Source organism: Urtica dioica, chromosome 7, assembly GCF_054948205.1.
Source record: "Urtica dioica subsp. dioica isolate 48M chromosome 7, U.dioica_male_clone48M_v1_H2, whole genome shotgun sequence".
Taxonomy (NCBI): Eukaryota; Viridiplantae; Streptophyta; class Magnoliopsida; order Rosales; family Urticaceae; genus Urtica; species Urtica dioica.
In genome coordinates this window covers 38,904,574-38,961,934 of record NC_142762.1, presented here as the reverse complement: position 1 = coordinate 38,961,934, position 57,361 = coordinate 38,904,574, and the positions used below count along the sequence as shown (strand labels likewise).

Below are 57,361 nucleotides of genomic sequence, written 5' to 3'. Positions count from 1 at the left end.
TAAGATGCATCCACCCCTCATTCTGTTTAATTATTTATTTTATGATAAAAAAATGTGATCAAATACTGACTAAATATCAATATGTTCAAAACTCCATAAACACTTACCCTATCTAGAATAATAAGTATTTTCCATAGGATTGGGTGTGCATGTGGGGATGTGTTTGTTTGTGTAGATGATAGTATTTTAGTTGGTCCAAAATTCATGACTCATTTAATTGTTAATGTGACTGCTAGAGAATAGCGGTTAGGGTTTTAGGTTAGAGCAAATGCAGTGAGCATAGAAAACTTCGCTTGGTTATCAAAAGATCTACATATTTGTCAAAATTGATGTTTAAGAAAGTACGTATACGACTAAATACATTCCAAGCCAACACAATCCATTTCAAAATAAATGGTCTCTCTCTCTCTCTCTCTCTCTCTCTGCAACGTCGGTAGTTGTGGATTTAATTTGATTTTTTTTTTAAAACAGATTTAATTTGATGTTACAATCAACTATTCTTCTAACAAAAAAAAAAAAGAGAGCAAACTTTTGAGGTCACTCGATAATATACGCTTGGAACTGGACCGTGTTGATAAGAGAAATGGAACTTATACACGGAAGCACGCCAACCTATAAAATGATGCCACGTGTCATTTTAGAATCTTAGTTTTGTACCCTCTATAACTTGCCAATTGGCAAAACCGGTATGAGAGAGAGAGAGAGAGAGAGGCAAAACCGGTATGTGAGAGAGAGAGAGAGATTTTATTCAATTGTTTGTTTTGAGATGGGAACGTGATAGTGACTTTGAGCTCTGTTATTGATCTATAATCGTTCTATTTGGTAAAATCGTTTAAGCCAAGTATAAAAATTCAAACAAGTGATTTGAACACGATATTAAATCTGATAATTTAATCATAATATTCGATTTTTAAGAGAAATAATGAATTAAATTGGTTTACCATCAGGATCAGGATATTGAAGAAAAAAGAAGATAATACATAAATTAATACAAATTCACGGATAGTAATCCAAAATAAACAACAAATGTAAATGTTAGATGATACATACATGTCAATATTTATACGTATGTGGAAAATGATTTTCTTTTATCTTTATAATTGAAAACTATGTATAAGATGAATTGACATATATTGTTGGATATTGTAACTATCTAGTCAAATTAAAATTTAGAATTTACAAACTGACATGTTTATATATTCTTCAATCGAAAAATAAACTCTAGTACTATGATATATTACCTCTATAAATGACCCGAACAACATAGCAACAAAGAAATTCACTTTAATTTTTTGAAAATTCTACAAAATCATATTATAGAGAGACAAACACTGTAACAAATCAAGAAGTTAATTAGTAAAAAAAAAAAATCCAATTTCCAAGTTCATTCATATTTCTCTATTAATTCCTAATACGGAACAAGAATACTTGAAACCATTGAAGAACAGGCTTAAAAAATTAGACAGAAAATTCAAGGTATGCATGTCGTTAATTTGGATTTTGAGTGCCCATAGTTTACTTTTGTTTTGTTTTTTATTCTCAGATTTAGAATTGATTTCGAGTTTTATATGTTTACTTCTCTAATTTTAAGGCCAAATTGGTTAAATTTGTTACATGTAATGTGTTCCACACCAAAATCCTGAATCTTTGTTGTTATTATTTATTAATTCTATTTCGTTTGTGATATTTATATATTGAATATGTTTGTGTAGTTTCATGAACCCTAATTAATGTGTTTATGTATCCGATATCGAGATTTAATCGAATAATTTTTTGCATGTGAACTAGTTTCTTACACAAAAATTTCATCCTTTGCTCTATTAGGTTAATGCAAATATGGGGACTTTTTTTGCGTCGTAGCTATTTAGCCAATCTCAAATTTGATTTTAAGGAACTAACCAACGTTTCATGTATTTTTAATGTATTATAAATTTACTAAAATTTACCAAAATTAATGTATAGAAATGTTAGGGACAATAATGTAAAATGCTATTTGATTAATGATGTCATATCACTAAACTACGCTAGATTTTAAACATGTTTAAAATGTTAGCTAGATTGCAAATCCAACATTTCAAGTGGTCTAGTTCGTGAGATATTTTTTTTTTGTGTCAATGAGAATACTTATGATTGATAAATGCAATGCATATGTAAACCTTTTACAACTACAATATGTATTGTAAGACAAGATCCAGTACAAAAAAAAAATTATTCACACGCCAAGAAACATAATTCCAACATATTATTGACACTGAACATTATGGACGTTTAACTTCTCACTTAAATTGAAGTGATTAATAATTACTTAATCATTAATAAATTTATTTTTTTCAAATTAAAACTTATTTTATGAATATGAAACGTGTGGCAAACTTGTAGTTCAAGAAAGATTGTGATTAATCATATATTATCACAGAGTATCTCGGTCTATCATTATAAAGCGGACTTGAGAGCTATCGACCTAATAATCAAAATCGAGATAAACACGAAATATAGCGAAACCAAGTTCCTATATCTTTCGCTTTATTGAATCTCGTGGTAATTAGAATTACAATTACTTAGTTTTATTGGAGTGTATTGATATAGCTGTCACGGGTCATCGATCCCCAACGTTGCCTATCGTTATATTCTTCGAGTCACTTATGAACTTTGAGTTTCATTGAATGTCTAGCGAAAGATTCTTTATTGTTAGATGTAATAAGTCGGAACACACATTATGATTTTTTTATTGTTAGATGTAAGATAGAAAACAATTATGTGAGGGAGAAATAATTTAAAAATACTTTTAAAAATAATCAATACAAACTTATTTATTTAATATGGATTTGACTAGTAAAACTCTAACATATGCTATATTACTAATTATTTGCATTAGGACTTAATTATTTGCAGTATGACTTAATCAATACAAATGCATTATGACTTAATTAATTGCCTTTGGGTTGTATAACTTTGCAAGTCGCAACTCATATCATAGATATAAAAACCAACTTTAATGTGTGTAAATAGTTTCCTTAAAAAAGATACTACATAAATTAATACAAATTCACGGATAGTAATCCAAAATAAACAAAAAATGTAAATGTTAGATGATACATACATGTCAATATTTATACGTATGTGGAAAATGATTTTCTTTTATCTTTATAATTAAAAACTATGTATAAGATGAATTGACATATATTGTTGGATATTGTAACTATCTAGTCAAATTAAAATTTAGATTTTACAAACTAACTAATGTTTATATACTTTCCTAAATGAGATAGAGAGAGAGAGAGAGAGAGAGAGAGAGAGAGAGAGAGAGAGAGAGAGAGAGAGAGAGAGAGAGAGAGAGAGAGAGAGAGACTAGGACACCAATGAGATGGGAAAGAATGGCATGCGTAGACCTAACCCCCAACCATTTCCCAACCCCATGATATGCATATCTTCACTCAAACCTACAAATGGGGCATATAATTTGACAATATAGGCAAACAACGAGATGTTTTTAGACAAGAATATGAAAAATAAAAATACGTAGACGATCATTTCCCATTTAATATATATATATATATATATACACATATATGTATTCATATCATTAAAAGAAAAAGGGTGTGAACTAATATGTAGACTAATTTTTTTTATTTTTTATTTATTTTAAATGGGCTGGAATTTTAATCCATTTTATTTTGTTCTGCATAGTTGACCATCTCAGATATACTGAGATTCAAGGAGGAATGGTTGTTGGGCAAACACCACCCAACTTTCGGTCAAAAAACAAGTATATATCAAACAAAATTGTTGTCCATGAAGATATCTAATACATAGCCAATCAACATTATACAAATTAAAAATTAGGTTATCCACAAATGGCCATCGTATACACAAATTCATGGTGAACGTGGATATACGTATGTACTTATATACTACTATATATGCATATAAAGTACATACGATTGAGGTGGGGATTGAGATTAATTAATTATCGCTCCCCAAATAATTTCTTAAAATTTAAAAAAAAATATTTATTGTCTACGGACGACGGTAAGTATTAAATTCACGACCTCCACTTTAAAAATTACGTAGAATGGCCAATAGAACAAACTGTATATCACATATTCTCCTAATTTTTGACTGACTGATTGTACTGTAATGATCACTTTTTTTTTTAATTATTGTTAGTAGTGATAATATGGTATAATAATATTTGGTTCTCTTTTTTTTTTTTCTTCTTCTTTATATTGGACAGCAAACAAATAGATTATATATATATATATATATATATATATATATATATATATATATATATTCATTCAATTTCTTAAAAGTTTATGATACACTTTTTTTCATTTTACTTCGATCATCCTTACCAAATAAAGCCTCGATAACAATGTAACAAATACATTTTTTTTAATTAATAGTACAGAATTTAAATATCACTTTGATACAAAACCTCTATTCTCATATTATTTATTCTAAGATTCTTTTTTTTTTATTCACTAATTATCACTCTATAACATTTACCTCTAGGAAGAATATAAAAATAATCATTTTGATTTTTTCTAATGTTCTAAACTTTTACAATTGATTCTTATCTCTAAAAGTAATAATTTATATATTTACCCCCGTAATCTTTTAGATTCAACTAGTGGCTCCTAGCACCGTAATGAATGAGTCACCTTTACTTCTGCCTTTTAAGGTAACGTTTCTGATATATATATATATATATATATATATATATATATATATATATATATATATATATATATACTTTTTGACACATGACGAATAAAATGCAACATTTCGCATTTTCGAATCAAGAATCAAGCGAGAAACAGAGAATGTTGAACACAGAAAGAGTCGTATAGATTCATGAATGAGTAATGTGAATAGTATAGATAAAATGAAATAGTAATAATAAAAAATAAAAATTAAGATTGGGTCCCAGGGAATGGAATTGAGAAAATAGGGAGGGTAGATAGATCATGGGAGCTCCGGAATTGCAATTGCATTTGGGCGGTGAGGACAGGGCAGGTGGTTTCGGCACGTGCCAAGTCCTCAAATCTCATTCTTCATTAAAAGCCGTTAACAAACTCTCTCTCACTCACACACCTAACTCTTCTTCAATTCCTTAAATATATATCACCAATTCTCATTCTCTCTCTCTATATGTACGTCTATTGTATATGTATATCTTGTGTTTTGACTCTCTTCCCCTGCATCACTCACACACACTCTCTCTCTCTCTCGTGATGTCAATTTGATTAATCTGAGTTGAGGAGCTCTGTTTTATCTCTTTCGCTATAACGGGATTTCCGTTTCCCTGCTTGAGCAACGAGGTTTGTTTGTTTGTTTTTTTTTTTTTTTTTTTGTTTACTTGAATTGAATCTCTCTGTGATTCTCTCATTTCGCTATTTTTGGTTTTATCAGCTACTGCTTTGTTGAATCGGACATTGGTTATTCCTTCCGAGTTTACTGTGTTTCACTAGTTCGATTCTCTCTCTCTCTCTCTCTCTCTCTCTGTCTCTGCTATGGCTGCTTCGTGTAAAGTTTAATTTTGTTTTATTTACGGGATTCACTACAAAAACGACGATCATGATGAAAGAATGAAAAATAAAAGTCTTTGTTTTTTGTTTTTTTGTTTTGTTTTTTTAATCTCTCGGGAAATTCGTTACGATACACTATTGAATCTAGAAACTGCGTTACGTTCCTAAACTCAAGGCGATTGGATTAGCGGTTTTCCTGAAAAGTTCAATTACTTCTTATTTTCTGAAATTCATGTTGATCATCACAATTGACCAGTGTATGACCTAAGATACATTTATTAATCCGATAAAGATGTAGCATTTATTAGTCTAGTTTGTTTCTCCCTGACTACGCTCATAATTTTTTAATTGGAGCAAAAAAAAAAAAAAAACAAAAAAAAGCTGCATTGATTGTCCGGTTCCTCATTTGATCGAATAGTTCTGTCGCTGCAGAATGTTAGAAGTACAAAAGAATCCGGCAGTGGCCGGCGTTCTACGTGGAAACGGGCACTTAAATGCGGCTTCGATCAGACACCCCAGCGCCGTACCCGCAATCGTCGATTTTTGCAATTCCCTCGGCGGCAAAAAGCCAATTCACAGCATTTTGATAGCCAACAATGGAATGGCAGCAGTGAAGTTCATGCGAAGCGTTAGGACTTGGGCTTATGAAACGTTCGGCACCGAGAAGGCTATCTTGCTGGTGGCCATGGCCACCCCTGAGGACATGAGAATCAACGCCGAGCATATCAGAATCGCCGATCAGTTTGTTGAAGTTCCGGGCGGAACAAACAATAATAATTATGCCAATGTACAGCTTATTGTAGAGGTGTGTCTTCGCTAAGCTCTGCTCTATTTTTGTGTTTATTGACTAGACCTTGAAATGAAAGATATGTATAATATTCACCGCGATAATGATCGGTCCTTGATATCCAGATGGCAGAGATTACACATGTCGATGCTGTTTGGCCAGGTTGGGGTCACGCATCGGAGAATCCCGAACTTCCAGACGCTCTCAATGCACGAGGAATTGTATTCTTAGGGCCGCCGGCGACCTCTATGGCAGCGTTAGGAGATAAAATTGGTTCATCACTGATTGCTCAGGCAGCAGATGTGCCCACTCTTCCATGGAGCGGTTCTCATGTAAAAAATTATATTCTAGATCAAATCAATATCGATTCGAATTTGAATTTCTGAGTCTTATAGTCTCGAAACATTATATTTCCAGGTGAAAATTCCTGCGGAAAGTTGCTTGGTTACAATCCCGGACGAGACGTACCGCGAGGCATGTGTTTATACGACAGAAGAAGCAATCGCGAGTTGTCAAGTCGTCGGTTACCCTGCAATGATTAAGGCATCATGGGGAGGGGGCGGTAAAGGCATAAGAAAGGTTTGTGTTGTGTTGGTAGTTGAGCTCCTTCGGCATTTGTTTGAGTTTATTGAAGATGATGGAATTCTTGTGAATGTCATAGGTTCATAATGACGATGAAGTCAGAGCATTGTTTAAGCAAGTTCAGGGTGAAGTTCCAGGTTCCCCAATATTTATTATGAAAGTTGCATCTCAGGTTTGTCTCCATCTGCATGTTCTGCATCACCTCCGGGTTTAGTCACATTCATTAACTTGATAGTTATTTAATATTCTTCAACGTTCTGTTCCAGAGTCGACATCTAGAAGTACAGTTGCTGTGTGATCAACATGGAAACGTTGCAGCCTTGCACAGTCGTGATTGTAGTGTTCAAAGGCGACATCAAAAGGTAAATAAGCACTCTACCGTTTCAGGTCCTTTTTTCTTCCCTCCCTTGTCCCCTATTTACTTGTTACTTGTAAGAATATTGTATCATCTACTTGTGACATTCTTCTTAAAATCTGGGTTGTTCTCGTCTATGTTATATAGATCATTGAGGAGGGTCCAATTACTGTAGCTCCTCTAGAGACGGTGAAAAAGTTGGAGCAGGCAGCTCGACGACTAGCTAAAAGCGTTAATTATGTTGGAGCAGCTACGGTTGAGTATCTTTACAGTATGGACACCGGCGAGTACTACTTTTTAGAGCTCAACCCTCGATTACAGGTACGATATATATCCTTATCAGATAATGCCATGAACAGATCGCTTTGGCTATTAGATATTTTTACTGCAATTAAATATTCGAGAACAACATATTATAGGTGGAGCATCCTGTTACCGAGTGGATTGCTGAAATAAACCTTCCGGCAGCCCAAGTTGCAGTTGGAATGGGAATCCCTCTTTGGCAAATTCCTGGTATGTTAGCCTTAAAACAATCAATAAATATCGTGATGATTTATTCCGTCTTCAGTGACTCATGTTATTGCTTATCTTGACGAACCCGAATAGAAATTAGAAGATTCTATGGCAAGGAACATGGTGGGGGATATGATTCTTGGAGAAAGACTTCGGTTGTTGCCACTCCATTTGACTTTGACAAGGCAGAATCTATAAGGCCAAAAGGCCATTGTGTGGCTGTGCGTGTAACTAGTGAAGACCCTGATGATGGGTTCAAACCTACCAGCGGCAAAGTACAGGTGGTTATTTTCTCTGATCTTCCAATGCATACATATAACTTTTAATAAGCATTTTAGTGGAATAATACTGATTTCATCATTGATACCCAGGAGTTGAGCTTTAAAAGCAAGCCAAATGTTTGGGCATACTTCTCTGTTAAGGTAATTCACATTTGTTTGTGGTAGTATGCCTAGAATTAATGTTACTCCCTTTCGAGAAAGATCGGAAGAGACAAATGGATTCTAATCTGCCATATGATTTGCAGTCTGGAGGTGGTATCCACGAGTTCTCAGATTCTCAGTTTGGTAAGTGCAACTACTACTAATGCTTTGAAATCTTGCAGTTTCTGTGTTTGTAAATAGTACTGCTTTATAAGATATCATCATGAAAAACATAGTATGTTTATAAATCTTTTGATCATTCAACAGGACATGTTTTTGCGTTCGGCGAGTCTAGAGCTCTTGCAATTGCGAATATGGTTCTCGGGCTAAAGGAAATTCAAATTCGTGGTGAAATCCGTACAAATGTCGACTACACAATCGACCTGTTACATGTACACTATTCTCACTTGAACAACAAATTCGACGTCTCTATTCAGAAGATAAATATAAAGTAGATTCAAAGATCCCTAATACAAAAGAAAATTTGTTGCAGGCTGCAGATTATAGAGACAATAAAATCCACACTGGGTGGTTGGATAGTAGAATTGCTATGCGAGTGAGAGCAGAGAGGCCTCCTTGGTACCTCTCCGTAGTTGGAGGGGCTTTGTTTGTAAGCACGACAATTTTCCTGGTATTTGGGATTTGAATATATAACATTGCAAAACACATTAACTACGTTGTTATCGTCATCCCAATTTCAGAAAGCATCTGCCAGTAGTGCGGCAATGGTTTCGGATTATGTCGGTTACCTTGAAAAGGGACAAATACCACCAAAGGTAGGATGCTAAAAAGTAATAAATTAAGACATCGTTGTGGTGTTTTGTTATTTATGAACTTTTGCAACAATAATTTCAGCACATATCGTTCGTCCATGCGCAAGTGTCCTTGAACATTGAAGGAAGCAAGTACACGGTGCGTGCTTATACAACAGCCTTATGTTGGAAATCTTTCCATCTTCATTGTCTAGAGCATTCCTATTTAATTAGTATATGGTTCTTTTGAAAAAAAATGTGGAAATTGTTTCTAGATTGACATGGTACGTGGTGGATCGGGAAGCTATGTGTTGAGGATGAACGATTCAGCTATTGAAGCAGAGATACATACATTGCGAGATGGAGGTTTACTGATGCAGGCAAGAATACTCTTCAAGATATTTTCAATGTATCTTTAGCTGATATCATTAGATTATTGATTTTTCACTTATATATGTTACAGCTGGATGGAAACAGTCATGTGATATATGCAGAGGAAGAAGCAGCGGGGACTCGCCTTCTTATTGATGGAAGGACATGCTTGCTTCAGGTGCACCATTTTTTCTTCCTCGATATCTTACTTTTCCTGATTTGCTTAAAATTTATAATTATGATATCACTAATTGAATTTGTATGGTGCCTCAGAATGATCACGATCCCTCAAAGCTGATCGCGGAGACGCCCTGCAAACTGCTTAGATTTTTGGTTCCAGATGGAAGTCACGTTGATGCCGACACGCCATATGCTGAGGTTGAGGTTATGAAGATGTGCATGCCTCTACTTTCACCTGCTTCGGGCATCATTCAGATTAAAATGTCTGAAGGGCAAGCGATGCAGGTAAAACTGGGTTCTTTCTGACCATATTAAGTTTTGATATCCATGTTTTCGACAAAAGTAATTTTTTTTTTTTGGTATGTGGGTAGGCTGGTGAGCTTATTGCGAGGCTGGATTTAGATGATCCTTCAGCTGTACGTAAAGCAGAGCCCTTTACTGGGAGCTTCCCTACGCTGGGACCTCCAACAGCCACTTCTGAGAAAGTTCATCAGAAATGTGCGGCGAGTTTGAATGCTGCCCGGATGATTCTCGCGGGATATGAGCATAATATTGATGAGGTTATTTATTTATTTTTCTTTTCTAGTATAAGCAAGAAAAAGAAACAGAGAACTTCTATTCTGATTGATATGGCATCCTTACTCAGGTAGTACAAAGCTTGCTGAATTGCCTTGATAGTCCTGAACTCCCTCTCCTTCAGTGGCAAGAGTGCCTGTCCGTTCTTGCAACGCGACTTCCCAAAGATCTTAAGAATGAGGTAAGTGAAAATGCATCAGTCTTCCGATCGTTCATACTGTTAGAATATTGACCTGATATCATGTATCCTTTCAGTTGGAATCAAAGTATAAAGAGTTTGAGGCAATTCCTAGCTCTCTGAATGTTGACTTTCCAGCCAAACTATTGCGAGGAATCCTTGAAGTGAGTGCTGTCATTTTCAATTTCTAAGTTTTATGTCCCATTTTTCTCGTCTGTTGCTTTGTTATAAGGGGTGCGCATAATTTTTCGTTCATAGGCCCACCTATCCTCCTGTCCTGAAAACGAAAGAAGTGCCCAAGAAAGGCTTATTGAGCCTTTGCTCAGTCTTGCAAAGTCATACGAAGGTGGAAGAGAAAGTCATGCCCGTGTCATAGTTCAATCTCTTTTTGAAGAGTATTTGTCAGTTGAAGAATTGTTCAGCGATAACATTCAGGTATGTTTATCTTAGATTCAGACTGTTTGCTTTTAGACATATTAGTTTCATGACATCTAGCTCTTTGGCTGCATTTATTACTATCTACAATGCATCATCTCGGATGATTTAGTTTTGTTTAATATTTATTTATTTAATATTTTGCCTATGGACATTTTGTAAAATTACAATGTGTTCGTATATTCATAGCCAAAGAACTCCTGCTCTTATGAGAATTCTGAGAAATATAATCTTGGACAATGTAAATTTTGCTTACAGAGGAGGGATTACAGTTTATGTTTGTTTGAACACTATTTTATCGCAATAGAGTATAGAATTAGGGGTTCTACATCTTTCGAATAAGATTTATTCAGGGTACACTTTTTTTTTACCAGGCTGATGTAATTGAGCGTCTCAGACTTCAATACAAAAAAGATCTGCTGAAGATTGTAGACATTGTTCTTTCCCATCAGGTAGCGATTCCTTCTAAGTTCAGTTGATTAACAGTTTTATAGATTTCATTTATCACTGTAAGTATTGGAGAGAACTAAATTTCTTCATCTTCTGGTTGTAGGGCGTGAAAAGTAAAAATAAGCTGATACTACGGCTCATGGAACAGCTGGTTTATCCTAACCCTGCTGCGTATAGGGATAAACTAATCCGTTTCTCTGTACTTAACCATACAAGTTATTCCCAGGTAAGCTGTAACACCAAATAACTCGAATGAATATGAACAACTCAGTTCTCATATGTTTGTCATCATTGCCATTCCTTTTTCTTTTTCTTTTTTTTATAAATATTAATTTCAAATGCCATGGAGTTTGTTCCTGATTATGGCCAAACTTAGCAGCATGTTAGTCTCACGTTATATTTTATTAAATGTTTATCCTTTCAATTATACCCTATTTTGGGAACGAGGTTCTAATAACAAACATGTGTATGCAGTTGGCACTGAAGGCAAGTCAGCTTCTAGAACAAACAAAATTGAGCGAACTTCGTTCCAATATTGCAAGAAGTCTTTCAGAGTTGGAGATGTTTACTGAGGATGGAGAGACCATGGACACTCCCAAGAGAAAAAGCGCCATTAATGAACGAATGGAAGATCTTGTAAGCGCTCCTCTGGCAGTTGAAGATGCACTTGTGGGTCTATTTGATCACAGTGATCACACCCTTCAGAGGCGGGTTGTGGAGACTTACGTTCGCCGATTATATCAGGTACAAGGATTCAAACTTTTATCTTTCTCAACTAGTCTACAGAAGGTGTTTAAATAGTGGCACTCTAACGTCACGTATTTTCCTCAGCCCTATCTTGTAAAAGGGAGTGTCAGGATGCAATGGCACAGATCTGGTCTCATTGCTTCGTGGGAATTCTTGGAAGAGCATTTTCAGAGAAAAACCGACGCTCAAGAGGAAATCTGCAGCGAGAGAAAGTGGGGAGTCATGATGATAATCAAATCTCTACAATTTTTGCCAACAATAATAACTGCTGCACTAAGGGAGGCAGCTCATAACCACCACGGCACAACCCCAAATGGATCTCTTCAACCAGAGAGCCATGGAAATATGATGCACATTGCATTAGTTGGTATCAACAATCAGATGAGTTCACTTCAGGACAGGTTAGTTGTATGAGATATGTTTTACTCAAATAGAGGTTTGCATAATAGTCTTAGAACCTAAGGGTTGTCTTCGTTGCTCTTCAGTGGTGATGAAGATCAGGCCCAAGAGAGAATCAACAAGTTAGCAAAGATACTGAAGGAGCAAGGAGTAGCGTCGAATCTGAGGAGCGCGGGTGTTGGGGTGATTAGTTGTATCATTCAAAGGGACGAAGGGCGGGCCCCAATGAGACACTCCTTTCACTGGACATCCGAAAAGCTCTATTACGAGGAAGAGCCTCTGCTGCGTCATTTGGAACCTCCTCTTTCCATTTACCTTGAATTGGTTAGTGATATCTATGAAAATGTATCTCTATTCACATGATTTGTCATCTCAAATTTTTTCTTCTTCTTCTTCTTATAGGACAAGCTTAAAGGCTACAGAAACATACGATACACGCCATCCAGGGATCGGCAGTGGCATTTATACACTGCAGCAGATAAGACCCTACCAATCCAGAGAATGTTTCTGAGAACTCTTGTGCGACAGCCCACGGATGAAGGTTTTACAGCTTATCCAGGGATGGACGTGGAAACAACCCGTAGCCAATGGGCTATTATGCCATTCACTTCGAGGGGTATTCTAAGATCCTTAATGAATGCAATGGAGGAGTTGGAACTGAATGCACACAACACTTCTCTCAAATCTGACCATGCTCATATGTACCTCTATCTCTTACGGGAGCAGCAAATAGAGGATCTTGTGCCTTACACCAAGTAAATATGCTATGATTTTGTTTTAACTTATTTTTACTCATACAAGATGGTCAACTATAACTTGTGATATATAATGGCAGGAGAGTTGAAGTAGATGTAAGCGTAGAAGAAAGCGCTGTGGCAGCAATCTTGGAAGAACTTGTGCGTGACATCCATGCCTCTGTTGGTGTAAGAATGCACAGATTGGGTGTTTGTGAGTGGGAAGTGAAGCTTTGGATTACATCGCAAGGACAGGCCAATGGGGCTTGGCGGGCTGTAGTGACAAACGTGACAGGTCACACATGCACTGTACATGTAAGCCCGTGTCCATAATTTTTTTGTTAGTAATTATAAAATAGTCCGTCGAAGAGAGCTTAGTAAAGCATACACTAGCATTTGTTTATGTACCGTCAATTTTGTCTCATACGCTAGATTTGTTGTAAAGTTGAACCAGAGGTATGCTTGTATTTTTTAAATATCAGATACATAGAGAAGCAGAGGAGAGTAGCCAACAGAAAGTGGTGTACAGGGCAGTTTCAACTCAGGGTCCTCTGCATGGTTTACCGGTAAATGAACAGTATCAGCCTCTGGGAGTCCTTGATCGAAAACGTCTGGTGGCTCGGAAAAGCAGCACCACTTACTGCTATGATTTTCCTTTGGTAAGCTAGTATCATTATTATTATTTATTGGTGCAAAGGAAACTAGTATTATCATTTGTTAATATAAAAGGAAAAAAAAATAACAAAACTTAAGCGGAGGGACGTAAGCAACTATGGAAGCCACCCAATTCTTTCCTGGGCAACTAGAACACTTTGCACTCAAAATGCAACCAGAAACTCTCTCTCTCTCTCTCTCTCTCTCTGAAACATCTAAACGTTGTGTTTTTTTTATCATTATTCTTTCCTGTAGGCATTTGAAACAGCCCTGGAACAGTTATGGGCATCGGAGTCTCCTAGCATAAGAAACCACAAGGATAAACCCATAATCAATGTTACGGAGCTCAAATTTTCTGACGAGAAAGGTACATGGGGTACTCCTCTTGTTCCTGCAGAGCGACAGCCTGGCCTCAACGATGTTGGTATGGTGGCCTGGTCAATGGAGATGTCAACTCCAGAGTTCCCCTCTGGAAGGACGATCTTGGTTGTCTCCAATGACGTGACCTTTAAAGCCGGGTCTTTTGGCCCAAGAGAAGATGCGTTCTTCCTTGCTGTAACCGAGCTTGCTTGTGCCAAGAAACTTCCTTTAATCTACCTGGCAGCAAACTCTGGTGCTCGTCTTGGTGTAGCTGAAGAAATCAAATCCTGCTTCAAAGTTGGTTGGTCCGACGAACAAACCCCCGAGCGTGGCTTTCAATACGTGTACCTAACATCGGAGGATTACGCTCTCATCGGATCGTCAGTCATAGCTCACGAGCTGAAGCTACCGAGTGGAGAAACCAGATGGGTTATAGATACAATCATTGGGAAAGAAGATGGATTAGGGGTCGAAAACCTGTCGGGCAGTGGGGCCATAGCCGGCGCATATTCAAGGGCGTATACAGAAACTTTCACATTGACTTATGTGACCGGGAGAACTGTTGGTATAGGCGCTTATCTCTCTCGTCTGGGTATGCGATGCATACAAAGGCTCGACCAACCCATAATCCTCACCGGTTTCTCCGCGTTGAACAAGCTTCTTGGCAGAGAGGTTTACAGCTCCCACATGCAACTCGGTGGGCCTAAGATCATGGCGACGAACGGGGTTGTTCATCTGACAGTCTCTGACGACCTCGAAGGAATATCCGCCATTTTGAAATGGCTGAGCTACGTTCCTCCGTACGTCGGCGGTCCTCTCCCTATTTCCCGTTCCTTGGATCCTCCGACCCGGCCAGTCGAGTACCTCCCCGAAAATTCATGCGACCCACGAGCCGCCATTTCAGGTGCTTTGGACGGTAATGGCAAGTGGATGGGAGGTATTTTCGATAGGAATAGCTTTGTGGAGACCCTTGAAGGCTGGGCAAGGACCGTTGTCACGGGAAGAGCAAAGCTCGGAGGAATCCCTGTGGGAGTGGTCGCCGTAGAGACTCAGACCGTGATGCAAGTCATACCAGCTGATCCGGGGCAGCTCGATTCCGCCGAGAGAGTTCTCCCTCAGGCGGGACAGGTGTGGTTCCCTGATTCGGCGACCAAGACGGCACAGGCGTTGCTGGACTTCAACAGGGAAGAGCTCCCACTCTTCATCCTTGCCAATTGGAGGGGTTTCTCGGGTGGGCAGCGAGACCTCTTTGAAGGGATTCTTCAGGCCGGTTCGACCATTGTGGAGAATCTCCGGACTTACAAGCAGCCCGTTTTCGTGTACATCCCCATGATGGGCGAGCTCAGAGGAGGAGCGTGGGTGGTCGTGGACAGTGGGATCAACTCTGACCATATCGAGATGTACGCCGATCGGACGGCCAAGGGCAACGTTCTCGAGCCGGAAGGTATGATCGAGATCAAGTTCCGTACGAGGGAGCTGCTCGAGTGCATGGGAAGGCTAGACCGACAGCTCATCGATCTGAAAGCGAAGCTTCAGGAAGCCAAGAGCAGCGGAGCACACGGGCCGATCGAAACTCTGCAGCGGCAGATCACAGCACGGGAGAAGCAGCTCTTGCCGGTGTACACTCAAATAGCCACAAAATTCGCGGAACTACACGACACTTCTCTGAGGATGGCCGCAAAAGGAGTGATCAAAGAAGTTCTTGATTGGGCGAACTCGCGATCTTTCTTTCACAAGAGACTCCGGCGAAGAATAGCGGAGGAATCGTTGATCAAGACCGTGAGAGAGGCCGCCGGAGACCAGCTGACCCACAAAGCTGCGAGGGAATTGATCTCGGGCTGGTTTTGTGAAGAAAATGGGTCGGTGGATGATGAAGCCTTCTTCAGATGGAAGGACGATGTGAGCAACTACGAGGATAAGCTCAAGGAGTTGCGGGTTCAGAAAGTGTTGCTTCAACTTTCGAGCATTGGTAGCTCAACTTCAGATTTGCAAGTCCTGCCTCAAGGACTTGCTGCGTTGCTAAACAAGGTAAACCAACATAATAACAATTTGCAAATGCTTTTTTATTTATCTTTATTTTTGCTTGGAATATGCATTTAAACGGCTTGTACACGATGCAGGTGGACCCCGAACGCCGCTCGTCGTTGATGGAAGAGCTCAGGAAAGTGCTCAATTAGCTCGAACTTGATACAGTGATGGTATTCATTCTTCGTCTGCCTCTTTTCAAGATCTCTTTCCATATGAACCATTGATTAGAGCACGCAGACAGATGATATTTATAAGACACTTTTCGTTCTCGTGAAGTGTATATTTTGGTAGTCTGAGTTAAAATAAGGAAATATGTTGTAGCAGCGTAAAAGAGAACAAAAATCAGCTATTAGATCGGTGTTTACAAAGGAACCGTTTTTAGATTATTTGAATTTTCACAATAAAAAGGTGTAGTATTTATTTAATAAACTATGCTATCTATTTATTTACCTGTCATTTCCAAACAATAAAGATATGAAGGACAAAAAACTTGATATTTGTAGAAAACCTTCCAAAAAGATCAACAGATTTACTTGATGAGAAAATGGAGATGAGCTTGAGCTTTTCTTTATCTCGCCCTTTGAGTTCTCTCGCTGTTTCTTCTGTTTTTTTTTTTAATCGGAGTCGCTGTTTCTTCTGTTGCTTCGCTTTCTTCCTCATTAAGATATTATTATGACGACGTAAAGATTACTCATTCACATCGGTCTCATCTATTCTGTCACCATGTAACTTATTGCATGAGGTTAAAAAACAAAATTAAACAAAGGAGATTAATAATTGAACTTTCAATTTTTTTTAATTATAACCAAGAGAAAAGGCTTATATTTCTTCCACCTGTATTCGAGGTGTAATCATTTACCAATACAGAACTTGCTAAAAATATTGGACAAAACTTCCTCAGAGATGTCTTCTCCGCTGATCTGGCCAAGCGCCAGGACGGCCTCTCTCAGGTCAATCGTCCAAAAATCTAAGGGCAGTTGATCCTCGATCGACGACTTCAGCCTTACAAAAGCCTCCTTGGTTCTAACTAGCTGCTCGCACTGTCTCTGGAGATTGATGATCACAAATTTAAGCCAGGATCAAAACGACGTTTCGGGTCATCCGAGATTGCAACAGAATTCTGTTACTTTCTAAATATTACCGGGAGGGTAATCATGTCATTTTATTATTCATTATATTTATTTGAAAAGGTCATTGGGATTTTCGGAAAGAGTTGCTCGGTAAGTTCTTTCGTGTTCTTCAAAGAACAATGTAATGAGAGAGACTGGTTCGCATATGGAACTATGAAACTAGATACTCGATAATAGTAGAGATCGGTAAGCATTCCATTGTTGTGGTTCCTCACCTGGTTGACAGTCCAACGCCGTCCACCTCGAAGAACTCTATTGAGCCCCACTAACTCTACTATTGCCGATTCAAGTTCTTCGATCCCTTGGCCTGTGACCGCGCAGGTCAAAACACGCTTCGTAAACACGGTATCATCTTCAATACACTGAACAGGATCGGCGCAGTCTATTTTGTTTACGACGAGAATTATCGGAGATGATGATCCCATAAGTCTCTGCAATACGGAAACAGAAATAAATAAATCACACACACACACACACACACACGCACACACACATATGGATGTATTTTGATGACTAAAGTTTAAATTAGAGGTTAAATGTTTGTTTTTTTTACCTTGTTGGATTGAATCCGCTTTAAGAGTAGGGTGTCTTCTTCAGTCCACCCATCTACAGCACTTATTGTCATGATAATGACATCTGCACCAGAAGCAACTGCTTCAGAACGCTCTACGCCTGTAATTAAATCGGAGGAAAGAAAAACACTTTGTAACGAAGCCTTAAAACTTTCCGTCATGAGTCGAGAAGATAAAAAGAACATGAGATTTGCATCTTTACCAATCTTCTCGACTATATCGTCTGTTTCCCTGATGCCTGCTGTGTCGAGAAGGGTCACGGGAATGCCATTGACAGCAATGCTTGCCTCGACCACATCACGGGTTGTTCCGGCGACATCTGTAACTATCGCTCTTTCACTCTGCACGCTAAAACAAAGTTACCGGTTTCAACATCTTGTCCAGCTTAAGATAAATAGATAAAAAAAAATTGGCTTGATATCGATATACTTTGCTCCAGGCATTGAGAAGGCTCGACTTTCCAACATTAGGTCGTCCAACGATAGCTATCTGTACAATACTCGAAAGCACGTAAGAAAGAGAAGCGAACTAATGGGTAAGTGTAATTCAAGGAATTGCGTACCTGCAATCCAGATTGAAGAAGGTTGTCGTAGTTAGCGGTTTCCAAAGCACACTCGACATCTCGGGACATTGAATTGATCTTATTCACGAGCAGTCCCACGTCCAGCGGTGCCATCTCATCTTCAAAATCCAGCCGAGCTTCTATCTCGGTCAGCAAATCGATGCACTCCTTCCTCAATGATTTTACCAAGGCCGAGAAGCCTCCCTGTGGAAGAAGAAAAAAAGGAAGGCATGTTGGCTCTTTTCACTTGTCATCCTGAACCTTACGAGTTACGGCAGATTGATCAATATCCTGTTTTATTTGAACCAGCGATCCATGATTTATGAGAACGTGACACCTGGCTATTTGATCTAACTTCCGTCAATTTTTTTACAGTGTGCAACATATCTTACCTTATTTTTCTTTATAAATATATAAAATAATCAGTTCATGAGAAGAAATATTTTTATCATCAAACGAACTATAATAAGGTTTCAAGTTCAAGAACAAAATCCATAGGTTGCAGAAATGGATTTCCATCAAAAAATTAATTTTGTGATGATTTTTGCACATGAATTGATCATATTATTCTAAAAAATATTACCACTTGGGTTAGTCAAAATTGACAGAGATTTTTTTTATTAAAACAAGGAATTGGACCTATATCGCAGAAACAATTCAGGCAAATAAGCCTATAATTATACAAGGACCGATAATCAGAAGAGTTGAGCCTCATAACAGGAAAAATAAAGTTAAAATCAAAAGACATGCCTGAATTCCAGCCAGAGCTGCATCGGCGGCCGCAGAGGACTTGGCTGAGACTAACTTTCCGACGTTCTCGGCTTGGGAAAGATCTAACCGCCCGTTCAGAAATGCACGCAGAGTAAACTCCCCTTTAGAAGAAACAAAACCAAACTTGAAAAGGTCATGGATTTAGTCCCTACTTTCAATTTCACCACACGTATAAAGCACATATTGTCATACCCGGCTCGGCTAGCCTTGCTCCGGCGACCAAGCAAGCTCTGAGAACACGGTTCAGACACACTTCACTGCCGTGACACTGAAGCTCCACCACATCCTCCCGAGTATACGATCTTGGACCCAACATCGGCACTGCCAAAACCTAACACCCAACAAACAAACTCACAACCCTAAGCTTATCTCTGTGCAACCCGGATTTTACAAGGAAAAATATAATTTCTACTCCGAGGAAAATTCATCTCAATTTGAACTACAAATCTCCCTCAAATTTTCTCTCTTGAACTTCCATAAATCGAAACATCACCAGAAATTTTCACAGTTCCAGCGAGGAGAAGTGGAAGGTACCTCATCGACGACGTGGCCGAGAGAGTCGAAAACGGCGCCGTATTGGACGACGTGGGAGGTTGGTCGCCAGTTGACTCTCTTTGACTTCGCGGCGGGCCGGAATACGCGGCCGGCGATGGCCACCGCCGACGGACCTGACAGCCGTACGATTCCGACGGCGCCGGGAGGGCCTCCAGTGGCCGTGACGACGGCGGCGATGGTCCCGGAGTCGCTCGCGGACTCCGGCGCTCCTGCGGCGACGGGGTTCAGGGCCAACGCGGTCTCTGCGAGAAAAAAAACGACAACAAAAGCGTTAGAGGTGGTGGTGAGAGAAACGACAATGTAAGAGAGACGGGAGAGAGAGAGAGAGAGAGACTTAGGGGAGAGAAGCGTGGTGGTTTGGAGGAGAAGAAATGGGAAGCGAGAGTGGGTGGCGCGTGGAAGTTGTTCCACAGAAATTGCCTTAACGACACCTTTGGCGGCAACATTGCCATCGGTGCCTTTTTGCCTTCAGTTCTTCTTCTTCCCTCAAACGTATCTCTTTCCTTATAAACAATTCTTGTGAACAAAATGATCCTTTCAATTGATAAAATTATTAACTTGCCCATGAATTTTGATTGTTTTACACAAAATATATGTCCGTACGTCAATTTTTAGCTCATTTTGTCATAGTATGTATTTGTCACGTAACACTTAAAACGAGGGAAATTATCAAAACCCCAATGTGTTACCTTTTTAATAATCCAATTTTTATTTGTTTCATTAAAAATAATCAATAAAATGATTAAAAATATTTTTTTTTTAGCAAGTTTCAATCCTTGGCAATTCCTCGATTTAGAGTTCTTCTAAAATAACCAATTTGTGTTCTATGTCTCAAATTCTTTAAATTCCTTTCGCCACTTGACCTCTCAAATTTCCTAATCGATTTTTTAAAAATCTTCAAGAATGTGAGTCAGAGTAGTCCTTCATTTCATAATAAAATTCAAATACTGGAATCAACATCGAAGAAAGACCAGGTCGACAAAAATTGGTGATCCGCGGGGTGTTTCTGCAGTCTCCACGTGTTTGAAACATCTGGGACCTATGATAATCGAGGCATAAAGTTTGTTGGTTGTCCTCAACAGCCAAGGATTACTTATAAAATCTCTGCATAAAATACATTTCAATGCGCTTAATCATATGGTTAATTTTGACTTATACTGATACATCAATAAAGCTCATGTTCGATTGAAGCTCTCGCACGGGTTGTTGGGTAAGATTTCACACTTAGTACTACTTCTGAAGTGACTTCTAAACCAATGTTAAGGCCCTTTGGAAATCACTCATTTATAGGTTATATTTCAGCTATAATTCAGTAATTAATTTAGCTATAATTCAATAAATATTTAATCTATAAGCGTTTTATTTGATTTGAAGTAGTATATATTGCAACTAGAGGTATCAGGTGAGGTTACTGAACTTCTTACTTTGCTTTCCAGAAAATGGTTGTTTTGAATATACTTATACATTACGATGAGAGATGGAATGAAAATGAAAAATACGTTGAATACAGATTGATTGCTATGCTAGTGACAATAGAAACTACATTTTTGGTAATTCGTTGGCGTGACAAAGTGCAGCCCGGACAACGTTTCTAGCTTCGAGATGGGGAATTTGGAACTTCAGGAACAGAACAGAGCCATTTTTGAAGACTCGTGGTTTTTATTTTGATGCTTTTTGGGTTCAGATATATAGAACTGTGGTTATCTTCTGCTTTTAACTCTTATATTTCGTCGGATCTTTCTCGTGACTGGCTCAGTGCCCTCTAGTTTGTATTTTGCATCTTCTTAATAGAAGCTTTCTTTTCTCTTTTATTTTATTCACTTAGTTTCTTCTATAAAAAATAAATAAAAAATTAAAAATTAAAAACAAATAAAAAGTGATGAGCTGATTAATAAACTGAGTTGCCTCCATCTCGCTATATATAGGGTAAATGGCCACCAGTCCATATATTAATATATATCATTGGACAAAGGCCAAACAATGAATTGAGTGAAAATGAGAAGATTTCCTTTTCTTTTATCCCTACATGCATGTAGTCTTTGTTTCATGCGGGACAAATATTTTGTTGCTTGGTTTGGTTGTCAATATTTTTCCTTTCTTGATTCTATTACTTAGTTATAACCAATTTATAACTTGTATCTTATATGTATCCCACGTCTGAGTGCCTCGTATTACACAGAATACATATTACACGTTGTATACTATACTGGTATCACGTGTTTATATATATATATATATATATATATATATATATATATATATATATATATATATATATATATATATATTATCAGGCTCGACAAGTTTTTTTTGGTCTAAAGAAATTTAATTTTTTTTAGGCTTTTTTAATTTATTTTGACTATATTTGAACCTAAAATATATTTATTTCGGGTTTTTTTTTCTTCATATACATGAGTATGATCAAAAGTGGGTCTAAAGCAATGACTTAACCACCCTTTAAGTTAAGCTTGCCCTATATGAAATATAATATTATTGTAATAAGAAATTTATGTATTTGAGATTTTGTACTTGTATATCATAACCCTTTATTGTTTATCCATCAGTATGATTTTTTATTTTTATTTTTTGGAAAAAACTCCAATGAGACTTATTCCTATAAAATCTTAGAAACGACAATCTTGCTCATCGAGAGATGCTCACCAATCCCTTTTACCCATGTCGTAGCCCTAAGGGAAATGAGTCCATTTGGGGATGTAAGGATCATATCGATGTGTGCAAGACGCTTGGGTGCGATTGATGTGGGTCTTATTATTGCGAAAATTATAAATAGGTGTGCTTCTTTTTGTTGGAGCGAATTTTCTTTCATTCCAAGATTTTGTAGCAGTTTGGCTCAAACTTGCTAAGAATAGCCTATTCTTAAATAATGATGTATGCTAAAACTCTTACCTTCCTCTTGATTTACAAGAGGAGACTTTGGCTCAAGTGCCTAATGGTATCTATTTTACTCAAAATAATAATAATAATAATAATAATAATAATAATAATAATAACTCAATCTTTACGAATAAAGACAAAAGTGCACAATAAATGAATCTAGCTTACTTTAAGAACCACGTTCAATCATTTATTTATTTTATATTCTCATCCTCATCCAAACTTAAATTTATGACCATCCTGATTTCTAAGCATTTTTTTTTTACTAAATAAAAACTATTCTCCACTTCATTACTTTGTTTTATTTATCCAAGTCAATGTCCCCACCTCAATACTGAAGATAAGAGTGCTTGACTTTCGAGTTTTGACTTTTGAGTCGTCGTTTTTCATTATCGTAAATAAACAAATATCCCCAATATTCTTCGGCGTTCCAGTTCCACTCTCCAGTCCCTTTGTCATGACATTGCTAACACAGCACCAGGTACAAGGGCTTTTCAGTCTTTTTCTTCTTCTTCTTCTTCGGCCAAATTTCCATATTAGTCCATGAACCGAAAAGGTGTTCATCAACCATGAAGTTAGTCGGAGAATTTTCTTCTCTTATTATTCATTACGACCTTTGAGCAGATTAGAGACTCGCTGTTGACTAATTATTCTTCTTGTCTGGTTTGGAAATAGATGTAACTAATTATGCTGTTTAAATTATACTATGAAATGATTTATGCTTGTTCTTGATGCCCTATCTGGTGTCTATTATACAGTCTAAAATCGAACTATCTTTAGTAATATAAATTGCTCTGTTGAGTAAAATTCCTACAATTTAAAGATGGTCTCTTTGAATCTGTAGCATGAAGTTATTAAGAAAAGTTCTGTCTTGAAATTTTTTCCATATCAACTTTACATATAGACCACTCCCAAGTGTCGTCATTGGGCTTTATAGTTTATACGCAAAACCGTTGCAAGTGAAACGAAACAACCCCAACTATTACACTATGCTCATAGGAATGAGTGACCTTAACAGATGTTTTATTTTACACTCTTTTCTTTTCCTGGTTAAATTAGCTGAATCAAGGCCAAGGCAGTTATGATTTCTTCTGAATCAAAATTTTTCTTATTTTCTGTCATGGGACGTTGAGTTTGAGAGTGGTCACACAGATTCTTCGGCGGTCGATTTCGTGGAACAGGCTGCCACGGCGTTCGCTACTGTGAGGAAGATCTTGTCTTCGCCGATCAAGGACGGGAAATTGGACGCGTGAAGTTTTTCGATCACCACAGGGCCGGGATTTGCTAGCACAAGCTGGTTTCAGAGGTAAGTTCTTGTCAAGTCATCATCATAATTATTATTAATAATAAGGATAAAGAGTATGAACTTATTCATAGTTCAAAGTCAAACTAACCTGAATGTCTCTCTTCACGAGACTCCTGTGCAACTCTTCCAAGGCATGAATCCCACTCGTGTCGATGTCCGTGACAGCTGTGAAAAAGATGCGAGAAATGAAGTCAACCAACCATTCTAAACAGATGTAAGGAGAGAGAGAGAGAGAGAGAGAGAGAGAGAGAGAGAGAGAGAGAGAGAGATTTTAATCTTCTTACGTGACATTTCGACGATCAAAAAGTGAATAGCTGGTTGATGAGCTTCTTTGAGAAGCTCTTCTTCGTCGGCCAACCATCTCAATATCCTGCACATCAAATTAAACACTTGGTATTTTTTTGCTCTTGTTCTCTTGTTAAGTAAAAAAGTATTGGAGTTTTAGAAAAAAGAAAATCACCTCTCTTTGACATAATTGGAGTTGGAAAAGTAAATGGCGGAGTCAACTCTAACGATCAAAACTCCCGGAGATTTAGTGGCGTCCGGGTATTGAAGAATGTTTCTATACACATTGGTCCTCGGAAGCTTTCCCAGAATAGCCGTCCTCGGCCTCGTGACTTGCAGAAGAATTTTTGCAAACGATATCGAGACCTACCACACAACAAAGCCAAACTACACAATCAGACCCCAAATCCTTAATACCTCTCTCTCTTTTTCTTTATTTTTTTTTTATTTTTTACCGCGATCAAAAGGCCGATCTCGACAGAGGAGAAGACAACGCCGAAGAAGGCTCCGATACATGCCACGAAATCGAATTTGTCGATCTTCCAGATGAGAATGGCAGCCTGGAAGTCGATGAGGTTGATCACGGCGGATATTATGATGGCTGAGAGAATGGCATTTGGGGTGTATTTGAAAAGCGGTGTTAGAAACTGTAAGGTCAAGAACACGACGCCCGACATCACGATGTTCGACACCGCCGTTTGGCATCCCGACATGTAGTTCACGGCCGACCGAGAGAACGAACCTGAAGGAAAGAAAAAACAGAAAAAAACATCATACTTAGACAACTTTCTTTCCCGTTTTAGATTTTTTATTATTTTGTCTGTCTTGTTTGGATGTGTTTAGAAAATCAGAAGGAAAGAATTATGAAGTGCGCGTGTGCGAGGCAGGGAAAATGAAATCTCGCCCACATGTGAATTTCAAATAAAATCCATGTCGGCAGAGCATAAAGGTATTCATATTTACAAAGCGTGTTATCGGAAGCTTGTGATTTTAGATATCTTATATTAATTGGTCTGAAATCTGGTGTCGCTGTATTACAAGCTTATGTTTTTTTAGTAAACAGTCTCCTACGAAAATCCTTTAATTTTTAAAATCTTCTCGACTATTAGTCAAAAGGTTTAAAAGATGTATTGATATTTAAGTTTTTGAATCAATTATATACCTTGGGGGGATTCCATTTGGTCTATACAATAATATTTCAATGCTTTTCTTTTTCCTTTTTTTTTCGTTTTCTTTGGTTTAGCTAGTCTCCCTCGGATTTTGCTCCATCCAATGAAGACTAGGAAAATATTGGGTTTTTTTTTCTTCTTCTTCTTCTTGTTTTCCTTGGTAGATTCCAAGAATAGCCATAGTGAAAGCAAAAGCTCAAGCTAAATGGACTTATAGTGGTTGAATTTACGGTTGTGATTCTCTTACCTGTGGCAACATAGCAGGAAGTCATAGATCCAACAATATTCATGGCTCCGAGAGCGACCATTTCTTTGTTCCCGTCAAGCTGGTAATCCTTCATCGAAGCAAATGTTCTTCCTATTGCTATGGCTTCCTGATAATAAAGAAACGTTTTCAAGATTATAAACTCTTCCACATCGAAATCCAATTGGCTTTTTTTTTTTCAAGGTTTCGTGTTTTGTCTCACCGTCAACGCTATCATGGCTGCCACGATGCCGATCTTAAAACCTTTCCCGAGATATTCGCCGCTGAAATATATTTGCTTAACCGATGGAGGGTTGATTCCTCTGTCTATATGCCTCACCTTCATGAATTACACAAAGTCAAAACCTTAATTAACATCTTTAGCCCCTAGAAATGAATGAAAAGAAAAACCCTTACAATTGCAACACCACTGTTCTCTGCATGGGTCAAGTAGACGAGCAGAGTTGACAGAACGACTGATATCAACGGTGCAATTGCAGGCACCCAGAAGTATTTCTTGTTCCTCTTTCCCTGATCAAATTTTATTTATTTATTTATTATTATTATTTTTCAAAATTTAGAAAACAGTTTGATGAGCTTTGGATCGGCACATCATATCTCTTACTATGTGTTTAGCGACGAGGAGGAAAGTTAAAAAGGACACTCCAATGGCTATGGTCTGCCAGTTCCACTGCACCTCAACAAAAAAAAAAAATTAATAATAATTATAATTGATAACTCGGTGTTATTTTTTAGTTGATGTGATTTCAGGAAACTTACGCCGTGATGAGCCGCGTCAAAGACGGAACGCATTACAGAAACGATGTCGGTTTTCTTTGTGAAATCTTTGATGCCGAGAAAGCCCTTTAGCTGTTGGAGGGCTATTGTTATAGCCGCTCCTCCCATGAAGCCGACTATGGCCGCGTGGGACAAGAAATCGATCAAGAACCCCAACCTAACACCACATTACAAGAAACCATTACATATATATATATATATATATATATATATATATATATATATTATATCTATATAAATTCTCACTTACTTCATTCATTAGTCTTTTCTTATTTATTTATTTACCTGAAGATCCCGAGAGTGGCTTGAGTGATCCCGGCAAAGAAAGTGGCGGTGAAGGCGAGCCTGAGATACTCAACCGGGTGAGTTGTGTGGTCGATCTCGCTCTGAAGCAACGTCCCGAGCAAGAGAGACACCACAGCCACCGGTCCGATCGCTATGTCCCTTGAGCTTCCCATGAACGCGTATATCAACGGTGGAACAAAGCTCGAGTCTGACACACCAAAAAAAAACTCAATCATCGCCATCATCATCGTCCTCGTGAGTTGATAATATTGATTATTAGTCAAATAACTTACAGAGCCCATATTCTGGAGCCAAGTTGGCAAGTTTGGCGTACCCGATATCCTGTTTTTATTTTTGGACAATCGGTTAGTTCGTGTCAGAGAAGATGGCATTAAAACAGTATCGAATACAGTGTACCTGAGGAATGCAGAGGCTTGCGATGGTGAGGCCCGAAATGAGGTCGCCTCTGAACTTGGACAGGCTGTAACTTCTCGACCAATCGAATATCGGGAAAACGGCTCGGATCCCGAGGACGAGCTTCTTTGACTTGGACTGGTCCTTGAAAGAGCGAAGAGGATCGTCTGCGAACAATGTCTCTTTCACCGTTGACTTGAACTCCTTGAACAGGTTTTGCTTCTGCGGGGCCGAGACTCTGTGGACAAACGGCCCCGAAGGAAGATCTTCTTCGCTCGAATGGACCGTCGAAGCCATTGCTGACTTGACTTGTGTATAACTCACTCACTCACTTCAGGTTCTGAACAAGCGAGAAAACATAAATGTTCGTTTTTTTAGCTATCATTAAATCACACTATAGTCAAACAAGGAAAACCAAACTTACCCAATGAATGTTAATGTGTGTGTGTGTATATGTGTATGTGTGTGTATTAGTTTGTTTAATGATATTCTGGAATGAGCCCTTAACGTAGATGTATACCAGTACGATTCAGTGATTCTGATATGCTTGAGATCGTTAGTCCAATTTATATAAGCCCATTTAATCAACGCATTTGTGGTCAAACAATTCGAGCTGAAAAAAACACAGCACCATCTATGAACCATAATCGAGATTGAAAAATAAATAATATTAATGAATCTGATCTTGACAAAGGCTCAATTCTCTTGCACTACTTGCAGTGTGTAAAAGCATATGATAAAAAATAAAAATTACTATTATTGAGATGTCACAAATATGGATTAATTTAATATATTCATTATGTAATGATAATAGTTGACGTAAGCGATACGCTCACACATTCCACCCTTGATGTAACTGAAAACTAAAATATCCGAGTTCGAGATTGAGATTGTTGGTTTGGTTTGATTTTGACCAAAATGTAATCACACACATGTATGTCATAATAAGCAAAAAGAGAGAATCAATTTGGCACCACTCACAAAACTTTTTCAATTATGTAATGGTGCCTTTCCAAGTTTCCCAAAATTCCCAGGTCATCACAACCAGTGACTAGAGAGAGTTAAATAACATATTATTATTATTATTATACCTAGGTGGGGTTTATTTATTATTTATAATAGTTTGACGCTAACGCTATTATTATTCTCTAAATGCCTGCATATTGACTAACCAATCGTCTTCACACACAAAGCTTTGATTGCATCAAAGAGTTCGCTTAGGTCCACAAAGAGATCGAGCTTAAAACGAGCAAAGAAACTAGGGTTTTTTTTAAACTGTTAACATTGCTATCAAATTTGAAAAGTCATACTCTAGATATTAGACCAATGACCATGTTGATGTGATAATGGAGAATATTATTGGAGTAGTACATTGTTGATATAGGAAACAAACAGCAATATACGCATTAGAATTTAATCTTCAAAATGAAATAATATCAAGGATTAGAGAATATAAAAATTACATATATATTGAGAATGGTAATGACTTGATAAAAGATGTTACCAACTAATTCTTTTGTAATTGGTCTGTTTGACGTTACTTAACACCACTATGGGAAAAAAATTATGAGAATAAAATTTTAGAGCGTAACGGTTATTTTTTAAATTGTAAACAATCATTTTACTTATAAGTAAAATTGAAAATAATATATAAAGTGAAATAAAACCCAAAACAGTAAATAATTTTTTTTAAAAAAATTGTAAACATAAAAAAATGATTGTTTACAACTTAAAAATTGCTATTGTACTAAATCATGTAATTTTGGCTAATAATGTCACTTGCACTTGCATCACTAATATATCATATAATTTTGATCAATAATACCACTTATAAATAAAATAAAATAGAAATGGCTATTTTCACAATAAAACTTTTAAGCACGTAATTGTTGTAATAAAATATAGAAATCTACTATTAGAAGCAATTACTGCCAATTATTTATTAATAACATGATGCCAATAACGAATGGTTCTCTCTCGCTCAAAGGACTTTGAGAATAAAACAAAGCATAAAAAACTGACCTCAAATAACACGAGTTTCTGATCATGGCCGTCGATAGTGGGAAAGTGAGGGACAAAACTCTCTCTCTCTCTCTCTCTCTCTCTCTCTCTCTCTCCACTTTTTCAGAAATCCACTTTTGAGTTCGTAGCCTCTGCATGATATTATCTTATGATTATTAACATATAAGGGAACAAAGAAAAGGCGATTCCAACAAAATATAAAACAATTAAACAAATTATATTGGAAAAAAAAAAGGAGAAACGTAAGGACTAGACATCGCTTGTTTGCGATAAATTGAGAGAGTAAAAAAAAGGCATATCGTAGGCTCAGAATAAGTGACTTTGACAACCTTTTATTATTATTTTTCTTCTCTTCGCACACTCGGTGGTCCTCGTATTTTTGGAGGAAAAGGAAAAGGTAAAAAAAAAATTGACTTGCTGTATCAATCATGGAAAAAGAAAAATAAATTATATATATATATATGTACATATTCTCGTTTACACTTGTGGACGATGAAGAAGATGAATAGAGATCGAATTCCGTCTTGGTGCAGTAAGTTAAATGTATTTAATCGTTTCTATCAAGTAGATTAATAATTAAGCCTTTTTGTTTTTAATTTTTTTATAAGATTCGTGTAAGAAAGGGAAAAGTTCCACCTAGAGAATAGGAATTCGGAAAACAAGAAATCCATCTGTAAAAGAAAATAAATACCCTTCTAAAAAAAAAAAAAAACTCAGTGCCCTCTCTAGATTTTTGCCAACAAATAATCAATAAATATGGCAGGCCTTTTGCCATGACCTTACGTGATGATGACATGTAACGTAACCCAGCAAAAAATATTTAGTTTTTTTATTTTTATTATTGATTATTTGCTGGCAAAAATCTAGAGAGAAATATATAACCAAATGAAACGCATAACGTTCTTTTTTCAGAAACCGAACAGGTGTTAGCTAATAGCTATGTATTTTCTAATTAAAAAAAAAAAATCTTGCAAAATAATCATTTGAAATTTATTGATTAACACAATAGTTTCAACTTTTCAGTTAAATAACCAAATTTACGTTTTCAAAATTTTTTTGACTGCCAAGATTAAATTTTTTGACGATTATTATAAGCAATTTATCATTTTCAAAAAAAAAAATTTGAATTCATAATTTTTTTTTAAATAAACTTGTTGCACATAATTTTTTGACTTTTGTCTATTTTGCAAATTCATAACTTTAAATTAGTTATTTAGTTACATCAAAAAAAAAAAAAAATAGCTATGTATTTATAGAACACACACATACATATGGTTTTGAAAAATATAATTAAAACAAAGGTCTTTCGAGAAACATTAAAAAAAATTAAGTAAATTCCATGAGATGAAAGTATCTTTTAATCTTTTGTAATTAAATCGTAATATCTTAAATAATATCGATTATTTTTATAAATGATAAAGTATTACAGAAGAAAAAAAGGTCTTTCGAGCAAAAATAAAAAAGTAAGCAAATTCCACGTGGGCAGCAGCTACACGTATTCGAAAAGTCAAAGAGAGAAGTCGTGTAAGCGCAGAGGAATAACTTATATATGGGACTATTATTGTTGTAAGTCAATGTTATTTTTTCCTTTGAAATTTAAATAGTAGACAACATAGGGGTCCCATCCGTACCTGGACGGAATTGAGGCTATGTTCACTACTTGACACGGGGTGGTCCAGTTTCCGGGGGATTCCTAAACTCGTAATTAATTATTATTTAATGGAGTCATAATGATAACAAAAATGATAGATATCAGCCGACGGTGTGAGAGCCACTTGTTAGTGGTCACCGGCCTATTTTGCTCAATAGTCTAATTGACCCACCAAAATTAAGGTATTAGCCCAATTTTCAATTTATTAAGTAAGTAGCCCAATATTTAGACACTTCCTAAACTACCCCTAACTAAAACTCGTTCAATTCGCTAAAAACAACTATGTTCTTCACCTTCGTTCTTTATCTCCCGGTGAACCTCGGGTCTCTACGTGGTAATCGCGATCCTCTCTCTCCCTCATCGGAGCCCTAACCCTAGTATTTCTCCTCTGCGCTCGCTCCCGAAGCCGGAAAACCAGGGTGAAGCACAGCTTCGGGTCGCCGGAATCGCCGCCTCCGTCTCCGACGAGATCGCCGGAATCGCCGTCTCCGTCTCCGACGACGTGAAGTCAGGCGCCGGAGAGACGGCGACGATTGAGGAGAGGAATATTGCAGTCCTCCAGGGTGAAGTACAGCTCCGGATCAATCCCTCTCGTCTCCAACGAGATCGCCGGAATCGCAGCCATCGTCTCCGACGAAGCGAAACCAGGCGCCGGAGCGACGACGACGATCGAGGAGAGGAAAATCACAGTCCTCCACGACCGCGAGGTCAGAGTCGAGTTTCCGGCGGGGAAGAGAGGATTTCCGGCGAGGGATTAGATGATTATTTGGGATTCGCGATAAGTTAATTTAATTAACTCACGGAATTGATTTAGGTTAATTAAATTAACTTATTGGTTGAAAAAATTAGATTAGGTTCTGAATTTTTTTGTGATTAAATTTAATTTACTAAATGATTGTATTAGGAATTAGGTTAATTAATTGAATGCTTTGAATATCAATTGACTTAAGTTATGATTTTTGTAAATTTTTTTAGAATTTCAAATGGATCAGTTAATTAATTAACATAACTCACTCCTGTAGGTTAATTTAATTAACTTATCATGAATTTACCAAGGGCATTATGATATGATCCGAAAATATGGACTATTTGCTTAATAAAATGAAACTTTGGCTATTTCCCCAATAAGAATGACAAACTTGGCTAGTTAAAACAAATTAAACAATTCAAATTTTGTTATATAGTCATTATTTGGTAAATTTTAAATAAACAATCATGAGATTTGATTAATAAAGCAAAACAAATAATAATCGTTAAAACTCAAACCAACCCGATTGAAAAGTAAAACTAAACCAACCAACACGAAAATAATCGGGCTGGTTTGTGTTATTTTTTTCGGATTATAATTCTCGACAAATGACTTTATAACTCGAATGAAAATCATATATGTGACGACCCGACTTTTCGGACCGTCTTACTTATCTTACTTTTTAAAACTTAAGAAAATTTGAGGTAAATTTTTTTTTTTAAACATAACTTAAAATATAAAGTTTGAAAACTCGTAACCTAAAAATAAATTTTCATTTAAACTTGATGAACGAAAACAACCAAAAAGTCGAAGTTGCATAATGGAAATTTAAAACCAACAAAATACCATCGTAAAATAAATTCCATAAATAAAGTCGTAACCTTTAACGAAATTGAAGAACATAACTTAAACCATGGACAATAAAACCTTGGGTTTGGATTATTGAAAAACTGAAAGCAAAGCGGAAGTCTTTTATTTTCGAAAACGGCAACCATAACCCAACCCTCTCGCTATCGCCGCCGCTGATCCACCCTCCTCACTTGTTCATATGTTGTTTACCTACAACACGGACGTATATACATAGAGTGAGCTAACGCTCAGCGAGAATAACTATAACTCACAAAACATAAGCAATAAAAATAAAATGCATGAACCGGTTATTCGTATTAACTGTGACATGAGAATACCCTATTAAAAGTCTATCGTATTTTAGTTCAGGGGTCCCCTAGAGTAGCCGTACCGATTTCAGTGTACACTTTGGTAACGAACCATGGGGCTGCGACCTCCCATAGTACGCTCCGTCACATACATAAACATATGAGGAACTCTCTATGTGAGCCCGTAGTTCGGCTCGAGAAATTCCTCTAGGTACCTCCGTAATTCGAGGCGGTACGACTCTCTTGCTTACTTAACTTATTAATCGTGTTTATTACGTTAAAAGCATGAGCGACATAAGATAAAAACATACATGATAACATACCTAGAAACATAAGACGTGTTATAGATATTCTAACACACAGCATAAGATAATAACATAAACTCACATATCGTCATATCATATCATAACAAGCACATTCCGAACAAACACGCACACACAAAAATTCACACAATACATAAATACTTCATATCACATAATACGTATTATATATATATATATATATATATATATATATTTTAACTAATCCGTGTTGCAGTGAGATTATTCTCACCTGGATATCGGAATTACGATCGAAGACCGTCGAAGGAAAATGATGCTCTTAAAGACTCGGAACCTAAACGGAAAAGGTTGACTATTATCTATCAGGTAAGAAAAGGATTTAATACATGACTTAGTTTCTGGAAATTTTCAGAAACGAGATCCGACGTGAAATTACTAAAATACCCTTGGCTATTAGGGTTTCGGAGGAAACTGAAACTCTGGAAAAACTTTTGTAAAAAATCAAGTACGTATAAAATATAATTTTGAGCACTTTTTGTAAAGGCATCACGGCCAAAATAATATTTTAACTATTTATTAAAAATAAAAGAAGTGCTAAGATCAATCTTTAAAGTTTTTGTCAAAAACTGTCTGCGCACCGTTTTGAAAATAATCGGAAAATATTCAGTATTTGATAAAATTATTTTTCGATTAAAGTTTTAGATAGAATACATTTAAACCTAAAGTTTCCAAAAAGAATCAACGCAAAAGCAAATTTGTTGAATCCAAAGTAAGCGTTTAAAGTCTGAAAATCGGGAATAGGTTTCAGGTCTGTGCGCCGATTTGAAAATAATCGGAAAATATTCTGTATTTGATAAAAATATTTTTCGATTGCAGATTTAGATAGAAGACACTTAAAACTAACGTTTCCAAAAAGAATCAACGCAAAATTTTTTTTTTGAAACCAGCACAAGCGTTTTAAGAAAACATTTTCAGGGAATCCGAATCAGAGAGAAAAGAAAGCATACCTATTAGGAGCTACAAATTTTTCAAGCCAAAAGAGGAATGGGGGAGAGAGAGCAGAGAAGAAGCGTTAAAAAAAAGAAGAGGGGATGTTTAAATAGGGTTTAAATAAACCCTAAAAGCCCAAACCTAATCCTACTTCTAATATTAATATATTAATTATTATTATAATAAAAAAAAAACATAATATATGCTTACGCACATCACATGCACGCATATAAATAACTTTATATAAATATATATATATATATATATATAATGTATACTAAAAAAACTAAACTGATTATATATATATAATATATATATATATAATATAATATATAAGATACTTTTATATATCTATATATATATATATATATATATATATATATATATAAAACGTTAACTAATTTATATTATGTAAAATAAAGTAATATGTATACTTTAATTTATTATAATGTATATATATATATAAAAAGTATGTATACATAACTTATTTATAATATATTATATCCATATTTTGTAATCTAAAGAGTATATTAAATTTAAAAAAAAAAACCCTAAAGCTACCACATAAACAAATCATTCACTACTACTTTATTAAAAAAAAAAAAACTAACGTAACTCGAACACAAAAATTTTAGCTTTTTAATTAAGCTAAAAAAAATTGGGATTTCACAATATACGTTATTATATCTAGAACGTTTTTTCAAATAAATTAAAATTTTACTTATCTTTAGAAAATTTACGTATTAAAATAAAAATTAAGCATATTTTTAATTATAGTCACAAATAATAAAGTATAATACTGATTATTTTTTATTTAATTATAATATTATTAGAAAAACGATATTTTTTTAACAATAGTACATATAAAATATTTGCAATCTTAAAAAAATTAAAGAATTAACACTATCGGGTTGGTTTAGTTCAACCCAATCTCACGACTATAAAAAACCAAACTAACCCGAAATAATTGCGGTTTGGGTTGGTTACAACTCAAACTTCATCGAGTTTTAATGAGGCGGTTTAAAAAAGAATGCGATTTGGTTTGGATGATCGGGTTGTTCGGTTTGGCAGTTTTGATGAACACCCTAGTTAATAATTGTAAATATATCATTAAATTCCAATGACATAACAAAATGCTAAAACATCCAAAAACAATACCACATCATCAGAATGATTGTTTAAATAAAATTTACAAAAAATTGTTATTTAGCAAATATTAAAATATTGATGGGTTATTTACTTATAGTTTTTTGGGCAAACTAGCAACGTAACCATTTTGAAACGTGGTTTTTAGTTTTTAGCCCACGTTTAGTAAATTTTGTAATCTAGCCATTTACTGAAATAAACGAATATTAAAAAAAAATTACCCTTCATTAAATAAACAATTATCATATATTAATAGATTAATAAAATAAAAGAAATAAATGACAAACTGATCCGACTAAACCGATTAGATCACAAATATCTGTAAAAATTTGAAAATACATATTGAGATTTTGCCAATTAGATCGGCCAAAAAATCAAAAGGGAAAAAAAGGAAGCTTGAGATCTAATCACGCCATTAATTTTGCTTGCCCTTCACCCTCGCCACCGCGAACTAAACCGATCCGACTCTGCCGCCATCTGAAACAATAAATAAACAAAAATAAACAAAAATATACATAAATAAACACGAATATACCAACATTGAACACAAATTTACATAGACATTTACAAAAATTTACACAAACACATACAGTTTTTCGATTGCACAGACAAAAATTAACACGAAACTTGAGCTGCCATCTCCGAGACAAGAGCTTTGGCCGCAATGAGTCACACAAATTTTTCGATTGCACAAACAAAAATATACAGATTTGAAAAGTACCTTTGGGCCACTAGAGAAGGAACGCCGGCGACATGGACGACAACGTTTTTTTTTTCGACGCGCCGTCGATGACCAAATTAAAACCTGACTCTGACGTTGGCACTCCTCTCTCACCACCAAATTGTTGTCGAACACCTTCACTATTGCTATCATCGTACACCTTGAATTCATCCTCCACCACCACCAGAACATCTTCGTTGCTCATCAGCCCTGCGTTTGCGTCTCACCAATTTGATTCGCGAGTCAAGTGCTATCAGACCAGATTCCGTACTACTCCGATCCAGATCCAAGCGGCAAGAGATGGCATTCGGGGCGCGGCGGCGAATTCCCAAAGTACACCATTCAGTGGAGACGAACGAGGGTTTTCAACGCAAATAATAAATGAGCCAATTTTGATGACTTTTAATAGCCAAATCTGTTTAGAGAATAAATGTGTATTTTTTAATAAAGATATGATAATTTATTTTAAGGGCAAAAATGTAAGCAAAAAAGTGGATTAAAGGCCACATCATCAAAATTGGCTACTTAAATAAACACTTTGAAACGTTGGCTAGTTTACAATTTCAACGGTTCCTGTGGCTTAGTTCGTGTAATTTTTCTAGTTTTTTTTTATGCAACTAGATTATTTTTTTTGTTTGAAATTGTTATATTAAATAGCATATCCAGCTTACTCTTTAATAATAGAATGATAAAAAAAAAAAAAACAAAATTGGATTGGATTATAAACCAACTTCATTTCTCACTCTATTTTATTGTGGAGTGGATGATTAGTGCAACTTTAAATATTTAATATCATTCATTCAATTTTATTTCGGAATGAAATTTTAATAATATTTGATTAATTTATTTGATTATAGAAATCTCAAAACGTGTTACATTTAAATAAATTTTGTGTAGTCGTAATAATTATCATAAAATTACGTTTGAAATTATTTTATTTTATTTAAATTTAGTATGAAAGTTAATTTTGCGATGTGATAGAGAATATTTACACAATACTTAAATAGCTATTAAAAGTATAAATATTAAATCAATTATATGATATATAAGAGTCAATTTTTATACGTTCCTTTACAAAGTTTTTAAATAATATATATAAGTATAAATATATAAGTATATAAATGTTATATGTAATTTGTGATTATTTATAATAAATACAAAGATACAAGTTAAATATGTATGAACTATAATTAAAAAAATTAGAATTATTGGACTAATAGACAAATTAAGAATACGAATTTTGTGTGAGTTGAAAATGGTGTACAAAGACAACATTCCTACAATTAAAGTTCAAAAGTCAGCATTGTTGCAAAATATTTGCCATAGTTCTAAAATATTATCAATATCCTTACTACTAATTAATTAAGATATATATATATATATATATATATATATATATATATATATTACATTTTGTTGAAATTTATTTGATAGCATAATAATATAATCATATATAAAATTAGGGGAAGTTAGATATATAGCCCATTCAAACTCAATACGTTAAAATTTTAGCCAAACTATTTAAAAAAAATTAAGAAAGTAGTTAAAACTAAGACATGACGTATGCTTCATATAATATCGACATAGGCACGATCTTTAATTATTTAGATACTTTGACTATAATTTTAATAGAGGGTATTTTTTTTTAAAACATACTTTTTTTAGAAGTGGCATTAGTGACAAAGATTACATGATATATTAACAGTGCAAAACGCATGTGATATTATTGGCCAAGATTACATAATATAGGGCATGCATTTTTGCATCCCATGGGGGGTTGAACTCATGACCTCTCCGTCGATGTATGTATAGGATTATCACTAGACCAAGCTAGCTACCACTTTAATAGAGGGTAGTTATTTAGGTAGTTAGTATGGTTTTCTCTATAATTAAATGACTAAATAATACATAATTGACATTGTCTTTTTTTAATATTTATGATTTTTTCATAAAAGATCAGCAACTTTTTTTTTAAATAAAATGTTATATACCTTTTTAGTGTCATTTCATCAACCTGCAATATATACTAAAAAAATTGTTAACATTTAAGTCTTTTGACTAGAGAATGGTAGAAATTTCACAATTGTGAGAAAATTAACTCTTTCTTGCTTCAACAAAATGATCAAACTCTGCTAATCCCAACGTGTTAGTCTTAAACGAATAACTTAAAACATTAATCAATAGATCTTTGCTCATGAAAAAGTTGTTTACATCAACACCAAAGTTCAATAGAAATATTCACAAATCACATTTCTCAGTTAGGATTAATTCTTCTGCATAAGAGTTATCTACACAATTTTAGAACATTAACTTTTTTGTAGCGCCATAATATTTCTTGAAATAGCTTTCTATAAAAATTATCAAAATGATTAGAATGGTTTATATTCTAAGACTTAATATGGTTTATATGATAGCTGTCGTGGCATCATTTTCCTATCACACAAAAGTAATGGCCAATTAAAAAATAGCTCATGCTGTATTGGGCCACGCTCGCAAGCCCATCTGCCCCCATTTAGTCCAATCACCCGATCCGAGACATCGACACGAGGTCTCGATCAAATCTATGACACGAGAGATCCTCGTCCATGACTCAAATTCATGGCACGAGAGATCCTAGACCATGGCTAAAGACAAGCCAGAGCTATAGGGCCATGGCTCAAGTTGTGGCACGAGAGATCCTCGACCATGGTTCAAGACCATGGCACGAGAGATCCTCGACCACAACTAAGACCATGGCACGAGAGATCTTCGACCATTGCTCAAGTTCATGGCATGAGATATTCTCGGCCATGGTGCAAGGTCATGACAATATTTTACGCATCAGAGTCAAGTGACAAGTGACAAGTCTCTGTGCCACATCTCCAAGCTCGCGTCAAGGATATCGCGCCATGGCCCTGTGCCATGCTGCGCCTCACTACTATAAAACACAACTTTAGAAGCGACGACACTTTTAAAAGTGAAATGTCACTTCTAATTAAAAGTGACATGTTTTTAATATTTTGGCGCACTTTTAGAAATGACATGTCGGTTCTAAAATTTTTTGCAGGTCAAAATTTCCCTCTTATTATTTTTATTTTATTTTTAAAAGTGACATATTGCTTATAAAATTGAAGTCCGATCATAATGAAGATTTAAAATTAATAGCGAATAAACTAAGCATACATCGTGAGTAACTACAACCTATAATTTTGGAAAGAATTATAACCAAATAATGCAAGATATCCTAAAAAATTGATTTTAATCTCACAAAATTAATCGGTGATTTCAATCAATGATTTTTATTTTAAAATTTGAAATTTTAAACGTTATTACTACTTACAATTAAAAAAAAACATGGTTATAACAGAAATTTCACTTTGCTAATAAATCTGCCATGTAGCTTAAATGGCCTATTTTTCATTAAAAAAATGAAATGTTGGCTATTTATAAATTACAACAAACGTTTGATATAGAATTACCAACTAGATTATGCTATGTACTACAACATTTACGTGATCTTTGTAATTCATTGATTGGGCATATATCGCCGATATCTCCTTTTTTAACTTTCGGTAAAATATCACTAATAAACATTATCGTTTTATTAAATCTCGTTAAAATATCAAGATATATCGCCGATTTATCAATTTCTCGCGATATTTTCCATACTTATAAAATCCAAAATATCAGACAAATATCCAAAAATATCGACCATCTTCTACCAGACCAAAATCGTCTAGCGCTTTGAAAATCCTATAGCATATCGCTGATCATGGTTGACTATCCATCTTCTCCGTGGAAAATCTCCAAGCGACGGAGGATTGTTATGTCATATCGCCGAAAATAGCCGATATATCCACCATGAATGCATGGTAAGTTTGGAAATTTGAATTTGATTGTGGAAAATATTGTTTTTCATTTTTACATAGATTTAACTCAAGTTTTGTTGAATTTTTTTTTTTTGCATATTTGAGATTATTACTAAATTATCTTTCAGATCCCCAACTTTCTTTAAAGTTCCGGCGAGTTTTGAAATTTTCCGGCGACCCACCACCATTTTGACGGCGGTCGGCGAATTTTTCGGCGAGTTGAAAATTTCCAGAATCATTATTTAAAAGAGGTTAGTGTATTCAGGAATCGTAACCAATTTAATAAATATATGGAGTTTAAAAAATAATTTAAACAAAATAGAATTTTATTATCACGAATTCCGTATATAGCTAGAACGACCTTCGCAAATAGAAAATACTAATTTGTTAAGAATTAATCCGGATTGAAGCTTCGTGGTACCGTCCACGGTTTAAAAAAAAAATCCGGATTGAAGCTATGGTATTGTAGAAATTAGGATATTCTGACGTGTGAATTGTAATTTATGATTGTGGACGAGAATATGTGATATTGAAATTAGAATAGATAAATTGTGATCTTAGAAAATGCGAATAAAAAACTTGTGATTGTGACTAAAAAGTTGTGAATTATAAATTGTGGTATTGTGATTGTGAATTTTTTATTTAAAGAAATGACCGACGAATGGGTAAGAAAGTATTTCAAACCCATCCAAGAGATTGCGAACGGGTTCACATGCCCATACGTTTCAATCTCCTCGACACTCAACCTACAACTGATTCAGCTTTCAAAGGTTATAGTATTCTACTTTTCTTTAATCTGAAGCATTTGAGAACTATTTTATGTTTTGTAATGTCTATTTTATGTTTTGTAGTATTCTACTCTTCTACTCTTCTTGCCATGAACTTTGAGTATTTGATGTTGTATTTTCATAATTTTGATTCTATGACATATAACTATTTTCAAATAGGGAGCTTGAGTATAATAGCCAATTTAAAACATAAAGTGTAAAAATAGCCAACGTTATGTTTATTTTGTACAATAAACAATAAACTACATAAACTCACTTGAAGAGACAATAATACCCTTCATTTAAAATGAAGGGTTACCAAATATAAATTAGTTAACAAAAATAAATAAATAAATAAAAATATTACAATAAATAACTCATTTATTAATAGATTAAAAAAATCTCTAAAAATATTACGAGGTGTTCACCGTCGATCTTCACCGCTGGTCTTCAACGCTAAGTTAACTTGCGCAATTTTCCGCCGATCTTCACCGCCGATCCGTCTTGAACCGCCAATTCTCCGACCGGAGACAAATAGTCGCCAATTCTCCTACAAATAAATCGAAATTAATACGAATAAACAGAAATCAACCGAATTAACATGAATTAATTACGAAATAAACATAAATAAACCAAATTAACACGAATTAACACAATAATTTGCTTACATCACAACGCAGTGATGGCCGTCTCGCTGCTGGTCCCGCAGATCTGTGCGTAGCGAGTCTTGGCCCGCAGATCTTTGGCTCGAAATCAATGAAGGCAAAACGTCGTTTGCCAATCCTTTATGGCGATCAGAATAGCCAACTCGTCGACTTCCTCCAAGAGCTCCCTGACAGAACTTTTTGTTGCCGCGATAGACCACTCTCGGAGAACATGAAGTCGGACAAAGACTACGAATCGGTGGCGATCCGCGCTGTGGTGGAGGAGCTTGGATCGGTCGTCGGAGAGGTCGAATGGCAGTGGCGTTGATCCAATTGGATGCTTTGAAGATTCATTGACCCAAGCAGTCAAAATCAAACAAATACAATTCAGGAAGTTGATGAGGTTGGAAGAAAGAAAGCCAAAGATGGAAGATAAGAATAAACAAAATCAAATCTAGAGAACGTGATGAGGCTGATTGTACCTTGTACATACAGAAAGTTGAGCTTTGAGATTGTGAAGACGATAAAGGTTTTTTTGCACCAACTTTCGTCCTTTTGGAGAGAGAGAGAGAGAGAGAGAGAGAGAGAGAGAGAGAGAATTGTTGCTATAAATATGGAATGAATTCATTAATACTTGCAACATAAGATAAATTTTCCGATTAAATTCAAGATTTTATTTATTTAAAAAACAAAAATATTAAAGGTTAAAATGGGAATATAAAATAAATTGATATGACATGTCATCAATTATGACTATCTTGCTAAATTTAAGAAAGTTGGCTAATTTGCAATCCTAACATGTTAAGTTGGCTAGTTCATGTAATTTCTCTTAAAAATATCTATTTGTTATAGGATTTTTGTCGATATATCCGTCGGTAATCGATATATCATCGATCTATCGCCGATATAATCGGTAGTCGGTATTAAAATTGTAGTAAAATATTCATTGATATATGCGTCGATACTCGATATACCCGTAAAATCAGAAGACCTCGATATGAATATCGGTATCGATATTTAAAACCTTGATCAAAACTACACACATACGCATTGTCTATATATATATATATAAATATATATATATATATATATATATATATATATATATATATATATATATATATATATTTAGGGAACATTGTTTATAATGTTTAAATTGGATGTTTTCTTTTGTCGACATCAATAACGGAAGGCCAATTGAATTTCTGAATAGATTTAATGATACGGGGTATGTATGAGTCATTGATTACGAAAGAACAAAATAAAAATGGTTAAACGTGATTGAGGCGATAGAAACTTATCATGAATCCATGATGTGGATTTGACTATTGCATGTGTTTAGGCCCCGGAGTAGGAATTGAAGCGTTTCATTGGTTTGCACTAGTTTTCATTTCAATAAAATGTTAAGACTTCATAAGGCTCCATTTCTTGTCAAAATCCCCCAAGTTAAATGACACTATTTATCAAGACCACAATTAATAATTTACAACATTTTGTTCCGATTCTCGTTACTTCATCTATAATAACTTAGGATATACTCGATTATGGCTCATTGAAAAAATGTTTATTTAAACAAAAAATTTAAGAAAATCATCAATTTAAACATTTGACATTGCTAAATAGCCAACGGTTAATAAATCTGAAGTGAATAACTATTTTCACACATAATCTTAAGAAATAGTCAATGTTTGTTATATGAAAGTGGATATTTACGTAAGATTTACGTATGAAAGTGACTATTTATCTAAGAATTATCAAACATTGACCATTTAGCAATGTCAAATGTGTAATTTAACTATTTTCTTATTGGACACTCATTTAAAAATGACGCATGAGTTAGCGAAATTATGATCAATTTTTTCTTCTTCTTGACATTTTTCAAATTATTTGTGAGTTCCCTTATTATAATTATTATCAAAATAATGAGATAAAAACAATGACTGCAATAATGACAACACGTTATGTACGATAGTGATGCCTCTAGGTGACCGATGTCCATGATGTTCGGGGAAAGATTGGAAACACACATTAATGATTGCAAATGAGAGAGGAAATACTTTTTATTTACCGGATACGTTTTTCTCGGCCGGACAAGGGCAATTTGTGAGGATGGTGAAGGTGATGTGTGCGTTTCGGGTGTGGAATGCTCTTGTCATTCACAACTTCCATTATAGGCGTCCTTTCTAAATCTTGGGTGACTTTTATTTCGTGCTTTCCATTTTTATTTGATTTTATTTACAAATTTAGATAATATGCTTTGTATTCATAATGGTCGAAAGAAGTCATTTCTCACTTTCGAATTAATTTAACCAGTGCATGGTTGTTTGTTTGTTTTTTTTTTTTTTTTTTTTTTTTTTTTTTTTTTTTTTTTTTTTTAGATGTAGCTAAATAATCAATATAAAGTTATAAAATTGCAAAATAGCTAAAGTTTGTCTTAATTTAGTGAAAAAGCTAAATTGTGCAATAAGTTGATTTAAAAAAAATTGAACTCAAGATTAATTTTTTTGAAAGTGATAAATTCCTTATAATAATCGTAAAAAAAATTTAATCTTGTCTGTCAAAAAGATTTTGAAAACGTAAATTTGGTTATTTTGCCGAAAAGTTGAAACCTTAACTATTTTTCTAATCAATAAATTTTAAATGATTATTTTGTACCTTTCTCCATCTTTATCTCAGTGTATTCGTCCATTAATAATTTAATGGTACAACTATAATTTATAAAGGTCCTATGTTGTGTCGTTAAACATTTTTGCTCGTCCAATTTGGTTATGAAATCAACTATGTTTATATATTTGCACCAGGCTTCGTTGTCTGAAGTATAAGTTTCTATGTAGAGATGGATGTCTAATAAAAATGAGTAGTGACACGCTAATGATATTAATACAAGTAGTTACAATCAAGTTGGTCTCACCTGTAGTATCATCAGCGTGCTAATGATATTTATTGTCAAAAACCAAAAAAAAAAATAGAGCTCTCTAGATATAATATATCCATATGAAAACTTAATTTTTTTTTATATGACCAACGTTTGATAAATTTTCAATAAATAATCACGAAATTTTATTAACAAAATCAAAGCGTGTTAATAATTGTAAATAAATCATCAGACTCTAAGTGTTCAAATGAAAGGTCCATTAGGTGAATAGTCACATTTACAGTTTGACATTGTTAAATAGTCAACGTTTCATAAATCTTAGGTAAATAGCCACTTTCATATATTTACAGACGTAAATATTAAATAAATAGTCGCTTTCATTTATTAGGCCACGTCATCTTTATGACTATTTACCTAAGATTTACGAAACGTTGTCTATATAGCAATTCCAAATGTTTTACCTAATACCACATTACTATAATTAGAACGTGCCAACGCGTCAACTATATGAAGAATTAGGCCGTATTATCCGTATAAATGACGAACTGAGTTACAAGGAGAATAATAAATAAATGTTAAGGGTAATGATGATAGGTGAGAAGCATGACGAGTTTAAAATGAGAGTGTCCTCTTTTCTATCTTCTTGCTTTCTTTTTATAGTACTTGATTTTACGGAACATGGGTTGATCAGATCCACGTTCGCACGGTTATTCTGGTATCTTTCATTTCATGTGTGTTGAAATTATTTTGATAAATGGCTGGCCATCGTGGCTGAAATTCTGATTAGTCACAAAGACAAGATGTCGCACACAAAGTGTTGACAATGTGTCCGACAACTTGCTTGAACACAGATAATGGATAATCAACAAACAGTGCGATAAATAAGCGACACACAATATGGTTACCCAGTTCGGTGCAATACACCTACGTCTGGGGGCACTCTGCCAGTGGAAATGATTTCACTAGATAGTAGTCAATAGTACAAGCAAGGTCTTATATGATTACAACACAAAATCAAGGCTCTAGAAACTATTACCACAAGTGAATACCTAGACCAGGGACTCCCCTGATTTTGAGATCCTCCTCAATTCCACTTTTCGAGCAAACTCCTATGCCCGGATGACTTAATCTTCAAAAGCACGTGAGTCTTCAATCACGTAAACACAGAACCCAAATCACTCAAACACTCAATCTTCTCGAATAGTATTTAGTGAATAACACCGCTCTTATCAAAACACAAAGCATCCCAATCCGCCGGTCTTGCACGTCTAGGAGCTCTAAGGATTTTGAAAAAGTGTCAAGGTTGCTAAGGGAGAAGCGCATGGCTTTATAGCAGCTGTACAAACCTGGAAGTGTATCTAGGGTTTCCTTACCTATTCTCGCAAGAATATAACGCAATAAAGTCACCAGTGAGGCAATCTGGCAAAACCGGAAACTTGCCAGAAATACTGTATGCGCACAGGAGGAAGGATGTCTTACCAGAAGCTGGAGCATGAAGACCGACATCTTTCCATACAACTTGCACTAAAAAATAAAGCTAACTTATAACGTAACAACAATCTCTCCCTTTGGCTATTTATTTTTAGGCAAGCACTTCCAGAGCAGTTCTCAAACAAGCTTCATGACCAGAAAAAAGTATCAAAATAAATGACCCTCATGACGTCTCTCCCCCTGATTGCCAAAAAAACATACCAAAGGCAAGGATCGACCAAGACAGAGGGAGAAAAAAAAACCCGTAAAAGGAGATGAGAACTAAAGCAGCAGACAATAACAATCAAAAAGAGTTTGAAGTAGTCATGAATAAACATACCAAACCATAACCAGGTCTGAAACAAGAAGTCATACCGTAGAGAAAAACTGGCTGAACATAAAAGAAGTCTGAAAGAAACAGCCAGAGGACTAAAACCACGAAATTTACAGACCAAAAGGAAAAACAGATTAGAGAGTGGGATTCCAAGTAGAATCATCATTGTCTAGATCTTCAGAACCCTCAGAGTCACTGACGACATCATCCTGTTCGTCTTCATCATTATCGGTGACAGCAGGACTTCCAACCTGACTCGGCTGAGAAGAGGATGCACCATCTGTGTCAAGAGAATGAGTCATTACCTTGATAAGCCTTTCACAAATAGTCTTCCTTCGAGAGGAAGTCTCGATGATTTCCTTGAGGGCAGCAACTTCTTCATAAATCCCTTTGAGAATGTCACTCTGAACATCTTCAGAAAGGGGAGCAACCTTGAGGGTACGACCAGCGGCGATAGATGTCGCGATAGAAGGCATGCCAAGATCTCTGACATGTTTTCCCTCAAATAACTTATGACTGAAGGAAAGTTCACTAGGGGGTTTTCCAGCAATATCATCGGCCCTCAGCAAGTCTCTCTTTTGAGCCAGCATCATTCCAGAAATAAGAGATGGAAAGCCAATTGGGAGCTTCACAACATAAGACTTAGCAGGCTTGACCAAGTGACTGAACACAAATTCTCCAAAGTCAAAAGCAGCACGAGTACCTATCTGGTAAATGAGGCATGACAGGTCAGACTTGATGGTTATGCCATGAGAGGAAGGAGCCCAGTTGGCAACTCCAATTCTGTACAAAACAAAATATTTTGCCGAGAGATCTGAAGAAGGGAGAGAGATCCCTTAGTAGGCCACGTCTTCTTCTCATTGTTGGAAAGCTCTTTCGCAATAACATCCAGGGAGGGAAGCCGATCGACATTGATACTTCTTCCTGTCGGGGATGATTCCCCCATATAACCATATAAGTGCGGAAAAGTAATTAATTACGCTAATCATGAGCTAATTAATTCAATGATTATATGACAAGATCTAGATTTACGTTAATTAATATTATGAGAGAGCATATAAGTCAAGCAACCAAAATAAGAGTAAACGAGTACTTACATTGATATTCGGTTCACGAACTGAAAGCTTTCACAATCTGTCTTCGTCTTGAACGTACAAGCTTCCACACGATCAAACGAAGAACTCCTTCTTCAAGGACTCGATGTGATGACACCTTAGTCTTCCGAAACGTAATCTCCGAGACGAATAAGAAAGATGAGTGGGCACAATCTTTATCTCACTAGATCACGAAACTAGGTGTTTTGAGATCTCGCTCTTATTTTACTAAGAATGGAAACGAATTTCCGAGGGGATGAGAAGTAGAAGTGCACGGCCAAGGAGGCTAGGTTGCACGAAATTTTCACTCAAAATTGCTTAAAATAATTGCTTATTTTTGCCTTCTCATGAACCCCTATTTATAGTAGTAAAATGAGATATTCATGGAATCTTCCAGAATATTTTATTTCATTTTATTGTGTTCACACTAGAGGATTTAATCTAGGCCCTTGGATCTCAACAAGTGAATCCTACTTTTTCTCTCATCCATCAGATCAATATCTATGGGATATTATTCTTTTATTTAAATAGAGAATAATTTATTTAATGAGATAATAAAGGAGAATATATTATTCTCCTAAATACTTTCCTTTAAATAAGGAGAGAATATAGGACAATATCTTATATTTTTCTCTCTCCTTTATTTAAACAACTAAAGAGAAAATATTGGTAAATACCATTATTGAAAAAATCGGTTTTGGAGGCACACGGCCAAGGGGATTTGCGCAAATTCCTATGTCGAAATTCCCAATTCGATTTTTCCATGCGTGCAAAGCCCAATTGCTTAAAACCCAATTAATCATTTATTTACTTGGTCCAACAATAAACAAATAATTAATAATTGTTTATTTACTTGATCAAACAATAAATAAACAATTCTACCATAAATATTTATTTAATTCTGCGAATACCCGTTTTCCAGAATTAATGCTGTCAATCACAATTACAGCAAGTGAGATTAATAATGATAAACATTATTATACGAAAGTTCTTATCCGCCTTTATCAGAGCCGAATCGAGAACTATGGACCAAGTAATAGGAGCTTAACAAATCCGATGAAAAAGACGAAATAGTCCTTTCTCTTTTGTCCATCGATTCGTCTAATCTTGGTCAAATACTCCACCTTGTAAGCCAAGACTGAACTCTCCTTTATACTAGAATTATATTTACTCATCGTGACGAGTGTCCACTGATATAGTCAGTTCGTGATCAAGATCCTCCAGGTTCAACCCGTGTCAAGAGAAGTCAATTTTTCCGTTATACTTCTCTTGATACATATCAGCCCTAAGCATTGTTGTTTCCCCAGCGAAAGATTCTTTCGAACGTTACTTACTTCGAAAGTGCGCGCAATCTATCGGTTCTGGAATCAACCCTTAGGTGAGAGAACATTAACCTTCTTTCAGGAAGGCTGGATTCCGTATCTGTAAATCATTTCCCACTCGAATTATGCTCTGAGAAAACTCCCAAGACATAAGTTGTGATTAGCATGAATAGCCTTTTAGCGAATGAGTCAAAGAGCTCAGTAACATAACCCAGTGTCCATGATCACTTCAGGATTTAGATCAAGTCTCACTGTGACCATCATAGTGGCCTCGGTTAGTGTGTCGTAACGGTCCTTAAACGACACATCTACACCAAGACCTGTCCAGGTCGTACACTTACCACAAGTGTAGAATGCTCCCACATAGTGATCAGCCTTCACCCATGTGTTCCACATATATGACTTTGGATATAGTTTTCCAGGCGTATATCAGTCATCGACCATGTTCTAGCACACCGTTCGAACTCAGGTGCCCGACACGTGACTCAGTTAGATACGGAGGCTATGGAATAATGAATGTTTAATAAATCTCATTAAATAAGAAATAACGCTTTCAATTCAAATAGATAATAAATGTCAAACTTTATTTTATTAATAATTTCAACGAGAATTTACATAAGTATCTTCTCGTGGGCAAGAATTCCTAACACTTCCTCGTCCCAAGTAATCATAGATCGCAGAGGAGGAGACATCAAAGTAGTGACCACGAACAAAGACTTTGCTAAACTCAGGGTGATAAGGCTAGTCGATTGCTGTAGATAGATTCACAATGAACTCTTTCACCAGTCTGGGAAAATATGGGCCGATCCCAGAAACAGTGTTGATAAGTTGGGCATCGTGCAAAAGTTCCATGATGACATCAATTTTCAGAGCTTCCTCAGACAGCTCCTTCTCTAGAAACACAATTTTGTGATACACATACCTCCATTTTCTGACACAATCTTCCTCATGGAAGGAGATATTATCTAGAGGAGCAGGGGGAACACCTTTTGGAAGTTTTTGACCCCCAACAGATTTCCTGGAAGCAAGGAACAAGTTCTCAAGATGAGCAGGTTCTTCTTCTTCATCCCCGAAATCTCTCAGAATGTCAGGGCCATCCTTCTCAATAGGTTTTGCCTTCAACTTCTTCTTATTTAAACCCATCTTCACCGGTTTCTTCTTCTTCTTCTTTTCCGGGACGGGAACAACTGGCACATTTTCCTCCAACATCTTTATCTTCTTCTTTCTCTTCTCAGACAGAAGAGTGGCAATACACACGTCATCATCATGCTGAACTTTCTCCTTTAAAGAGGCAAGAACAGCATCTCCAGCATCTTGTCTCTTATCAGTCTTATCCTCATGCACCTGAGCAGAGGATGTCGGGACATCCTTCACAACATCTTTACCTAACCCTAAAATTCATCCAATCGCATCTGGGCTAGTGAGAGGAGCAGGATTACCTTGAATCAAAACATGCAGGCTTTCGAGATGAGATGACACATCTACGAGAACTTCTTCAGAGACAACAGTACGTTCATCGGTTCTTTCTCCCGAAGAACTGCTCAAGCTAACATCTCTAGTGATGTCGATGATGGTGAGAGCCGATTTCTTGATCATAGCTTTCCTGACGGCGGCGATGGAATGGTTTTCAGGTGGAACTGACGACCCAGCAATGGCACCTTCGACCTTACCATCAGCGCGATTACTATGTCGCATTCCACGAACCCGGACCCCATGCTTGTTACTCTCTGGCACAAGCCCTTTCTCTTTGACATCCTTCGTCCTCATCTTCGTCTTTTCTTTCTTGGACGAGACGGTAGTGCTAATTCCGCTCCTTGTTCCCACCATTGCGAAGAAGATGCCAAGATAACTACCACAAGAATAACCGTCAAGAAAAGTGGTTACACAAATCCAGGAAATTTTGTGAGAATAGGGCGAAAAACAAGAAATGTAGCAATAGCGAAATTTGAACAAGAGGTAATTTCCCAGTTTTTCTCGAAAATCAAACCATCTGCATGTTTGAACAGATGACAAAAAACACAATGGCGTCGTGATAAAGAATGAGCCTTGGTCCAATCCCAGCCCAAACACAAGATAAGTGGCATTTTAGCCCGGCAAAACAGTCGAATGGGCTAACCAGACAAAAGGGCCCATGAACACATTGTTGTCAATGGTGCCCGCAAGAAGAGTAGTGTCTATTTATGTACATTTGATGTAATATAGTCTTACGAAGACTCTTGCTTGTAACTGCTAAATAATTAATAAAAGTTGAAACGTTCATTCATTCTTCCTTGTCTGTTTGAAGCTTTATGATAATCTATAGTCTTTAGTCCTTAAACAAACCTAACAACATATGAAGAGACAAATGTAGATTTGTATGAACAAACTCTTCATGGTTTGCTTAAATCTGCATATTCACAATCTAAGGATCAAAGGACTATTGATCTCAGTACGATTGTTAGGAGAATCTATGATGTCTGGTTATGGGACATTGAGAGTTGGAGACTCTATAGTTCTTCTAGGTATCTTCTGAAGATACTGAATTGACCAGTGCACTTCTAGAGACAGAATAAGAACAAACCATTTAACCTCTTATGTCTCGAAGTCACTACGTATGAATTGCATCATGCTTACCTCGATCCTGAAATGAGACATGTCATTTCATAGCTTACGTATTCTCATTTGAGAAAGTTAGAGTTCGGATTCACTATGTGATTATGAACATGACCTATTGGTGAAGTACTAAGTTATGAAGATGTCATGAGTAACTTTGTGAAGATCTCATAGATATGGAATTCATGTACAAGATTACTGAAATGCAATGTATATCACTTCATGCTTTGTTCCTTCGAATGTGAATAAATTAACTGGCCAATGTCCAAATTGAGTCATGACTCTTTTGGATGAATCAATGTGACTTGTTAGCTCCTCGTCAATACATTGTTTCTAACTTATTCACAAGCGACAAAGGAGTTGAGGAAATAACAGCTAGAAGGGTAAAATGGTAATTTTGTAAATCCCGACTAGCTGATGATATTCATGAAAGGTAAACATATATAATATTTAGTGGATCCACTCATCACAATTAAGTAGAATTCTTGAGTAGAAAATAAATTCATTTGAACCGAGAGATTCTCAGTGTCAACTCTTTAGTGGAGTCAGTTGACATTAAGCTAAACTTGGAAAAAGTTTGTGAACTTTTGAGTCCAAGTATGTTAGCTCAAGCTTTGTTCATTTGGATCCATGAGGTCACTATCACAAATCATATCAAGTAGGATTAGTTAAACTAGAAACTAAGTCAAAACAAGAACGAGACAAGTTTTACGAAAATTGTCTAAATGGTATTTTTGTCTTTTTAGACATAGGATGAAATGAATGTCCAATAAATTTTTTGTCATTGTCATATGATGACAAATAAACCACTCGGCCATGATAAGATTTTAGGCCTTGAGGATTAATTTCATTTCATAGAATTTTACTTGAAAATTCTTAATGGGTCTTTCTTATGTTGTCATGAACAAATGAAGAAACATCTAGAAGCTCCTTCTAGATGCATGTTGGCCGTCCAACCCAAGGAGAAAAAGAGAGATTATTTTGTGCATTGATGTATCAAGATACTTGCCAAACGAAAAAGAGGAAACAAATTTCCTCTACATAGAAAGGGAGAATTCGGCCAAGGCAAGGGAGAGAACAAAAGAGGAAACAAATCCAAGGCTTTCTAGAAGACTAGTTGGCTGTGTGGAATAAAGGGAAAGAGGGCAAATTTTGCTCATGACTATGTGATATTCTATAGAAGAGGAAACTACCTTGTTGAAGGTAATTCATCTCTGATAAATAGAGCCATCATTCCTCTCATTTGATTCATTCCAAAGTTTTAGAGATTGAGAGCTTCTCTCTCTAGCTTGGCCGCCCCCTCTCCCTCAATCTCTCTCTCGTTCTTTTCGTTTTTGTTTTAGCACATAGGTCCACATTTGACCTAGTGTTTTAGCTCTTCGGCTCTTAGACTTGTTCTTGAGTCGTCGTGTTTAAAAGTGTCCACACACTAATTCCTTCTAATCTCGAGTGATTCATGTGATAGAAACTTTCGTGGTTACTCGAGTTCCCGAAGAACGAAGAAAGACGAGCTGCGTGGGGAGACGAACGTTTCAACCTTCCTAAGGCTTCTCAACGTTCAAGCTTCACAAAGGTTAGTAAATGAGTAATGCTCTTTAATAGTTTTAATTTAAATAAGATTGTTTCCCAGATAGAAACATCCACCAGAGGTGCTTCTTCGATCAACAGTGCTACCTGCCCAGTCAGCATCGCAATATCCCACAAGAGTAGATGAGGTATCAAAAGTGTATAGTAGACCAAAATCAGCAGTTTCCGAAATGTACCTCATAATGCGCTTGGCTTGAGACAATGGCTAGCTTTGGGATTAGCTTGATAACGAGCACAAACACCAACATAATATGCTATGTCGGGACGACTGGCAGTAAGACAGAGAAGACTGCCAATGATACTTCTGTATAGGCTTTGATCAACAGTTTCGCCAAGCTCATCCTTAGTGAGTTTAACATGAGTAGCGGTGGGGGTCCGCTTGTGAGATGACATTTCCAAACCAAACTTCTTCACAATGTTTTTAGCGTATTTACTTTGAGAGATAAAAATACCATAATTCATCTGCCTGATCAGAAAATCCAAGAAAAAGTTAAGCTCACCAACCATACTCATTTCGAATTCAGACTGCATTTGTCGCACAAAAAGGTCCACCATCTTATTCAACATTCCTCCAAAGACAATATCGTTAACATAGATTTGAGCAGTCATGAGGTTTCCAACATCCTTCTTTATGAACAAAGTTTTATCAACTCCACCTCTAGTATAACCATTCTGCACAAGAAACTGAGTTAGTCTTTCATACCATGCCCGAGGTGTCTGCTTAAGACCGTATAGAGCCTTTCTAAGCTTGTAGACATGTTGCGGTGAGCTGGGATCAACAAAACCTTTAGGCTGGGCAACATAGACTTCTTCATTCAAGTACCCATTGCGGAAAGCACTTTTAACATCCATCTGGAAAAGTTTGAAATGGAGACGACAAGAGATGCCAAGCAAGAGTCTGATGGCTTCAAGCCGAGCAATAGGGGCAAAAGTTTCATCAAAATCCACACATTCCACCTACGTATAACCCTATGCCACAAGTCTAGTTTTGTTTCGAGTTATATTGCCATGCTCATCAGATTTATTTTAAAAAATTCACTTAGTTCCAATAACATTAACATTGTCAGGTTTAGAAATTAGCTCCCAGACTTCATTTATTTCAAACTGAACAAGTTCCTCTTGCATATCACTAATCCAGTATTCATCATCAATTGTCTCATTGACATTTTTAGGTTCAATTTTAGAGACAAAGCAGAGATTACCAATCATTTCTCTGTAGTTTACTGGGGTTTTTGAACGAGTGCGCATACCATCTCCAATATCACCACTCACCTCCTCAACAGGGTGATTTCTCTGAACTCTTAAGAAAGAGACCTTTCTTTCTGGTGGAGAATCAGATTCTTCAGGGAAAAACTCTTGTTCAGGAACAATGTCGTCCAGTTTGTCACCAGCATATGTCCTGACATCTGTGCTACTAGGTAGAACATCATCTTCATCATCAGCACTCTTAGAGTCATTAGAAACATCATCAACAACCACATTTATTGAATCCATCATACTCTTAGTGCGTTTATTAAAAACACGATAAGCACAACTGTTTCTGGAATACCCAAGAAAGATAGCTTCATCACTTTTGGGATCAAACTTATGGCGATGATCTCGATCAGCAAAAATGTAGCACACCTAGCCAAAGACATGGAAGTACTTGACATTTGGCTTTCTCCCCCTCCATATCTCATAATGAGTGACAGTAGTACCCGGACGAATGGTAACTCTGTTATGAATATGGCAGGTTGTGTTGAGAGCTTCAACCCAGAAGTGAAGAGGAATGTCTTTGGCAAGCATCATCACACGAGCCATTTCCTGAAGAGTGCGATTTTTCCTCTCAACAATCCCATTTTGTTGTGGGGTGATGGGGGCAGAAAATTCATGAGATATTCCTTATGCAATACAAAAGTTAGTAAAACTCATGTTTTCAAATTTCCTTCCATGATCACTTCGGATTCTGACTACTTTGTCTATGCTTACTCCCTTTTCTCTTTGCACTTGCTTGCATGAGGCTTCAAAAACAGCAAAAGTGTCAAATTTCTCACGAATAAAATCAACCCAAGTGTACCTGGAGAAGTCATTGACACACACAACACGTATCTCTTTCCACCAAGGCTTTCAACCTGCATAGGCCTCATCAAGTCCATGTGGATGAGTTCTAAAACCCGCGAGGTAGTAAGATGTTGCACCATCTTGTGCGACTTCTTGACCTGCTTTCCAATTTTACAATCACCACAGATTTTTCCTTCAACAATCTTTAGCTCAGGGAGTCAGACAATGGTCTTCTTAGAGACAATTTTGTGCATGCTTTTGAGGTTCAGATGGCCGAACTTTTGATGCCACAGCTTAGCTTCATCTACCTTGGACAATAGACACTTTATGACCTGAGAGTCTTTGACCGGAGACCACATGTAGCAATTGTCATGTGACCTGGTTCCTTTCATAAGCTCATCATGTTCCTCATTAATCACTATACGCTTATCACGAGTAAAATTAACATGTAAGTTCAAATCGCAAAGTTGGCTGATACTAATAAGATTAGCAGTGAGACCTTCAACCAATAATGCCTTTGTTAATCAAGACAAACCAGGATAGTTGAGCTGACCTTTACCGATAATCTTGGCCTTCACTTCATCACCAAAAGTAACATGACAATTAGAGTAAGGTTTTATGTTGGACAAAAAGGCACGAACACCAATCATGTGACGAGAACAACCACTATCAAAATATCAATCATTACCGGTGGAGGCACTCAGAGAGGTGTATGCAATGTTGGCACGATAGGATGCATCTTTCACTCTCCATTCCATGTGGGAATGGGGTTGACGGCGTGGTTGAGCATGCATGTGGTAGAATTGATGCTGATAAAGGTTCCTCCCATATAGGCAATAGCAAAAAGGCCGAATATGATCCCTTCATCCACAATGATGGCAGACCCAACGAGATCTGTTGACAAGAGACCTGGTTGGTCCATGAGGATGTCACTGATGCTGATTTTGAAACTTATCACCATAAGATGTCTGGGACATTTTGCGCGGCATCTGGTCAGCAGACTTTTGGGGAACAAAAGTAGTCTGCGACGTGGAAGCACCATGAGTATACCCAAGCCTTTTCATGTTCTTCGTAGGTTGTCCAATAGTTAGAATTTTATCAAGGCTGTCGTTGCCAGAATTCAACATCCTGACAAATTTAGTCATCTGGTCAAGTTCCCCATTTAAGCGGTTGACTTCGAGCTTTAGATCAATAATGGTTTCTAAGAGCCTTGTCTTTTCTTCAGTCAGAGAGAGAATGAGTGCACTCTGCTTGTCAAGAACCTGAGACTCTTCAACCTATTTAGTATGTAAAACATTATAAGCATCATTCAAAGCATCATCAGGTAGTTCATCATCTATAACAAATCTCTTTGAGGATTCAACAAATTCATCAATAGGTTCAAGGTTATGAGTGAGTTTAGAAGTTGTGAAGGCAACAAAATTGCTTATCTGGTCAGAGTCGCTGTCTTCTTCTTCCTCATCAGATAGAGTGGCGTTGTATCCATTTTTCTGCTTTTTAAGGAAGTTGGGACACTCCTTCTGAATATGCCCAAAGCCTTCACACTCATGACACTGAATACCTTTGACTTTTCCAGAGCGTTCACCACTTCTGCCGTTTCTGTGAGGATTTCCATTCTTCTAAAACCTTTGCTGAAAGTTGTCTTTGACATCTTGCGAGATATTCTTCCTAATCATCTGGTTGAATCTCTTCATAACCCTGCTGGCCAGCATAGCAATAGTATCAGAATCCGAGTATACCTGCTCCTTCTGATAATGAATAGAGATTTTGAGGGCTATTCCTTTGTGTTTCTTCTCCATCTTGGGAAGAGAAAGCTCGAAGGTCATGAGGGATCTCATAAGTTCATCAAACTTCAAAGTTTTAAGGTCATGGACTTCTTCTATCACCGTGATCTTTATTTTGAATCTTGGGCTTAAAGCTCTCAGAGTTTTCCTAACGAGATCTTCATCGGTCATAGGTTTGTCAAGAGAGTAGGATTCGTTGGCAAGGTCTCAAATACGCACATTGAAGTCGGCAACAGATTCATTCAAGCATAGTGAGAGCTTCAAAGTTTGTAGTGAGATACTACAGCTTCTGCTCACGAACTTTAGTGGTTCCCTCATAGGCGACAACAAGAATTTCCCAAGCTTCTTTGGCACTCGTGCATGTGTTTATAAGCCTGGAAACATTTTTATCAACCCCGTTAAATATGGCATTGAGTGCACGAGAGTTACCTAGAGCTGCCTCATCTTCAGTAGGACTCCAGTCCTTCTCGGGTTTGGGACCAGTAGGAGCTCATTTGTCATCAACAGAAACTGGAGCTTCCCAACCACGGATCACATCCTTCCAAGTTCTGTTGTCAAGGGATTTCATAAAGGCGCTCATGCGGGCTTTCCAGTAACCATAGTTGGTTTCATCAAGGACTGGAGGACTATTGACCGAGCCTCCCTCTCTGGAACTATCCATATCTGGTAATCAGAATAAAATAACCAGGAAACCACTAAAAGATCTAGGTGCCTGCTTGAACACAAAGACAAGATGTCGCACACAAAGTGTTGATAATGTGTCCGACAACTTGCTTGAACGCATATAATGGATAATCAACAAACAGTGCGATAAATAAGCGACACACAATATGGTTACTCAGTTCGGTGCAATACACCTACTTCTGGGGGCACTCTGCCAGTGGAAAAGATTTCACTATATAGTAGTCAATAGTACAAGTAAGGTCTTATATGATTATAACACAAAATCAAGGCCCTAGAAACTATTACCACAAGTGAATACCTAGATCAGGGACTCCCCCTGAATTTGAGATCCTCCTCAATTCCGCTCTTCGAGCAAACTCTATGCCCGGATGACTTAGTCTTCAAAAGCACGTAAACAAAGAACCCAAATCACTCAAACACTCAATCTTCTCGAATAGTATTTAGTGAATAACACCGCTCTTATCAAAACACAAAGCCTCCCAATCCGCCGGTCTTGCACGTCTAGGAGCTCTAAGTATTTTGAAAAAGCGTCAAGGCTGCTAAGGGGGAAGCGCATGGCTTTT

The 57,361-nt window shown here is 36.3% G+C and overlaps 3 protein-coding genes across 3 annotated transcripts; 1 reads left to right on the top strand and 2 right to left on the bottom strand.

The window, feature by feature from the left end:
- Nucleotides 1–5,087: 5,087 nt before the first annotated feature.
- LOC149391420 (acetyl-CoA carboxylase 1-like) lies at nucleotides 5,088–16,626 on the top strand. Its single transcript, XM_089619309.1, has 32 exons — nucleotides 5,088–5,324; nucleotides 5,964–6,336; nucleotides 6,444–6,650; nucleotides 6,736–6,897; nucleotides 6,980–7,072; nucleotides 7,167–7,262; nucleotides 7,403–7,576; nucleotides 7,675–7,768; nucleotides 7,862–8,049; nucleotides 8,140–8,190; nucleotides 8,295–8,334; nucleotides 8,458–8,582; nucleotides 8,684–8,800; nucleotides 8,892–8,966; nucleotides 9,046–9,102; nucleotides 9,218–9,322; nucleotides 9,406–9,492; nucleotides 9,588–9,779; nucleotides 9,866–10,054; nucleotides 10,141–10,251; nucleotides 10,326–10,412; nucleotides 10,507–10,683; nucleotides 11,058–11,135; nucleotides 11,237–11,359; nucleotides 11,608–11,877; nucleotides 11,965–12,281; nucleotides 12,366–12,603; nucleotides 12,682–13,034; nucleotides 13,115–13,328; nucleotides 13,496–13,672; nucleotides 13,923–16,055; nucleotides 16,148–16,626. Exons 2-32 carry the CDS (start codon nucleotides 5,965–5,967, stop codon nucleotides 16,202–16,204), a joined length of 6,759 nt encoding a protein of 2,252 aa, XP_089475435.1. The 5' UTR covers nucleotides 5,088–5,324; nucleotide 5,964; the 3' UTR covers nucleotides 16,205–16,626.
- Nucleotides 16,627–16,655: 29 nt separating this feature from the next.
- LOC149391419 (tRNA modification GTPase) lies at nucleotides 16,656–20,109 on the bottom strand. The gene is made up of 10 exons (XM_089619310.1): nucleotides 19,980–20,109; nucleotides 19,625–19,887; nucleotides 19,283–19,421; nucleotides 19,066–19,191; nucleotides 18,320–18,519; nucleotides 18,187–18,246; nucleotides 17,960–18,098; nucleotides 17,739–17,857; nucleotides 17,401–17,616; nucleotides 16,656–17,101 (listed from the first exon to the last, which is right to left on the bottom strand). The coding sequence occupies exons 1-10, from the start codon at nucleotides 20,095–20,097 to the stop codon at nucleotides 16,907–16,909; spliced, it is 1,575 nt and encodes a 524-aa protein (XP_089475436.1). The 5' UTR covers nucleotides 20,098–20,109; the 3' UTR covers nucleotides 16,656–16,906.
- A 3,261-nt stretch (nucleotides 20,110–23,370) lies between these two features.
- On the bottom strand, nucleotides 23,371–27,338 carry SULTR1;3 (sulfate transporter 1;3). Its single transcript, XM_089618747.1, has 13 exons — nucleotides 27,045–27,338; nucleotides 26,921–26,969; nucleotides 26,628–26,835; nucleotides 26,325–26,499; nucleotides 26,170–26,235; nucleotides 25,962–26,075; nucleotides 25,768–25,884; nucleotides 25,548–25,674; nucleotides 24,587–24,873; nucleotides 24,307–24,497; nucleotides 24,131–24,216; nucleotides 23,935–24,011; nucleotides 23,371–23,834 (listed from the first exon to the last, which is right to left on the bottom strand). Exons 1-13 carry the CDS (start codon nucleotides 27,336–27,338, stop codon nucleotides 23,685–23,687), a joined length of 1,941 nt encoding a protein of 646 aa, XP_089474873.1. The 3' UTR covers nucleotides 23,371–23,684.
- Between the last annotated feature and the right edge of the window lie 30,023 nt (nucleotides 27,339–57,361).

Coding starts and splice junctions, on each gene's coding strand:
- LOC149391420 (XM_089619309.1), top strand. CDS start 5,965: ATGTTAGAAGTACAAAAGAATCCGGCAGTGGCCGGCGTTCTACGTGGA. Junction 12,282..12,365: donor ATGAGTTCACTTCAGGACAG/GTTAGTTGTATG, acceptor GTTGCTCTTCAG/TGGTGATGAAGATCAGGCCC. Junction 13,329..13,495: donor GTCACACATGCACTGTACAT/GTAAGCCCGTGT, acceptor TTTAAATATCAG/ATACATAGAGAAGCAGAGGA.
- LOC149391419 (XM_089619310.1), bottom strand. CDS start 20,097: ATGGCAATGTTGCCGCCAAAGGTGTCGTTAAGGCAATTTCTGTGGAAC. Junction 19,888..19,979: donor ACCACGCTTCTCTCCCCTAA/GTCTCTCTCTCT, acceptor TTTTTCTCGCAG/AGACCGCGTTGGCCCTGAAC. Junction 18,247..18,319: donor TTCTTCAATCTGGATTGCAG/GTACGCAATTCC, acceptor AGTATTGTACAG/ATAGCTATCGTTGGACGACC.